The 63,763-nt window shown below is 42.5% G+C and overlaps 1 protein-coding gene across 1 annotated transcript; it reads left to right on the forward strand.

The window, feature by feature from the left end:
- The first annotated feature begins 3,980 nt into the window (after positions 1-3,980).
- On the forward strand, positions 3,981-59,129 carry stox2b (storkhead box 2b). Its single transcript, XM_085365435.1, has 4 exons — positions 3,981-4,323; positions 34,056-34,208; positions 49,217-51,605; positions 57,979-59,129. The coding sequence occupies exons 1-4, from the start codon at positions 3,987-3,989 to the stop codon at positions 58,181-58,183; spliced, it is 3,084 nt and encodes a 1,027-aa protein (XP_085221561.1). The 5' UTR covers positions 3,981-3,986; the 3' UTR covers positions 58,184-59,129.
- The last annotated feature ends 4,634 nt before the right edge of the window (positions 59,130-63,763 follow it).

Raw genomic sequence — 63,763 nt, forward strand, 5'->3', positions numbered from 1 at the left:
CGAACATATGTTGCTGTCTGCATGGTCCCACACACACCTATGGGTAACCAAATGCAACCACCACACTGATTTAAATAATAACAGGAAAAAATAGACTGTCTCTTACGTTTGTAGTGTAACAACTAGCAACTTACTCACCCTGGAGAGTTAGTCACAGGACCCTCTGCAGTTTCCATACCAGCCCCACCTGGGGGTGGACGATGCAGTGATACATGTGCTGCAGAGAGCGTGTTCCTCGACCCAACACCACAGTTCAGATAATGTTCTTGGACTTCTCTAGCGCCTTTAACTCGATCCGGCCCGTGCTGCTGAGGGAGAAGTCGGAGTCCATACAGGTGGAGGCTCCACTGGTCCAGTGGATCTACAGTGGGGCAAAAAAGTATTTAGTCAGCCACCGATTGTGCAAGTTCCCCCACCTAAAATGATGACAGAGGTCAGTAATTTGCACCAGAGGTACACTTCAACTGTGAGAGACAGAATGTGAAAAAAAATCCATGAATCCACATGGTAGGATTTGTAAAGAATTTATTCGTAAATCAGGGTGGAAAATAAGTATTTGGTCACCTCAAACAAGGAAAATCTCTGGCTCTCACAGACCTGTAACGTCTTCTGTAAGAAGCTTTTCTGTCCCCCCACTCGTTACCTGTATGGAAGTGTGGACACGGGAAGAGGAGTACAGAGGACGGACTGATCTCTTTATGAGGTGGTGTGAGGTGAACCACCTGCAGAAACAGATCCCCACCTTCTCCTGTCTGCATTAGTGGGACTGATGTGGAAATAGTCACATCCTACAAGTATCTGGGAGATCAACTGGATGACAAGCTGGAGTGGTCTGCCGACACGGACGCTGCCTCCACAAAGGCTCTGAGCCGGCTTTACTTTCTACGAAGGCTCAGATCCTTCAGTGTCTGCAGCAGCTGCTCCATATGTTCTATCGGCCTGTTGTTGGCAGCACCATCGTCTTTGCTGTGGCGTGCTGGGGTGCAGGCGTCAAAGCAAAGGACGCAAACAGACTGACCATCAGGAGGGCCGAGGCTGTTGTTGGCATGAAGCTTGCTGTGTGTGTTTGTGTGTTTGTGTGTGTGCTGTATGTTTATGTGATAAATTCCAGCACTGAATGCAAAGCAGACATAACAAGTACAGACAAAGAAGAGAAGAGACGTGAAAAGTGAAGAGAAATAAACTCGTGCAGCCACCATTCCAGAGTGACCTGCAAATAACAAATTATTCCTCACTGAGGTTGATCCACAGGAACCTGAAACCACTGACTCTCTCCACCTCTGTCCCATCAAACTGCTGGGTGTGCCCTCCACCCTGGAGTTCCTGTAGTCCACGATAAGCTTCTTGGTCTTTGTAGCAGGTCAGGTCTCAAATTGTTCATTACAATCCTCTCCGGTCTTACAGTGCACCTGTCCCCAAAGGTGGGAACAAACCAGGTGCTTGTCTCGTACCTGCACAGCCTCAGCTCCATCAGCGACCTGCATTATCAGCTCCTTTGCCCTTTAAATTTTCAACATCCACACCTGAGAGATGCTGAAACACTCAGGGTCACAGCCTCGCACTCTCATCAGCCCCTCAGATTTATCAGCCACAACCTCCAACCTCCCTTTCTCCCTGACCTGAGATTGCAAACTGCTCCTCCCTCTGGCCATGTGGTGGTACCAAACAATCACACACTGTCCCCTCAGCAACTCAGTGTTCCTGTGTTGCAGAAGATGTTAAGTTTTGCCTCCTAGATAATTCAAGCACTTTGTTTTGAAATGAACATTTTTTGTTTTCCTATTTGCAACTTATTTTTTCTCCTTTTCTGTGTTATACAGGGAGGTTTCTTATGTGAGGGAGGAAAAATGTGACGTGCAGAATTAACTTTAACTTTAAATTAACAGGTTTATCTATCTATCTATCTATCTATCTATCTATCTATCTATCTATCTATCTATCTATCTATAGCTGAATGACTCAACCGAACAGCCCATGTAAATAAATGATTACCCTTGACTTGAATAATAAACTTAGGACCAAAAGTAAAGAGTAGGGTTGAGTATGTGGGTTGAAAACCTGCCAGATCTTCTCTGCCAGTGTCAAGCAGCTGATTCTGCTGCTGACTCTTTTTCTGAGCTTCTGGAATCCCATCAGCTTGAGTGCACTGGTTCTGCCAGAGTGACCAACACAACCACACTGGTTGACTTACAATCCCACAAATGCAGGTTGAAGAATCTGTAAATAGACTGGTTCTTATATAGAGCATACCACATTCACCCATTTACACCCATTACTAATAACCCTCCATGGCACAGTGTTGCCTTCAGGAATTAAACCAATCTTGTTGTGATTACACTCTCCCATAATTTAAAAAAGACATATTTACTTGTTTTGTGACACAACACACTTCAGTTTTCAGTAAAATGATGAGAAGCACAGAGTTTGACCTTTGACTCGGGGGTGGAGCAATCCTCTCAGATGTCAAATCTGCACGACAGAGTGCTAGCTAATGCTGAGACTAATATCAATTTTATGTACGTTTAAATTGAAATAAGCATATATTTAAAATCTGTGCATGTTTAAGAACATTGAAGAAGTATTTTTAGTTGTTTATAGACAGATTTTGGTTCGTTGTCTCAGGGCAACACCGTGTAGTTGGGCCAGTTTTCTTCAGGCAATAATGGCAATGCAGCAGTTCAAAGTTCTGGTTCTTGGGACAGCTTGCTTTAGATGTTTTAGGTAGGGGTGTTTCCCCACTCCAAAACACCTGAATTAAATGGTCAGTCTGTTGTGGGACAGCTGCAGCACATCCAGCCCTGAGGTGTTGGAGCAGCAGCACTGAGTGATGGGATGTGTAAGCTATCAAATCATGTACTAAAATGAGTGTGTACAAACTTGGAAGAATTGAGGACAAGAACATTTTATGCAAGTTTTATGGCAGTTAGTGTGTCTGTGTGCGTGTGTGTTATTAGCTTGTTAAGCACTTCAGAATTCATCATATTCCACACATATTGCACATAACCCATGCACAGCAAAGACACACAAAAAACACACACAGTTATTTGTGATTCGTTACTTCGGGGAGGCTACAATCACTCCCAAATCGTTCAGAAAATTCATAAAAATGATCTGTTGAACTACTACAAAATGTGTGTTTCAAAACTGCTCATTTCAAGTGAACTAGTCATGAACAAAGATTTACTATAGTATAATTATATGCGAGTCATTTTTATATGTATTATTCAAGTATAATAATTTGTTAACAAGGTAATAGTAATTATTTAGAATAGTTAGCCCACATATATATGTGGCACGAAGAGTCTTAAGTTGAAAATGTACCCGGAAGAATGTTTTCACACTTATTAAAGCGTAGCTCCGTAGCGACGTCTGTCACCACTGTACCTGGATGAGACAGTCCTGCATCCAGCTGTATTCTTACGTATTGTTTAAAGCGTATCGCAAGACTCGACACGATCATCTGACAACTGAAAATTACGCCTGGCCCTTAATCGTAAAGGTTGGCAAATCAAAGCCAACTGACCCACGAAACTGCGTTGCTGTCTGTTGCTAAGAAGAGGGGCGCCGCCGCATCTGTTGCCGGGGTGAATTGATTAAAATGTTAGCATCCAGCTAGGTAGCAATATTTCTAGATCTCAGGCGCAACAACGAGGTTTAAATCGAGAATGAATCATGTCCTCTCCTGCTAGACAGCACTCGAGATGAATCAACACTAATTTTCGTGTTCGGTTTCGGGGCTCTACATTCCGCCCGAACAGGAAGACGGACCTTAAAATGTAGAAATTGGGTACATGTAAGGTTAAAGAGCTAACTGCAGCTAGCAGACTAGCTTCATGAAATACAACTATAATCTATGCGGCTGCCGCAAAACGTAGCTGCACTGCCAGCCAACATGGACTGTTTGTTTTCCGTTCAGCCCGACGTTGTTAGAGATGAATAAAACGATTGTAGTGTATTCGACCGAGAGCTAGAAGGCCGATGCGACAATGGAGCCTTTCCTGCAGATAGCTCCCCATTCTTTGGCTATAGTGCTATCCAGGGTCGGGGCTGGGGAGGCGTTAGGGGGCAGGGTGTCTGAAAGCGACGAGTTCCCGAGACACCACACCGGCTATGAGATTTTTGCCGATTTTAAAGCAGAAAATACCCAGCATCATGTATGGAACCAGCGGATTACAGAGGCCGTGTCCGAGACTTTCTTCCTGGGATGGATTGACGAGCATGTGCTATTAATTCAAGGCAAGGAAGACCACCTGGAGGTACTGAGGGAGGGATGGATGCGGAGGTCTCTTAATCCGCCTCGGGGATTCACCATTAAATACCTCGGTAAGGCCTCTACACCTAGTCTTGTGTACTTATGGTAATGATATCCCATACAATTGTTGAAGCTTAATACAGCACCTTGACGCTGAGAGCCATTTTCATGTGCACTGCCTGTTGTGTCACTTGGAAATGTCTTTAGTTTGAGCACCAGTGTTTATTTTAAGGGCCGTCATAACTGACAAGTAGCTTATGATGTGTTAAATCTCCTAGCAGAAAAATGTAAATATCACTTTATATTCGCCTAATACACTTTGTTATTGTCTTATTTTGTATATTTTATAATCGCGCATCTTCGGGGATACACAATTTGGCCCAGATGAAATAAGACAGAGTTGAATTATTCTGTTGTTTAGAGCATTTAGAATAAGTCTTCATACTCATGTTAGAGGACCGGCAGCTCAGACTGAAACAACAACTGGAGAACTTGTTTTAATGCTGGTGTTGGATCAAGGGTACATGTTTCTCACAAGTTTGTTTTTCATTAGTGACTTGATGCTGTAAAACTTAGACAGTACATAATGATTGACAGTTTTAATCAACAGCTGCAGTCAAAGAGAAACTGGGCTGTATCTCTTTGGGAATAGGGTTGGAATAGCAATACTGAAAGCAGACAGGGCATGTGCTTCCAACCCTGGGTGTCTGTTTCATCCTGAGAAGTCTTCTACAGTAAACTGGACTCAGGGGTAAGTAAATCAGGGGTCACCAACCTTTGTGAAACTGAGAGCTACTTCTTGGGTACTGATTAATGCGAAGGGCTACCAGTTTGATACTTTACACTTCTGAAATAACAAATTTGCTCAGTTTACTTTTAATTATATGTTATTATTAATAATTGAAGGTATTCATCTCTGTAAAGACACTGATTCTGTTAATGATTTCTCACAATAATTACAAACAATGCTTTAAGAAGGTAGGAAACAGATACATATACACACTTTCTTTCTATAAATCTCTAAAGTATTTACATTTTCAAATAATCTGCAACGTTTTCACTTGCCGCTAACAATGTTGAACAAATCATGCACTGCACCATGTCTGCACAGATTATCAAGTATGAAACATACAAAAATCAACTTTCAGATTTTACTGAACTTGTCACAAAATCTGCAGATTTTCTAAAAAAAATCAAATGTTACATTCAATGAACACGTTTGTTTTTCAATAATTAAATTCAGCTTTGCCATGACACTGCCATGTTGCCACTGGGAACCCTGGCATTTCCTGCTGTTCACCAGTGTGTTGCAATCTGGGGTATAACTTGACACCGCAGCTCTCAGTCTTGCAGATGTGCATCAGAGAGGCGTGTTCTGTGCTTGTTCTTGATGAAGTTTATGTCAGAAAAGGCTGATTCACAAAGACAGGTTGAACCATACAGGCTGGCAACCTTCATAGATGCTGTGCATACACCACTGTACTTTTCTGTGTCAACAAGGCACCCAAAGTTTGGCTTTGAGTTGGAGGTCATTTTGCTGTGTTCTAATTTCGATTTCCACCTGTCCAGCATAAAGCTGAACATTGCACTTAGTTGCTCAGCAATGCATGCTGTGTCCACGTTCATGAATGGATTGGAAATGAATGATCAAGGTCTTGAGAGTACTTTTCTGCAACTTTGTCAAAAGTCTCAGATGCAGAAGCGTTGTCTTTCAGCACCATCTGCACAGAGGGAAAGTGCATTTCTCTGTACATGCACAGAGAAGATGTTCATCTGGGCTTTAAATGCATTTAAAGCACTTATCATGTCAGCAACAGTCTTACCTTTGCCTTGCAGCTTACAGTTGAAATGGTTCAATTTCCCAGTAATGTCCATCAAAAATGCAAGGTCAAGTATCCACTCACTGTCCTCCAGCAGCGTTATGTTATCGCCTTGGATTGCATGAACTCCCTGATTTCACCCAAAAGTGACAAAAAACAAAGCAAAATCCATCCCGTGCTGAGCCACGGGATTTAGTAGCAGGTCACCACAGTCAGCTGACAGCTCCTTCAACAGCACCTTGAATGCTCTGTGCTGTTTAGCTCTGGAGCGGATGCTGTTTATGATCTTCACGACGGGAGTCATGACATGCCCGATCACCTTTGCATGTAACGCCTGTTGGTGATTGATGCAGTGGTAATGCATGAAGTTTGGGCACTCTGTGTCACCTTTACAGTGAGTGATGACTCCTGTATGTTACCATGAGACAGCCAGGCTTTTTCAACAGGCCCCTCTCATGGCCTGTAAATGGCCTGTATTTGTATAGCGCTTTACTAGTCCCTAAGGACCCCAAAGTGCTTTACACACCCAGTCACCCACCCATTCACACACAGTCACCCACCCATTCACACACAGGTGATGGCAAGCTACATTGTAGCCACAGCCACCCTGAGGCGCACTGACAGTACTCATCTCGAGTAGGGATAGGTATCGTTTAGGTTTTATCCGATACCAGTACCAAACCGGTACTTTTGAAACGGTGCCGGTGCTTAAACGGTGCTTAAAGAATGGAGAACACAAAATTGGTCCAAAAACCTCTCATGTTCAGCTGTTTTTTTTGGTAAAAAGATAACAATGTTAGCCTTTTCTGCAGCTATAGGACATATATGGTATCACTCTTGGCTGGAAGCAGTGCTTAAACAATGGAAAAAACACAAACTTTGTCCAAAAACCTCTCATGTTTAAGTGTCTGTGAAGGTTCTCAGTCATCCAGGTCATCGTAGTCGAAGGAGCTTGCAAAGAAAAGCGTCTGGACTTCTTTAAGTTACTTGAAGACGTTTCACCTCTCATCCGAGAAGCTTCTTCAGTTCTAAGGTCAAATGGTGGAGAGTCCCAGATATAAACCTAGTGGGAGTGACCCCCCACAGAGGGACAAAAGGACCCCCTGATGATCCTCTAATCGCCTGAGCCAAGGTGTGAAACTGGGTGTGGGTCCCAATCAGCCAGAGTTTCGGGTGAGCTCATTGTGAAACCTGGCCCCACCTTATCATGCGAATTCCTGAGATCAGATGGCCCAGGATGTGAGTGGGCGTTAAGGCGTCTGGGAAGGGATCTCAAAACTGGATTATAGATGGCAGAGAGTTGGTGTCGTAAACCCCCGCCTCTGTTCAAAGATGGTCGCTCACAGAGGACATAGATGGCTTCTTTCACTCCTCTTTCAAACCATCTGTCCTCTCTGTCCAAAATGCATCTTAAGGATAAAGGACACTCTTTCGAGGATGCCAATGTTCACATTTTGGACAGAGAGGACAGATGGTTTGAAAGAGGAGTGAAAGAAGCCATCTATGTCCACTGTGAGCGACCATCTTTGAACAGAGGCGGGGTTTACGACACCAACTCTCTGCCATCTATAATCCAGTTTTGAGATCCCTTCCCAGACGCCTTAACGCCCACTCACATCCTGGGCCATCTGACCTCAGGAATTCGCATGATAAGGTGGGGCCAGGTTTCACAATGAGCTCACCCGAAACTCTGGCTGATTGGGACCCACACCCAGTTTCACACCTTGGCTCAGGCGATTAGAGGATCATCAGGGGGTCCTTTTGTCCCTCTGTGGGGGGAAACTCCCACTAGGTTTATATCTGGGACTCTCCACCATTTGACCTTAGAACTGAAGCAGCTTCTCGGATGAGAGGTGAAACGTCTTCAAGCAACTTAAAGAAGTCCAGACGCTTTTCTTTGCAAGCTCCTTTGACCTCTCATGTTTAACTGTTTTCCACTTCTTCTTTGGTCATTTTAGCCTTTTTGGCCAGGGTGAAGGGAGTATCTGCCATCAAACAAGAAGACAGCCGCATGTAGCTATGATGGTGTTTGCTAGTTCACCTTACATGCATTAATGTAATAACGTGGTTAGCCTACTCAACGTAAATTACACACGAACAACATTAAGCTACTCACGCAGAGAAGAACGGCTGCTGCTGCATCATCATCCTCATCATTTCTGCTACACTGGCAGGGCTAGGGGCCAGGACTCTCCTCTTCGGGTTTTTGGGGGATGTTGCTAACTCCGGGTCCGATAACAGGCACCACACCCGCAGTAGATGTGTGAGGTGTGAGGTCTCGCAGCAAGCTATCAAATACGGCGCATTTCTCTGCTTTTAAAAAAACGCTATGCGTCGCCAGGTGTTTCATCGGATTTGAGTTGTTACCTCCTTTGACAGTATCACAGTATCAGCTAAAGCACTTGTTGCTGCTGAGTTTGCATATTTTGCTGTGAAGTACAGCCAGACTTTGACCGCTTCGCCTTGGGCATTTTTAATCTGTTGCTCTGCTCTAAAAGAACGTACGTACCTGGGCCCGCCTACTATCCTCGGAAACGTAAAATGATTGGCTAGAACCTAGCTGAGAGGTCATACGTATCACCCTCCACCTCATGATGCTTAATCGACGTAATCAACTTTAATTTGATGCAGTGTGAAAAAAAAATGCACAGAGTTAAATTATTTTTCAAGAATAATTAAACAGATTCAACATCTTTCTTCAACAGAACTGCAGACTGCACAGATGGTACCTTCCCAAAGAAAAAAGTACTATAGCTTACTAGAGTATATTAGACTTAACAGTTACTATATACAGTAATGGACTTCTATACATTTTACATCAGATTAAAACTTTGGGTGTAAGATTCAGATAATTATTTATTAAAAGCTCGACATTTTAATTGCGAATAAGAAAGAAAAGTATGTCTTTGTGCCCCCTTTTCCCTGTTCATGCCCTATCGGCCCCCCTGGCTAAACTTTGCTAGATCCGCCCCTGCACAGTTACCAGCGTCAGCTGCGTAGAAAAAGATCCTGGTGTAGAAAGTAATATTAAATAAATTCTAACAACAGCTGATCAAGCTTAAACGTGCTGCTGTTGTTCAGCCGCTGGTTTCCTCTTTCTGGCGCGAAGTGGACCAAAAACAGAGAAGAGAGACGGACTCACGACAGAAAAGCCGATCAGCTGATCATTGATCAGTTTCGTGATTGAAGTAGCAGCAGGAGAGAGAGAGAGAAGAGGCAGTCGCTCCACATATCGGTTGTTAAACTTAACGTCGGAATGCTTTACAAACATTCAGAGATGAACTTATACACTTGCTTTACTTCTCTCTGGGATCCCTTCCTCGGAGATGAAATGCGGTGCTCCCCGTGGTAATCGGAGCACTAGGTGCGGTGACTCCCAAGCTAGGCGAGTGGCTCCAGCAGATCCCGGGAACAACATCGGAGATCTCTGTCCAGAAGAGCGCAGTCCTGGGAACAGCTAAGATACTGCGCAGGACCCTCAAGCTCCCAGGCCTCTGGTAGAGGACCCGAGCTTGAAGGATAAACCGCCCGCAGGGGCGTGCTGGGTGTTTTTATGTGTGTATATATATGTATATATATACATATATATACACATAAAAATACGTATATGTGTGTGTATATATATATACATATACACTCAACAAAAATATAAACGCAACACCTTTGTTACTGCTCCCATTCCCCATGGGATGGACGTAGAGACCTAAAATTCATTCCAGGTACACAATATAACCATCCCTCCCAAACAGTGGTCACAAATCAGTCCAAATGTGTGGTAGTGGGCACATCTGCTATATTGAGATAATCCATCCCACCTCACAGGTGTGCCACATCAGGATGCTGATCTGACATCATGAGTAGTGCACAGGTATACCTCAGACTGCCCACAACAAAAGGCCACCCTGGAATGTGCAGTTTTGTCTCACAGCAAAATGCCACAGATGCCACAAGCAATGAGGGAGCGTGCAACTGGCATGCTGACAGCAGGAATGTCAACCAGATCTGTCGCCCGTGCATTGAATGTTCATTTCTCAACCATAAGCCATCTCCACAGGCGTTTCAGAGAATATGGCAGCACATCCAACCGGCCTCACAACCGCAGACCTCGTGTAACCACACCAACCCAGGACCTCCACATCCAGCAGGTTCACCTCCAAGAACGTCTGAGACCAGCCACCCAGACAGCTGCTGGAACAATTGGTTTGCACAACCAAACAATTTCTGCACAAACTGTCTCAGGGACGCTCAACTGCATGCCCGTCGTCCTCATCGGGGTCTTGACCTGACTCCAGCTCGTCGCCGTAACAGACTTGTGTGGGCAAATGCTCACATTCGATGGCGTCTGGCACGTTGGAGAGGTGTGCGCTTCACGGATGAATCATGGTTCACATTGTTCAGGGCAGATGGCAGCTGAGAATGTCCCAGTTCTTGCATGGCCAGCATACTCACCGGACATGTCACCCATTGAGCATGTTCGGGATGTGCTTGACCGGCGTATACGACAGCGTGTACCAGTTCCCACGAATATCCAACAACCTCGCACAGCCATTGAAGTGGAGTGGACCAACATTCCACAGGCCACAATTGACAGACTCCATGCGACGATGTGTTGCACTGCATGAGGCAAATGGTGGTCACACCAGATACTGACCGGTTCTGGGTCCCCAGACCCCCAATAGCGCAAAAAACTGCACATTCCAGGGTGGCCTTTTGTTGTGGGCAGTCTGAGGTACACCTGTGCACTACTCATGATGTCAGATCAGCATCCTGATGTGGCACACCTGTGAGGTGGGATGGATTATCTCAATATAGCAGATGTGCCCACTACCACACATTTGGACTGATTTGTGACCACTGTTTGGGAGGGATGGTTATATTGTGTATCTGGAATGAATTTTAGGTCTCTACGTCCATCCCATGGGGAATGGGAGCAGTAACAAAGGTGTTGCGTTTATATTTTTGTTGAGTGTACATACGTATATGTGTATATATATATATATATATATATATATATGTATATATATACACACATATACGTATGTATATGTGTGTATATATATACATATACATACATATCAAACCTCAGATACAGGAGGAACAATGTAGTTTTGTCCTGGTAGTGAAACACTAGACCAGCTCTTTATCCTCTTAAGGATATTCGAGGGTGCATGGGAGTTTGCCCAAGCAGTCTACATGTGTTTTGTGGACTTGGAGAAGGCATTCAACCGTGTCCCTCGGGGTGTCCTATGGGAGGTGCATCGGGAGTATGGGATGTTTGGCCCATTGCTACTGACCATTCAGGGCTCTAGACTAACTTTTTGCCATGGGCGTACCGGTACGCCTAACTTTAAAAAGTTAGGCGTACCGGTACAAAAGTTAGGCGCACACAGATTTTATAATAATTAATATAATGTGTTTTTCTGGATACACTGTGCTTTTTCAGCATTCAAAGATTGATGACACCGTGTCAGAGCACTGGCTATGAATTTCAGAAGGATCAGGCCTTAACTTAACAGAAAAGTTAGCAATAGTTCTTTTCCTATTACAGCTACATCCACTTCTGTCGTGCCTAGGCTGCTCACTAGGGCTGGGTATCATCACTTATTTCTATAATCCATTCGATTCCGGTTTTCAAAGTCCCGATTCGATTCAACTTAGCCTCAGACAGTCAGAAATATTATAATTCTGATCATTTATCAGCACTGACTTCATCAGAATTGTGAACATCACAGCAGATGCCTTTGTGTGAAAGTAACTGAGAATAAAACACAGAAAAACATGAAGGAGATTTTCCTGGTCTGGCTTTTTATAGCAGATAACCTTAAAAATATTCTACAATGTTCTGCATATAAAGTTTAAATTTCTTCAGTATTGAACAACAGAAAAAATAGGCTTTCTTGTCCGAGGTCATTTAAGTGAAAAAAAGAAAAAGACAGCAGCCACAGCACTGTAAACAACGGTAGACTGGTGGGTAATAAGCCAATGAATAATACAGAAAACAGAGATTGGAGACGGGAAACTGTTCTTGAAGTACAGAGAGAGAGAGAGAGAGCTAGCTGTGCATGAAGTGTGATTTTAATAGTCGTGGAAGCAAAACAGCAAAATTCATGACGACATTGATCAAATGTGAAGCGCAGTTTGCTGCTTCTTTTGCTGCAGGCTCGGTGGATTTTGGTTGGAGAGACAAAACCTGCAGCTCAGAATCAGCGCAAAAAGACGTAAACACAGCGCGGACCGGACGCATCAGGATCGCTAAGCTCCGACAGCGTGTCCGTCTACGGGCCGTCGGGCGAGAAAGCCGAGAAAGACAAAGTTGATTCTGATGCGTCGGGTCTGTGTTTACGTCTTTGTGTGGAGTCCGTGTACCTGCTCTCATCTGCTGTTTGGTTGTTGTTGAAATGGTTTTGTGAGCTTTAATCTGAGAATCTGGCGTTTCTGGCAAAACACAGTTATATTTAAAAGTCAGGATTTAATGAATTGATATCGCTTTATTCAAGCTACTCACCTCCCACTTCCACCTGCACTTTCAACTGGACCACGGCCAATCAGAGAGGTCCCGCCCCTGACTATCTCTGATTGGTTTAGTCCACGATAGGGGCATAATGTGTGTCTGTTGTTGACCACAGGGAAGGTTGCAGATTTTTTTTTTTTTTTTCTTTTGCTACCGGAACAGTTGGTTGCACAGGTGCAACCAAATATATTTTTTTAGTCGCACCACTGAAAAATTTGGTCGCATTTGCGACCAAATTGGTCGCACTCTAGAGCCCTGCCATTCGATCCTTATACACCTGTTGCAAGAGCTCAGTCCACATAGCCGACAATAAGTCGGACTCGTTCCTGGTGGGTGATGGACTCTGCCAGGGCTGCCCTTTGTCACCGATTCTGTTCGGAATTTTTATGGACAGAATCATGTCCCAAGTGGAGGAGTTTAAGTATCTCGGGGTCTTGTTCATGAGTGACGGGAGAAGGGAGGAGCTGGCTCAGAGGGTGGCCAAAATGGCAGCCGCCCAGCGGGAGCAGGTGGCGGAGGTGCGTCGCCAGCAGGAAGAGCTGCGGGACCGGACCGAGCAGCACCTGGAAAGGATTGGGGAGCTGGCGGTGCTGCTCTGGGCCTGGGCGCCACCCCCACAGGTATGTCCTGAGGGCAGTGAAGCAGTGGAGGAGCCGCATGAGGCACCTCAGCAGCCGGAGGTGGCAGACGAGGCGCGCGGGGATCTGCGCCTGCTGAAGGAGGGGGAACAGCCGGGTTAAGAGCTGCTCCTGCTAGGAGCAGTGGACGAGGCGCGTGAGGGGCTGCGTCGGCCGGAGGAAGAGGAGCCGCGCGAAGGGCTGCTCGAGCCGGGAGCGGTGACAGTGATGAAGAAGCCGCACAAGGAGACAGACGTCCAAGTGCCAGGGGAACCTGCTCGATTGGAGCTGGCCATCGAGGTGTGCACCATGCTTGAGATCTGCCAAGCCGCCTATGACCTGGGACTCACGACTGTGCCGGCCGCGCCGCGTCCACCTGCCACGCGGCCGACCTCCGAACCAGCTTGGCCAACGCTGCTGGATTCGCAGGCGGCCACCTGGATTCGCAACTCCCAGTCGCTTGGCCGGGCCCCAGGGGTGCTGACGGTCCGGGCTGATTCCCCCTCCCACTCGCGGTGGGGTGTAGGTTCAGCTGGGTGGTTCCCCGGCCTCAATCGGGCGATGGGGGTATGTGGTGGGGCGCGGTCTGCGGTGGTCGGCATCCTTAATCACGTCCGCCGAGTTAAAAACACGGGGACTCAGGGGTCAGTGTGTGTTGTGTTGTGATGTGATTTGAATAATAGGTGGTTCGGGCATCTGACAAGGATGCCTCCTGGGTGAGGTGTTCTGGGCATGTCCCACTGGGAGGAGATCCCGGGGTAGACCCAGGACACACTGGGAATTATTATATCTCTGCTGGCTTGGGAAAACCCTGGTGTTTCCCCGGACAAGCTGGAAGAGGTGGCTGGGGAGAGGGAGGTCTGGGCTTCTCTGCTTGGACTGCTGCCTCAACGACCCGGCCCCAGATAAGCGGAAAAAGATGGATTGATGGATATATATATATATATATATATATATATATATATATATATATATATTGTATGTCATTTTGTGCATGTATATATACAAAGCCTTTCTTAAAAACTCAGTTGAAACACCTTTGGCAGCAATAATGGTCTCAAGTCTGTACAAGCTTGGCACACCTATTTTGGGGCAGTTTCTCCCATTATTCTTTGCAGAACCTCTCAAGCTCCATCACGTTAGAGGGGCAGTGTTAGTGCACTGACATTTTCAGATCTCTACAGAGAAGTTCAATCAGGTTCAAGTCTGGGCTCTAGCTGGGACAGTCAAGGACATTTACAGAGTGGTCCCAAAGCCACTTCTTTCTTGTCCTCGCTTAGAGCGCTTAGAGTCATTCTGTTCTGTTAGTCTGAGATCCAGAGAGCTCTAGAGCAGATCAAGGATGTTTACATTGGTGCATTCATCTTTCCCCTGACACTAAATAGTCACCTAGTTCCTGCTAAAAAAAAAAAAAAAAAAGAAACATCCCCACAGCATGGTACTGCCACCTCCATGATCCAAAATGCTGCAGCAAGAATACTTGCAGGGACTAAAAATAAAGAGCACATTTCTCCCGTATTGGCTTCTCTTCATTGGTTCCCTGTTAAATCCAGAATTGAATTAATCCTTCTTCTAACATACAATGTCTAGAAAAATCAGGTGCCATCCTATCTTCAAGACATCATTAGAGCACTTTGCTCTCACACTGCAGGCCTACTTGTTGTTCCTAGAGTATTTAAAAGTAGAATGGGAGGGAGAAATGAGTATTTTGTCCACATCATCCTCTTCATGCATGTTGTCTTACTCCAAGCTGTATAGGCTCGAAAGCCTACTACCAATTAAGCATATTAGGTGATGTGCATCTCTGTAATGAGAAGGGGTGTGGTCTAATGACATCAACACCCTATATCAGGTGTGCATAATTATTAGGCAACATCCTTTCCTTTGGCAAAATGGGTCAAAAGAAGGACTTGACAGGCTCAGAAAAGTCAAAAAATAGTGAGATATCTTGCAGAGGGATGCAGCAGTCTCAAAATTGCAAAGCTTCTGAAGCGTGATCATCGAACAATCAAGCGTTTCATTCAAAATAGTCAACAGGGTCGCAAGAAGCGTGTGGAAAAACCAAGGAGGAAAATAACTGCCCATGAACTGAGAAAAGTCAAGCGTGCAGCTGCCAAGATGCCACTTGCCACCAGTTTTGCCATATTTCAGAGCTGCAACATCACTGGAGTGCCCAAAAGCACAAGGTGTGCAATACTCAGAGACATGGCCAAGGTAAGAAAGGCTGAAAGACGACCACCACTGAACAAGACACACAAGCTGAAACGTCAAGACTGGGCCAAGAAATATCTCAAGACTGGTTTTTCTAAGGTTTTATGGACTGATGAAATGAGAGTGAGTCTATGGGCCAGATGGATGGGCCCGTGGCTGGATTGGTAAAGGGCAGAGAGCTCCAGTCCGACTCAGACGCCAGCAAGGTGGAGGTGGAGTACTGGTTTGGGCTGGTATCATCAAAGATGAGCTTGTGGGGCCTTTTCGGGTTGAGGATGGAGTCAAGCTCAACTCCCAGTCCTACTGCCAGTTTCTGGAAGACACCTTCTTCAAGCAGTGGTGCAGGAAGAAGTCTGCATCCTTCAAGAACAACATGATTTTCATGCAGGACAATGCTCCATCACACGCGTCCAAGTACTCCACAGCGTGGCTGGCAAGAAAGGGTATAAAAGAAGACAAACTAATGACATGGCCTCCTTGTTCACCTGATCTGAACCCCATTGAGAACCTGTGGTCCATCATCAAATGTGAGATTTACAAGGAGGGAAAACAGTACACCTCTCTGAACAGTGTCTGGGAGGCTGTGGTTGCTGCTGCACGCAATGTTGATGGTGAACAGATCAAAACACTGACAGAATCCATGGATGGCAGGCTTTTGAGTGTCCTTGCAAAGAAAGGTGGTTATATTGGTCGCTGATTTGTTTTTGTTTTGTTTTTGAATGTCAGAAATGTATATTTGTGAATGTGGAGATGTTATATTGGTTTCACTGGTAAAAATAAATCATTGAAATGGGTATATATTTGTTTTTTGTTAAGTTGCCTAATAATTATGCACAGTAATAGTCACCTGCACACACAGATATCCCCCTAAAATAGCTAAAACTAAAAACAAACTAAAAACTACTTCCAAAAACATTCAGCTTTGATATTAATGAGTTTTTTGGGTTCATTGAGAACGTGGTTGTTGTTCAATAATAACATTATTCCTCAAAAATACAACTTGACTAATAATTCTGCACTCCCTGTAAAAATCAGTGGAGGCATTTCAGTCAGTGGTATTAGGGATCATGTCAAAATTAATAGAATAGTGATTGCAGAAAAGTGCACAGCAAAATCTCCAGTGTTAAATTAACACTGGAGAGTGTCTATATGGGTCCACACCTCTGAGTGTTAAATACAACACTGTTGAGTGTTAAATTAACACTTTTGACAGTGTTATATGTTTAAAAGTAACCTAGTCAGTTTTGAAGATTAACAAAGTAGTGATGGGATTTCCGGCTCTTTTTAGAGATCCGGCTCTTTCGGTTCGGCTCACTAAAAAGAGCCGGCTCTTTCGGCTCCGAACCGGCTCTTCAGGTTGTTTTGTTGCTTTAATTAATTTATTATTAACAATAATATAAAATTATGCACAAAAGGAATTACTAACATAAAAACAAGTGGTTTTATTTATATATGTTTATATATAAATATATGCGGTGGCCCCTAGAGACAAAACACGTACAAACTCCAAAACACATTTCTAGCATGAACTGAACTTCCAAAGCAGAGCTACTAGATCACTTAAATTACACAATTGAAAGCATGTGTGTATTGTTTGTGTATTTATACACAGGCACTCATATATATATTCAAATAATTTAAAAAAAAGTTCATTTACCTGTTATTACCACACACCAAATCCGGTCGTTGGTACTTGCTGGCTTGTGTAGCCACAAGATAACAAAGGCTCAACACTGCGCCCAGCATCCTGGAGCACTTCTGTTGTCTTTTGTACGTGTTTTGAGTTTTTATGTGCTTCTGAGTTTTTATATGCTTCTGAGTTTTTACGTGCTTCGGAGTTTGTACGTGTTTTTACGTGTTTTGGAGTTTGTACGTGTTTTTACGTGTTTTTGAGTTTGTACATGCTTCAGAGTTCGTACGTGATTTGAAGTTTGTATGTGCTTTGTCTCTAGGGGCCACCGTAAATATACTTTTATTTATTCACTCCACATAAAATGTAATAAATAAATCATATAATACAAAAATCAACTATTCACATTTCAAGTTTTAACTATTTAAATTTTCAGCTTTTTCCTTTCACAAATTTAAAGTGAAAAGAACACAAAACACTGCAAACCACAACACAATTAAATATAAATTATAATATGAAAACTAAAAGAACATGCATATTCTCTGTCATATGGACCTGCATGAATAAACTTTCTCAATCCTTTATCATCTACAACCGAAAATAGTTGTGGATGATTACTATACCTTTCTAATGTTGTTGTCCCTGCCTCTCTTTCTCTCTCTCTGGCTCTGTTCCTGTGCTACTGAGTGTAACTACCGCCCCTCCCCCCTCTGCCCAGCGTAAAGCACAAGGCTCGCGTGCAGAGTGAAGCGGAAAAAAAGTGCGAGAGAGAGGCTGAGAGAAAGAAAAAAAAAAAAAAAAACCCACGTGACGGCTCGCGATAAGGAGCCGGCTCGCGTCGTTCACGTCAAAGAGCCGGCTCTAAGAGCCATTTCGTTCGCGAACGACCCATCACTATAACAAAGGCTAACACTGAGCAGTGCTGATTTTCTAACACTAGAAAATAACTCAAAATGTTAGAAATATTCCAGTGTTAGAAAATCAGCACTGCTCAGTGTTAGCCTTTGTTAATCTTCAAAACTGACTAGGTTACTTTTAAACATATAACACTGTCAAAAGGGTGGCTGTAGCTCAGGTGGTAGAGCAGGTCATCTACTGATCGGAAGGTTGGTGGTTCGATTCCTGGCTTCCCCTAGTCTGCATGCCAAATATCCTTGGGCAAGATACTAACCCGAAATTGCTCTCCGATGCATTCATCGGAGTATGAATGTGTGTGAATGTCAGTTGTGCTTGTGCGAATGGGTGTGAATGGGTGACTGCACAAGTTGTGTAAAGCGCTTTGAGTGCTCAGAAGAGTGGAAAAGCGCTATATAAGAACCAGTCCATTTACCATTTACCAAAAGTGTTAATTTAACACTCAACAGTGTTGTATTTAACACTCAGAGGTGTGGACCCATATAGACACTCTCCAGTGTTAATTTAACACTGGAGATTTTGCTGTGTGCCATGAGATTTTGGTCCATCATCACCATGTAGAGTGGACCAAAAAACAAACCCTGTCAGACAGAACCTGGACCTCAACATTACTGAAGCAGTGTGGGATAATCCTGGCAGAGAATGGAACAGAAGGCGACTATTGCTGTGAATTAGAGCTGTATCAATAAAACAGAATAGATTTTTGCCCTATATACTTAAACTGTATTTCTATATATTTACAGATGTTTCAGTAAAGTGAATCTATGCCCCATTCCCCTTGCAAAGTATAAAGAAATTAAGAGTAATTCAGGACTTTTGGACTTATGTTTGCCTCTGATGTTTTTCTCTGCTTCCTTCCCTCGTTTCAGCCTCACAATTTATGTAAAGGCTGCTGTTATACATGCTAGAGTTGTGCCTTTTTAACACTTGAACACTTGCTTTGTCATTCTGTTGGAAGCCTGACAGATACACAGAACACAGAGATATAGACACACACAATCGGATGTAATGGGAGCTCCTCTCATGCAGCTTCCATGCAACTTTAGATCCATCTCGTCTTTGCTTAGCTATCCTCACAACAGACACACACACCTGTGTTTCTGTGCATATAAAAGGTATTTTTACTTACTATCTCATCTGTGACACATATTTTAATTCTCACATCTGGCAACCTCTCTTTACAAACTTAAATTTGGAACCATCAGGTTACCCAAGGCCCTGGCCTAGTTTAGGGAGCCAGCCCCTGCAGTCCTAAGCCTTCACTGGCAAGGGCTATTTTTGGTTCTTTCTCTTCTATACACACACACTCTATACACACATACACAAAACCTTACTGTATTTTATCCTTCTCTGTTGGTTTGCAACATACCTACTTCAAGCTCTTTAGAACAGTCACATGGTAAAAGTTAAAATGTTGGCAGCTGGTTAATAGGCAGGTATTCATATAGCAGATTTCTACTCTGAGCACTCAGACTGGCTTGTGTGATGTTTCAGACGTTACATAATGGGATCATTGCATCTGCCACTGGCATCTTTAGAACTTGCTTCTCATCTAGGAAGAGCACTTTGTTTTCCTTTGCCAAGAGGAACTCCATAAACTCTCTATAGGCTCCTCTTGTTAGTCAATTTTATTTACATTTTTTTATTTTTATATATGCATAGTTTAAGCGGAGCCTCACAAAAGCACTTAAGACCCAAGGCAACACAAATAACCAAGGAGGCCCCGGGAAGAGCCCCCACGGCCAATGGGCAAGAGCCCCAAAGCGTAAGGTGACTCCACCAGAGGTTGGCAATCCCAGTACACATTGAGGACAGGGCCTCAGGTGCCCAAGAACTGACTGGCACCTGGAAGAGATGAATGTCCCCCAAAACAGCTGGACAAAGCCAGTTCTGTCTCAAACTACCAGTCAACCTCTGCCTACTCGCCAGTGGACTCTAGAGCCGTGGAGATGTGTTCTCTGCTTCATGTCTGTGGAGGTTCTCAGTCATCCAGGTCATCGTAGTTCTTTGCAAGCTCCTTTGACTGTTCTCTGCTTCCTTTTCCGGCATGACTGCGCACCAGTGCATAAAGCGAGGTCCATAAAGACATGATGATTGAGTTTGTGCAGGTCAGGACTGTCCAAACCAATCAAGTTCTTCCATACCAGAGTCCTGGATTGACGTTAACTCGATAGAACAGCTTTGGGATGAATTAGAGTGGAGACTGTGAGCAAGGCCTTCTGATCCCACGTCAGTGACTGACACAAATGCACTTCTGGAAGAATGGTCAAAAACTCAAACACAGTCCTAAACTTGGTTTAAAACCTTATCAGAAGAGTTGAAGCTGTTATAGCTGCAGAGGGTGAGCCAACATGGGCATAAAGGCAGATAAGTGAATACTTGGCAATATAGTGTATGTCATGACTCCAAAAGAGCAGTTGAAACACCTTCTATAAAACAGCTCTACAAAAATAACCAGCTGTTTTGTTCAGGGACAAGAGAACTTTTGTACACTAGAGATGTAAGTTTTAGCATTTTGGCTCATGAAATACAGTTATCTTTTAATACTTGTGTTGTGAAGGTGGTCCAATAGTTTTAATGTCACTGTATGTCTGAGATTACTAGATAATAGTTTGCATTTATTTCAAACTGAGTAGTAGTTGTATTTAAATACTGATTTAAAATTACAACTAAATTTAAAATTAAAACTGTTTTAAATACAATAACAATGATACATATTTAAATTAAATGTGGTATGAATTCCACAAATGTGTGAAAAACGTAATTCAATTAAATTAAATTCAATTTTATTTATATAGCGCCAAATCACAACAAAAGTCGCCTCAAGGTGCTTCATAGATACAGAGAAAAACCCAACAATCATATGACCCCCTATGAGCAGCACTTTGGCGACAGTGGGAAGGAAAAACTCCCTTTTAACAGGAAGAAACCTCCAGCAGAACCAGGCTCAGGGAGGGGCGGGGCCATTATGATTATGATTATGATGTGTGTGTGTTTGTGTTTGTATTAATATAATTATTCTGGAACAAATACAGGTATTTAAACTGTTATGTATTAAAAAGGTGATAACCTATAAACTGAATGCCTTAAAACACGAGTGATAATATGACAGACTGCTTTCTTGGTTACGTCATTCTGTACGTGTGTGCAGAGAGACACTGGAAATAGGCATAATAGGTATAACTGGAGCGATAGTCAGAATAAGGAAGAACTGTCCTGTTGTACAGACGGCTGTTAGAACAGAAATCAGAGGAAAAGTGGCGTTGACCATTTTCAAAGATGGCTTTTGGAGCCATCCGCAGGCTTTTATGGTTGCAATCCATCAAACGGACTGACTGGACAGAGAAATTCTTGTCTTTGCAGTGCTTACTTTATATCAGGTAAGTTTTCAGGTTTCTGCGGTTTATTATAGGGAAAAGCAAACTCAGTCATGTAGTTCTGAACTTGTACTGACAGCAAATGCCCAGATAGTGTTGTCAGTGGCTGTTTTATCACAGTAAACACTATAAAATAAATTTAGCAACAGCCGCATGTTAGCAGACATGGCATGTAAATGTTTAGATGCTATGAGTCGGTTTTAACGCAAGCATTTGATGATGGCACAAAGTAATGGCACTGAATACGAACTTAGCTAAGCCTAACAGATCCTGGAGCTGCAATGTGATGACTGAGTATCTGCAGCAGGGGAGGCTGCAGAAAATCCAGTCTTTGTTCCATCATTGTTCATGTATACAACACAGAGCCAGTGTGGAAATAAAAAGTTAATCCCTAATAATATGTCCTTGTCCCTACTTATTTTGATTATAGGTTGAACAGAATAAGAAAGCAAGCTGAAGTCCTCGCTTGCTGCTGTCCTGGGATCCTGCACCATCCTGTCAACAACACCCTAACTCTTCAGACAGTGTAAAACTTACTAGTACAGCAGTAAGTTTTACACGTCTGAGCTCTGAAATCCCTCCTTTTGTGATTATGAGACATAACAACCTGCACACTGTTACCAGAGTTTTTTTTTAGGGGTTAATTAGGGTCCAGTAATCTTGATTATTTGATTAGTAAACTGTTGCAAACATCTTGTATTATGAAATAAAACATTCATGATCACTTTAAGATTTTGATTTGGTGTTTTTCAGCAGAAGTTTCCTCTCATACAGGTTGTCATCTTTTTATTTCAGATAAAGATGGTTCATAAAGTCCACAAAGCTCCTAAAACTATGCTTTGGGGATCAGTAGTAAGAGCATTGTCTTTAGGTTTAATGAAGCAGACACTGTCATCGCCAGCATTTAAAGAAACTGGCTTGAAAAATGCCAAAATGTGTTCAAAGAAAATATAACCAGTGCTGCTGTATAATTGATTCTACAGATTTTTTTGGATAAAAGTTAATGAGGTTGATTTTTTTCTTTGACTAACTTTAATACTATGTTTGCTAGGATACACAATAAAAATGTCAAACATTCACAAATCAGTGTTTGCATTTGATAACCATTTTGTCAAATGACAACATTTTGACAGAAAAAGCAACATTCTTGTCTAACGCTTTCACGCGTAGTGGTCACTACAGTGGCTATTCAAAGGCTGTTTTCTTGTATATGTGTCAGTGTTGATGGTATACTTGCACAGAAACACACACACAGTGTATATTATTTATTCGTTTGTCAAATTCATAAGTCAAACGGTATGTTTATGGGCTCAAATTGTGGTCATAAATATTTTGTACTTGTAAATCAGTTTTGTATGTGTAAAAAGAATTTGTGTGTGTACTTAGCCAAAAAATACGTGTGAAACTCTACACTCAAGTTTCAAGTACGAATTTTGACCGTCTTTTTCTTCCTTTCATCTGATTGGCCAATGTCATGTCAATCACAAATTTAACAATCCAATCGGAGAACAGATGGGTTTGGCTATTGGAGGGGTGCTTTATACTTCTATTAAAAGTAACTCAGTTACTTCAAGTTACTCGTTACTTTCAAAGTAACTAGTTACTAGGGAAAGTAACTTTGGTTTTACTCAGACTTCTCTTGTTAATGTGTTGCTTCTGTAACTGGATACTAGAGCTGGGCGATATGAGATTTTTTCATATCACGATATGTTTTTTTCATTTCAGGCGATAACGATATCTATCACGATATCAGCCAAATAACTATATTTGTAAGATTTAAATGTGCCGTTGCTCACAAGTAAAATGTGAAATAATCAGCAGCTTGTTTTTATTTAAATATTTATTTCCCATAATAAGTTCAACAGGGTAGATGTACTTAAGGAACATGAGACTTTTTCAGATAAATAAAGGCAAATATTGCAAACTACACAAAAGGCAGCCGCTAAAGCGTTTAAGTTTCAAAACAGAACAAACGAAACAGACTACTAAATTGTCAATTCCACTTAGAAACAAAATATTAATTCTAAAAATAAATCTTAGTTTGTTTTACAGAAGAACAGACAAAACTGACTAACTTTTGTCAATATCAAATAAACTGAGAACTAAAAGGAAATTCTCAATCTCTCCTTGTTGTATAGCTGAGCTTTTCAAACAGTTTTAACAGTTACTTTAGTCTGACAAAAGCCGAATGACGAATTAGCGCTTCCAGTCAGAGACTGAGGCTACGTCCACACGTACACGGGTATCTTTGAAAACGGAGATTTTCCGTTTCCGTTTTAAAAAATAATCCCGTCCACACATAAAGGCAGAAATGAAGGAAAACGCTGCTATGAACATGCCAAAGCAGCAGGTGGCGCTAGATTCCTAACCGTGCAGAAATGTTGGCCAATCAGAAGTCTAGAAGCCTCGGTGGGAAAAAGTAAACAAAGCTGGGGCATAGAAGCAGAACCGAGTCGTATGTGTGGACGGACAGTAACTGTGTGTGTATGTAATCATTTAAACACTGCAGAGAGTAGAATTAACAGTAACAGTATTGTAGAAATTCATTTCACCGAAACAATAACGTGGCGCACAGTGTGACGCATGCACCAGTTTATTGTATTTCCAGACTTGCTTTCGGCACAATTTACAGTGCACGCTACTCTGTTTTTTGTCAGACTTGAAATAGCCGAAATACCTTCACACTACGGAACTTCTATGGCTCTTCCGTTTGACAATCTCTCCGGCATTGGAACCATCATCTGTTTTCTCTTCGGTCACGCTCGGTTGATTTTTCTAGTCGGCACACTCATTTCCTCCATTACCCGCTGGCTGCTTCCCAAACAAACACACGTGCGGCTTGGCACTTGTGCTGTACGTAACAAGTCACGCGACGTGACGCTGCGGCTGTGATTGGTTCGGCTCTGCGCTACTTAGTTTGGATTGGCTGACCTTTTTTTTTTTTTTTTTTTTAAGAGGACAAGAGCGGCGAGGTCTATCGCGATAGCTTAATTTCTCTATCGAGTAAAAGTTATATCGCGATACATATCGTTATCGTTCTATCGCCCAGCTCTACTGGATACCCAGCCAGACTACCAGTCTTCTAGCTTGCGTACTTGCCACAGTGCACTGTGCCACCTACCAACAGAAAGGAAAAGATAATGTGCACATTTCCACGAGAGAAATCCCACGCCTGGACCGTCATTGACTGCTGCCATGATTCTAGCCTACGTCACAGCGTCATGTGCACCTTTTACATCCAACACAAAAACTGCAGTCGTGGTGCTTTGATTGCACTCAGAACTCGGAAATTCTGCCTTCTGAATAGGAAGATGCAGGTAACATCAGGCTGCAGATGAGCTGCATACAGGGCTGGACTGGGACAAAAAATCGGCCCGGGCGTTTTGACTAGAGACCGGCCGCCATTATAGGAAAAATCATAAAGCCTTTGAATGCAAATAAACGCTGTTGTGACAGTGATGTACACTGTTCTGATGGTATATATGCATCAATCTATCAATCGTTTGTTGTAAGATTCAGATAATTATTTTTTAAAAGCGAGACATTTTAAATGAGAATAAGAAAGAAAAGTATTTCTTTGTGCCCCCCTTTCCCTGTTAATGCCCTACCTGCCCCCCTGGCAACACTTTGCTAGACCCGCCCCTGCACAGTTACCAGCTGTCAGCTACTTAGAAAAGGATCCTGGTGTTATTTGTCTCTCAGAAACAGTTCATAACTTCAACTCATTCATGTCACCTGAAAGGTAAACCTGTTTCTCCATCACCTGTTCAGCTCTGATGATTCAGTAAGGACATCTCCTGGTTTCATCTTCATGTTTCCCTCTCACCACATATCCAAACCGACATCATGACCAGCAGCTTTACAGCTGTGGCTCCAGCAAACATCAGCTGATACTAGAAATTAATATTAAATAAATTCTAACAACAGCTGATCAAGCTTAAACGTGCTGCTGTTGTTTAGCGCGACCTCCACTGTTTTTTTTTCTTTCTGGCACAAAGTGGGCGATAAATAAACAAGAGAGAAAAGCCGATCAGCTGATCATTGATCAGTTTCAAACTGTGTTCCTTCTCACCTCAATACAAAACGCGTAATATTTTCTCTGAATACGAGACGATTCCGTTTTTACAGGACGGTTGGCAATTCTACTAAATGGTAAATGGCCTGCATTTGTATAGCGCTTTTCTAGTCCATAGGACCCCAAAGCGCTTTACACTACATTCAGTCATTCACCCATTCACACACACATTCACTAACTAACTAACCTTATGAATAAAATAAAGTTCAACATCAGTAACATCATAGCACCCACCCAGCTGTATAGAAACTCTGTCATGCTAGCTAGTACCCAGCATAACGAAAATAAACTCCACCTAAACTTGATTAGGCCTACGTCTTGTACAGCTCTGTTTTATGTCCATGCCTCTGGCTCAGCAGCTGCAGCACACAAAACTCAGCTGACACATGTCAGTATTCGATGTCCCTTGTGTTGTCCTCGGGCCAAAAATGGTCCCTAGGTGAATGCGGAACAAGTTTATGGGAATCCCGAGGACAGTGACTGCATAGGACAAAGTTTGTAGGCATCTAAAGATTTGCAAGCCGCAAATTTTTCCTTTTTCTTTTCCGTTTCTTTTTAACAAGGCACACAAATATGTCGGGCCCCTGTAACCTAGGCCAGTTGGACCTTTGATCCACTGAACCGACAGTGAGTACAGGTCAGGAAACATCTTCCCATTACTAAAACTTAGTTTATCAGAGGGCACCGGTAAGTATCTGGACGAAACAAACCTAGTTTTAAACCTAGCCGGTGTCATCAGCGTTAAGTGATGACACTGGTAGCAACAGCTGTAACTTTCTGTCACCAATTAGGCTCCACCCACAAAATATGTAATCAACATTTACACACATCGGAATGGTCAATGGAATGCGATTGGTTGGTGATTTCATTGCGCCAGCTGGATGGATGCACAGAAGTGTTGTATGCTTGCTTTTATGTTAGCAACTGCATTGATTTTCTTGGCATTATATGTTGGTGGTGGAGTAAGTTTCAGGCGGTGCACACATGGCTCCACAACACTCTGCATATCATTTCTACTCGCATCACTTCTGCTGAATCCAAAGTATTTCCAAACAATGGCTGATTTTCCAAGCTTTTCTGCTGTGCTAGATATTTCAGTTTTCTCGTATGTCTTAATGCGGTGTTACTGGTCCAGACAAGTCCAGCAAACTTCACATTGCAACATGCAGGAACTGGGATTGACATGCATCCCCCGTGCAGGCAGTGATGGAGCGCCTAATATTCATCTGCGTTGTATTCTGTTGAGGAGCATGCATTTTCAGTGTTTCTTAATATGTTCATTTAATTGTGGGAAGCCAAAATCATGGTAGAGAATTGGTATCATCATATTAGTCTCATACTTGTAGTGTAGGCTACTTTGAATTTACCAGATGTGACGATCATTCTTAGAGAATGTTTAACATATTTACTTTGAAATCTTCGGTGTATGTGCAAGCAGTTATTCTGTAGTTTATTCAGAGTTGACTCTGAGTGAATAATTGTAATTGTATGTGTGCGTGTGTGTCAGTGCTGCAGCACTGCAGCTGGGTTCTGGTGTGACCCAGTTAGGACACTAAGGATTGATGTAGGACACACACACACACACACACACACATAGAGCAGAGCAGACTTCTATGTCTGCACTTCTATAGCAACAAATGTCTACTGCAAAGTATTAGCAACAAAGAGCAACTTGGGATACGTTGTCATGGCAACCTTCTCAGTAGCCCGCCCACAACTGGAATGTCAGCATGCATGCAGTGACGGAAGGGCTAAATAACACTGGTGCAGAGTGAGGCAGTGTGTGATTGGTCACACCCCCTTGTCTTTGTGTGGTGCAGAGGATTGTGGGTAGCCTTTGACTGAACACTGTGTGTGAAGAGTGGGGGCGGGGCTGTGCCTGTGTGAGTAGAATAGAGGAGCATGATGCCTGTGTAATAAGAGAGGAGAGGGGGAGGAGCAGTGTGTGTGTGTTTGGAGGTAAAAGCAGGATGAACTGCTGTGTGAGGCAGCAAGGGGAGAGATTTGCGTTAACGTTAGAAGCCATAGGCCGCAGCTTTCCAACTGGATTTAAATTTTCAGAAGGAAGTGGATAATATCAGCTAAGGTATGAATCTCCCTTTACTTTATCTGTTTGGTTTTTTCTCCCCCTATTTTTATCACTGGCCTCTTCACAACTTGCTACCTTATCATTATAGCATGGTTTAATGTTATAGAATAATTAGATGGGACAAGATTACAGGGATAAGGAATAAGGCATACATGCTGCAAGAAGGATAATGGAGGTTTATAAAGAGCATTAGAAGTGGAGGGGGTGTGGTTTAGTACTGTGGACAAAGGAGGCTGGCTGATTGTACGTGTCTCTGACTGTGGTGGCAGTAAACAATCAGTGTTCAGTAATTTGCTCTGTACTACTGTCTCTTTTCTTACCAGCTACACTGCTTCATGCAGCTGCTCGTTGATCTCTTTTTTAGCATCCTGGTTTTTCTCTGAAGATGTCTCCTGTATATGATTTGTCCTCTGATTTTACTGATTAGCTCTGTCTCCCTACCTGTCTGCTATTAGAAAGTTGTAGTAGCAAGAAGAGAGAAGCGCTGTAAGCTAACAGCAGCTACTTCAAAATGGCTAATCTTTACCAGTGATTTTTATTGCCCAGACTGGACCAAAAACTACAGATGCACAGAAAGGCTGATGCTTTTACTCAAAATTAATGATGTATTTCTTTTAATAGATTGTGATCTGGCTAAAACTAGTTATCGGCTATGCTAGTCATTTTCATTCTTCTGGAAAATACAATAGTAGTCATGGGAGAAAACAGTATTAGTGATAGGAGTGCTGATAGGAGTTGTGTAAATTGTTAAACTACCACAAGCACATAAACACTACTACCTGAAGAAGTACTCATAAAAAGAACTAGTAGAATTACTAGAACTGCATAGTAGTGATCTAATTGGATTGTTATTTTTATTTTATTTGTTAAAGCGACACTCCACAGCAGAGGTGGGACCAAGTCATTGTTTTGCAAGTCTCAAGTAAGTCTCAAGTCTTTATCCTCAAGTCTCAAGTCAAGTCTCAAGTAATGTCAGGCAAGTCAGAGTCGAGTCTCAAGTCACTGGTGTAAAAGTCCGAGTCAAGTCACAAGTCTGAAACTTTGAATTTCAAGTCCTTTCGAGTCTTTAAAAAAAACAACGAAAAAATAATGTTGCAGTTATATGCTAAATGTAAATATTAGACCATGTAATTTTTAAATCTGTGTTTTTCTCAACACATGACAAAATAGTGAACTTAGAAAATATACACAAATTGTGAAATTGCACCTCTTTAAAATGCAGCTCAATTAAACCTAGCTCCAAGAATAATTTTCACCGACAGTTCTGAGATAAGCTGCATGTTATTCTTGGATGCGGTTGTAGGACCAGCTTTAAAATCGCATGACAAAAATATCATACACATTAAAAAAAACTGTATCACCAACGTAGCCTGGACAACATTTGCTAGTTAGATGAAGTCAGCTATCTCATTGTAGCATATTTATATGCATATTTATAATCATACGGTTCTTGGAGTGAGTGCATACACTCATGAAGTTTAGTAACTTCAGGTCACTGCAACAAGCCCAGGTACAGTTTACCGACGGATGGGTGCAGGACCTTGAAATGCACCGTGTAGAACGAAAGACCATCGTACGTATCATAAGTTTACCAGTCTCACAAATCGTCCTCATAAATACACATTCCTTAACCGTTTATTAATAGGACCTTTGAGCTCAACGGTAATTAATTAGTAGTGGAAATAATTTCTGGTACCCATCACAGAAATGTAGCAGTGACAACAATATTGTATGCTGTAATCGTACTGGGCAATTAGTGATACAAAAAACTGTTTTATCCTGTGAATAAAAGTATATGTTTTTGTCAATGTACCATAATAACAGAAGCGAAACGCAATATTGTGTCAGGACAATTCACTATTTATGCACAATAAATAAAGGAGCATAGCGCGACAATTTCTGTTCAGCGCCAGACTTGCTTGTAACCTATATCACCAATTATGTTATGAAAATGACGTATTAACTACTAAAAAACACTGACCTTCGTGTAAATGCTTGGAGCAGACTAACCTGTGAGCTGGAGTGTTCTGGGACGTTATATTTGGTCTTTGAATGGCTGCAATCCAGTCGCGTCTTTGTTACTTCGGAAACATGGCTGAACAATTTCTCTTCAACGACGTAATCCGATAACAACCGATCTCTTTACTCGTCGGCTTCCCGTGGCTGTCATGCGACCGGCTATTGCAGTTAATAATACAACGGCTTCTTGACATTTTTGTGTTTCTTTTTATCGCTGTGTAACTGATTTCAATTGAAAGCCTGCGTGCGCTAGTACCGCTTGCCACGAGTTCCCAGAATCCTTTGCGGTTCTACCCGTGAATGACGTCACATTTTCAATCTCTATATAATATGCATGTTAAATTTTATATTTGGGGTAAAATATCAAGTCTTTTCAAGTAAACCGGTTCAAGTCCAATTCAAGTCCCAAGTCATTGGTGTAAAAGTCCAAGTCAAGTCACAAGTCTTAGAACATTTTTTCAAGTCAAGTCTAAAGTCATAAAATTAATGACTCGAGTCTGACTCGAGTCCAAGTCATGTGACTCGAGTCCAAGTCATGTGACTCGAGTCCACACCTCTGCTCCACAGTGCTATCTTGTGTTTTAACCAGCCAGCAGTAGAGAAACACATTTACCATCATGTTAGCTGCTCCAGAGACAAAAGACACATTTTTAAGGTAGAATATTTGCCAAAAGCAGAAGATTGAAAATAAATGATTGAGGTGCACCTTCTTAAAACATGTGGACTCTGTTCAGGAGGTAGATCAAGGCTTCTTCTAATTGAAAGGTTGGTGGTTAGGGCTGGGAAGAAGTGGTTCTTGTAGAGATATGGACAGTACTTAAATTTTTTTGCACATAAGGACAACAGTGTAAAGGAAAAGTGGGAACGGTATCCAGGACAGAAACAGACAACTTCAGCTGTTTGCAAGCGTCTGTGCACACAGCATGCTGACACAAAGCTAGCCAAGAAACCAGAGTGATGTTAAAGCAGGGTGAGCACTGACCCCAGCCCAGCAGCTAGACCCTAAACAGGTAACAAATGGATGCAGTCTCCCTTTCTACCTGTTCATGTTTCTAAAGCAGACCAATGTGGCAGTTAAGTCTCTTTGTGCTGTTTTTTCTCTTTGCTTTGTGTTCATATCTACAAGAAAGAGTGTATGTGCGTCAGGTCAGTAAAGTTCCTGTTTCAACAAGATTTAATTATTAAAAACATCTCCAATCTTGACATTTCCTCATTACTGAATATTCCAGAGTCAAGAGTTAGTAGTATTATAACAAAGTGAAAGCAGTTGGAACTGACACCAACTCAGGTCACCAAGTGGTATGCCACGTAAAATCCCAGAGAGGAGTCGGTGGATGTTGTGGGGCATAGTGTGCAGAGGTCGCCAACTTTCTGCAGAGTCAAATTGCTACACACCTTCAAACAGTGCGTAGGACTCCATGGAATAGGTTTCTATGGCCAAGCAGCTCCATCGCCATGCACAGTGCAAAGCATTGGATGCAGTGGTGTAAAGCATGTCACCACAGGACAAGTGTGGAGTTACCAGTACTTGTCTGACTGCATTGTGTCAAATGTTACGTTTGGTGGAGGGCAGTTATGATGTGGAGTTGTTTTTAAAGCTTGAGCTCAGTCTCTATAGTTCTTAGTTAGTGAAAGAACTCTTAATGCTTTGGCATACCAAGACATTTTGGATAATTTCATGCTCCCAACTTTGTGGAAACAGTTTGGGGAAATCCCTTTCCTGTTCCAACATGAAATGTCTATATGGCAAGGGCCATATAGACATGGATATGAGTTTGGTGTGGAAAAAAATGGACTTCTCTGCACTGAGTCCTGACCTGGACCTGATCGATAAACCCTGTGAATTAAGCATTTTGTTGTCACTCAAATTGTAGATTTGAAGATCACTACAGTACCTCTGTAGTGATTTAATAACCTAAAAGTTATTTTCATTTGTTTATTTGCACTACCTGAGTGAATAATTATCCTAGTGTATTATTTTTTGAACTATGTAAGACAACTTGAATAGCTAACTGCTAAATGTTAACTGCTCAGGAGGCAGAGCCAGGTAATCGATTCCTAGCTGCTCCCGTCTACATGTCAAAATATCCTTGGACAAGGATACCCTGTATGTTATTCTAATGTTGATTATGGTATCTTTTTAAAAAAAATCCCTTTTAATTTTTTGTGAGAATTCTGCTGTGGACAAAGACTACTAGTGCTCAAACTCTCAGCAGGAACACACATCCAGACGTTCCTTGAGTAGTTAGATCTAAGTACTAGGGGTGCAATGATACGCAAAATTCACGGTTCTGTTCGGTTTGGTTTGATACTTTGGTGTCATGGTTCGATATTTTTTTGATACAAAAAAAATGTATTAAAATGTATTAAAAAATTAATTTGTCATTTATTAAAATTATAAATATATATTTTGGTAAATGGCCTGTATTTGTATATGGCTTTACTAGTCCCTAAGGACCCCAAAGCACTTTACACATCCAGTCATCCACCCATTCACACACTGGTGATGGCAGCTACATTGTAGCCACAGCCACCCTGGGGCGCACTGACAGAGGCGAGGCTGCCGGACACTGGCGCCCCCGGGACCTCTGACCACCACCAGTAGGCAACAGGTGAAGTGTCTTGCCCAAGGACACAACGACCGAGACTGTCCAAACCGGGGCTCGAACCGGCAACCTTCCATTTACCATATATATTTTAACTCAAAAGTACAGTCTTTAAATTTAATGTTGGTGAAACAACAAATTAATAAAAAAAATAAATCTATCTGATGGAGAAATCCCTCATCTTTGGAAAAGATTTTAAAATAAAAGCTCTACTATACGCTTCTTCTGGGCTATATTCTCAGCAGCATATTAAACATATCAGGTCCCCATAAGGAGAATCCTGTGCTAACGGCTGTCTAAATCACTCGGGTAAAGTTTGTAGCATGCATGCTTGTTGTTTTTGTCTGCCTCCACTTGTCTTTGCGCGAGGATGATGTCGGCTTAAATGTGCAGTCATATTCGTTGTGTTCCCACTAGTGCTGTCAGCGTTAATCTGAAATGACGTTAACGCCACAACACGGCAAATCTCCGTTAAAGAGCTACCGCGGATCGCCCCGTGCGTGGGGCTGGACGGCGTCAACACGTTAACGAGCTAACTGCGCTAACGCACTAGCTCCCACCCATGTAATTGAGCATTGCGTGGCACATCTGACATACTGTTTTACTTTAGTCCATGACTCGCTTACCTTCAGGGTCATACGTCACATGAAGACCAAAATAGTTCCAAAGGCCAGATCTGAATGAGGGTGGGGGAGGTTCAGTTTGCCATGTTGCAAGGAGAGCTTAGCTTCTGTCTGGCTAGCTTGCCCTGCGCTCAGTGAATCTGCGTTCGACTACTCCGCCTAGGCTGCACTGTCGAGTGCAGATCCACTGAGCGCTCAACACAGACAGCATCGTCAGAAGGAAAGTTGATAAAATAAATTAAAAAATTTTTGTATTGTTCGATACATATGGGTACCGAACCGAAAGCACTGTATCGAACGGTTCAGTATCGATACGAGTATCGTTGCACCCCTAGTATCTACAGTTTATGTATTCTGTTCTGTTAAACGTTGTCCTAATTATCTGACAAATCCATGGAAAGACCATTAATCAGATTAGACTCTGGTCCTACTTACCTTTCAGTATTCTGCAAATGTCATAGTTACATTGTAATGTTTTAAAAACTGAGCTTTAAAACATACCTACAAACATACCGCCTATGAACAGTGGTAATAAAAGAAAAAGAGGCCGACAGTGATCACTGACTTTTTTTAGTGGCTTGTTTAGTTTAAATGGAAGAAGATACAAAGCATTAAAACATGTTAAAAACACAACAGCCTTAATAAACAGAGTAGTTTGGACTTGGAAGCAGGATTCATAGTCATCACTTAACAATCGGATATTTTGGAACCCCTCAGCCTTTCTCCTTGTTTCCCTTCTTTAAGAATGGCTTCTTGGTAGCTGCTGATCCGCTGAAACCATTTCTGACAAAGTTTTGGTCAACAGCAAATGGATCAACTGAAGGGGCAGATAAATCTCTCTGTTTCTGTTTCAGGTTTTTGCTGGATTTTTCTTATTTCTTAATGACATGACTTTGAGGTACTCTTCTGCTGTAGGTAGATTTTATGCTTGCTGCTTAATCTTTTTTGTTTTGGCCTCCGGTTGTCCAGCTTCCTCAAATGTTTAAAAGAGACACCTCACACATTTTAAGGACACCTCAAGTTTTTGGCTAATAGCTCCTTGGGATTCACCTGATGGTGTAAAAATACTTCTCAAAATGTGTTATCTTTGGTGATACTTCACAGATTCAACTAAAACATTGGAATAAATGATCTGTTTTGGTGACAGGATGGTAATGTAGTGCCTAAAGACACATTTTCACAGGACTTCAGAAAGCCTGAAGAGCTGGCAGACACATGACTTTTTATTTGATATATTTCTAAGATGTGTTTTGTTTTGTATTGTGCAGTTTAGGAAACTTGTCACTTAACCGTTTTCTGTCTTTTCACAGGTGATGTGTCACCGATCAGTATGTCCCCCATCAGCCAATCACAGTTCATCCCTTTGGGAGAGGTTTTGTTATTGGCTATCTCTGCTATGAACTCTGCCCATAAGCCTGTCACTCAGGAGGCCTTAACTGAACACCTGCAGACATGTTTTCCAGGTAACACCAGCCTCAGTCAGCACTGTGTGTAAACGCTTGTCTACTCAATCACAGTTACAGGTTCAAGTTACTGTCTTTCTTATCACCTTCTCTGTTATCAGTTAACCTTTTAAAAATGTAAATGTGTCAGTGATATATCTCCCCTTGCCCCTGTGGGGCGGTCCTTATCCTTCAAGCTCAGGTCCTCTACCAGAGACCTGGGAGCTTGAGGCTCCTCCAGCAGATCCCAAGAACAAAATCCGAGATCTCTTTCCAGAAGAGCGCAGTCCTGGGAACAGCTAAGATACCGGACCCTGGAGCTCTCAGGCCTCTGGTAGAGGACCCGAGCTGGAAAGAAAAAGACTGCCCAAGTTTTATATCACTTTGACCTCCGACATGACAATGACCCAAAACACACTTTGCTCATGGTGAAGAACTACCTTCAGAAAACCAAAGTAAACGTTATCTGCTGGTCTACACAAAGCTCTGAGTTGAAACCCAACGAAAATCTGTTGGTTGAACTGAAGATCAAGAGATTCACCAAACAGAAGTGACCTGGGATTGCTCAGGAGATGTGTGTGTGAGACTCGTTGAACACTACTACAAATGACTGATACTGTTAGTATCAGGGGGGCTAATAATTTTGACCCAGGTAGTTTTTGTGAAATAATTTTGCTCCTGTGGGCAAAATAAAATAATGTAAAGATCCAAAATAAAAAGATAATATATGCATTTTCCATTTGCATTTTTTTCCTGAATGGAACATGTAAGAAAATCTAACCAGTTAAGGTGTAAAACAGTAACCTGAAACCCAGTTATACTCACTTCCACTTTTTTCCAGTGTTTTTCTGTCACCACTTTGTGCACACATACAGAATGACTTGACTGTATCATACGCTCCAAATTTGTCTATTGTCTCAGTGAGGTGGACAGTGAGATTCGATGTGGTAGTAAAGTATGACACAGCTGTGTCTCTACACTCCTGGTATAGCTCAGAAAGTGTTGTTTATGAGCAGGGTTGTGGCAACAAGAGTCACTTACTTTAATCAGCTTAAGCAGTCGAAAATGTCGGATTTATCTACATTATGTCTTTAAAAATGAGGCATAAAGTGTTTATTTGTCTTGTAACTGTCTCCTCAGTTTTTTTCATAAGGCATGTTATGGAATTTTAGTTATTTGGAGCGTTACTTATGTATTTCTTTATGTTACCTTTGGCTTTTAATATGATAAGCATTTGTAATTCAGAAAAGTTACCATGCAAGAGATTTATTGACTTATTAACTTGAGAATTTGTGGGAAATTTGCACACATTCCCATGTCTGGTTTAATGATCGCATCAGCCAGCATAGTCCCTGTGACTCTGTACATAATGTTAAGTCAAATTGTTGAATGTTGTCATTGTGTTTCTTAAATTTGTAAAGTCTTAGTTCAAACTATACGATCAAAGATGTTCCTTTGTCTCTGACCACCTCTCCAGCCACTCTGTGCTGGGGAGGTTTTATTGTAGACAGTGTTGGGAAGGTTACTTTTAAAATGTATTCCATTACAGAATACAGATTACATGCCCTAAAATGTATTCTGTAACGTATTCCGTTACGTTACTCAATGAGAGTAACGTATTCTGAATACTTTGGATTACTTAATATATTATCATGCTTTTTGCAACTACATGAATGTACTATTGCTGTGTGATTTATTACTATTACTGAAGGTCCGCGACTCCGAACCGTAGTAAAGGGACCTCTGACTAATACGGCGGGGTCCCTGTCGGCTCGTAGCCGAAAAATAGCTTTACTTTGTTGTCTGGGTCAACTTTTCTTGCGAGAGACAGAGAGAGGCGTTGAAAGGCTCCAACGGAACTTATTGTTTTCGGAGGAAAACAGGAACACGGTGTACAGTCGAGTCTTAATAGCTTACTTACAACTGGGCTCGTCAGGCACTCTTCTTGGCTGCAGTGGTTATTATTATATTTACATGCTTCCAGCTCCCGTTTCTCCTCGATGACAACTCGTACCTTTCCACTCCCCTTTCTCTCCCTCCCTCGCTCACAGACACATAACGTGTATGGTAGTCCATTCTCCCTGCAGCACGGACTACACTGCCCATGATGCTACATTCTTTAGAGCTATGCTTGTAGCATTCTGCCTGTTAGCTTAGCACAACAACAAAAAGGCGCTCTCTCACCCAGGAAACACGCAGAGCGAGAGCGTCACCCTGTAACCATGGCAACTGCAAGCTGCCGCCTGGAACAACAGAACGTAGCTGTCAAACAAAACCCAAACAGTCCTGACCCGCGACAAAATGAAACAGGAAAGTACCGCAGTGTAATCCATTTATTTCAACAAAGTAACTGTATTCTGAATACCACCCTTTTAAACGGTAACTGTAACGGAATACAGTTACTCATATTTTGTATTTTAAATACGTAACGGCGGTACGTGTATTCCGTTACTCCCCAACACTGATTGTAGATACATCCTATCTGAAAGATCTGTTTCTTGTGTTGTAAGCTTCCTGCTTTTATGACCCTTTTGGTGAGCAGGAGGACACACACACATAGTGCCTTGTCTTAGAACCATTGGGGGGGGGTTTGCGGTGGGAGGTGCTTGTGCTGTGATGTGTATTGTAACTATTATGTCAATAAATAGCTGCGAGGAAGCTGCTAGAGAAGCAGAAGCTAGAAGCTAGAAGCTGCTCATCACCTGTCTCTAGCTTTGGGCTAGAGACAGGTGATGAGCATTAAGCTCCACCGCCTGGTTCTGACCAAGGCTTCCCTCGTTAGCGAGTTAAAGAGCGGTTGAAGATGTTCTGTTTTGTCTTGTGTTCTTCATGAGGAATAAGTCTCTAAACTAGCGGGGCCTGTGGTAACACAGACCCAACACATGAGGTCTACACATCCTCATCCTTCTGCTGTGTTGCACATGCAACAATTACAGTGAGAAAATTGCTGTTGCTTTATTATTTATTCGTTATTTCTAGTCTCTTTAACATTATTATTATAGGCAATTTGTTTGAAACATTTTAGATCAAATTAGATAATATAGTCAATATATATTCCTATAGTGACATGTTTTTATTAGAGCCCCAGCAATTTATCAGCTGGCCAGTATAATTGGTTGATATTAGACATTTGGGGAAATCTCAGCATCAGCATTTATAAGACTGGATAAATGAAAATGTAAAAACTACAGAAGAAAAGGAAAAAAACATCTCAACCATGTTACGAGTGTGTACTGCGAATCTTGTCTGCTAGAAAGTACTTTTCCTGTTGACAACACACATTTGGAATACCAGAAATACAACACCAGCAGAGCTGGGCAGAGCATAAACAAGTCAATAAATCCATCAGGCTTTATTCCAGAAAGTTGATGCTGTTCATCTGGACGTAGCTTTTTCACTCACCAGAGAGACTAAAGAAATGTCACTTGGATGAGTGACGAAACATTTCTCCCATTGAAAACGTCCAGATGCACAGAATCAACTTTTTGGGCTTTCCTTATCCGGATGATTGAGCATGCATGAAGACATCAGACTTTGTTATTCCCACATTTTCACAGTCCTAATAACCAGTTTGAATTGGCAACATTTAATGTGTTGTGACTGCACACTAAATCTGCACACTGTTTCTCCACACCTGACATGAGGGAGCTGCAAACAGGCAAAATGCTGCTGAAAAATTCAGATACATCTTGAAATGCTTTAAAGAAAGGACCTGGTATGTTTTGAAATTTCCTGGTAGAGTGTTGAAGTGCATGTCTTATTTTTTGCAGTTTTAAACAAGACGTGAGGTCATATGACCACTGTTTTCTGAGTGGGAGGGGCAGCTTCCATTAGAACTGCCCTCCTGGCAAACAAGGAACAGAACAATAGCGCCTGTCTTAAAGGCCAGCAGAGACACTTCATCCACTCCAAAGAGAGCCATTAGGAGATTAGGTGGTAGGCTCACATTGAGAATCTTAAACAGGGAGTGAAAAACCTCTGTCCAGAACTGACCGAGACTGGGACAAGACCAGTACATATCAGTAAGGCTTCAGCAATGTTGCATCCATCACAGTATGGAATGATTTCAGGATAGATACAAGATAATCTGGATTGTGAAAATTGGGCGGGTAAGGAAAAAGTTTAACAGCAGAATAAACCCTTTATAGCACAGCCCAATAGAGGTAATGTGGCCGATCAATGTCTCATAAATTCTGTTGCTTTATTGGTTTTAGGGCACCCACTAAAATGGGTCATCCAAGTGGCAGTGGTACCAGGGTCACATTTTGTGACCACGTGAGCTTTCTGGTTCAAATAGTTTTTTCTTGTGATATAATTATTATCATTGTTATTATTACTCATTTCAACTGTTGTAACAAAAGTATTTCCAGATATGGGATAACTTTTCTCATCATCTCAAGCCAGTTTTCATCATTGATGTTAATCAAATGTATCAACAAGATGTCTCCTTGGCTATTCTTGATTGGTTTAAAGCAGTGGTTTCCAGCATTTTGGACCAGGCCACACAGATGGACACAGGATCCTTGCAGATGGGACACAGATTGTTAATGTGTCGTGACATTTTTTTTTGCTTTGGTCGGCAGTTCTAGAAAAAATTTGAAAACCAGACTGATAACTATTAAAAATATGTGTTTAAACACTATAGAGGCTGGAAAATAGGGCTGGGTGATATGGCCTAAAATCCATATAGCGGTATAATTTGAAGCACATGCAGTAACGATATATATCACAATATATTCTTTTCTTCTGTATAACGTATTTTCCCCACTATAAGGCACACTTACAATCCTTTAATTTTCTTAAACCGATTTTATGTGCTACACGGCGCTCAAAAATCTGTCAAAAAATGTTTTAGTGCGACTTTGGTTGCTACGAAGTCGCACCGCTTGATGGATTGTCGGAGCGTCACGGCTACTGTAGTCAAGAGCCTCACTGAGTAATCTGGGTCCTAAACTCCGTTTACGTCAGGTCCCAAAGTCAAACGTACACTGCAGCATCACTGAGAGTTAAAAACTGTCTAAATTCTTTCATCTTTAATAAAATGATCAGCGTTGCTGCTTTACCAGGTGTAACTATTAAGTTTAACATCCAGGCATCCATGAAGACAGAATTTATTAAATTTAACGGAGTTAGAAGTTAGCAGGAAGTTAGCTCGCTAGCTTCCACCTAAACATGATGTAGCATGTTCTGACTGAGAGATTTCTGAGAAAATTCAAATGTACAGCTCTGCTGCCACTTCCAACATAAATGAAGACAGAAAACTAAACAGCATGACGTTTGCAGGGTTACTGAAGTTGGGCTAGCTGGTATAAAATGATGTGCTATGTGATTGTTAGCGACACAGCTATGTTAGCATAACATAAACACAGTGAAGCTGGAGGATTAACACTAACCTTTTTCCACTCGATAAAAGTTAACGTGAGGGATTCTGGTGGTCAGGGACAAATGTAATCGCATAGCAGGATGCTGTACACGAGCCAAACTTCAGTCAGGAGAACAACTGAGATCATTCATCCACAATACGAGGTTAGTCATTAATATACTGCAACAACATGGGAACAGAGCAGCTGTGAGAGAATTCAACATTAATGAATCAATGTTACAGAAGTGGAGGAAGCGCAGTTTTTGGCTTTCCCCATATTTCAAAAGTGCTTCATCTCTTTGCTATTACTGTCGCCCGCCATAATTTGTAGATGATAATGGTTGTAGCCGCTGCCATGCTTTTGACCAAAACAGGGGCAGCTTGATGACATCATCAACATGCTCTATTGCAGTAGAGCGGTATAGTCAGAATCTCTATCGTTGGCCAAATTTAATCGTTTCTACCATATACCGTTTATACCGCCCACCCCTACTGGAAAAGTTGCTAACTATTAGAATAAAAGGTTGCTGAGGTTGCCAGGTTTGTCATAGCTGCAGTCCTCTTTCAGATTTAAACATTAAAGGAAGTTTGCTATTCCATCTGTAAGTTTGCTAATAGCTAAAACAGAATAGATGTTAGCGAGTCTCAGGTGTGGGACTTGATTGACCAGAGGGCAGCGGCTCAAACAGGTGGTGGGTGGGGTGCAGTGGGTCACCTGTGATGGCCCTGGTTTTCCTGAGACAGGAGGATCTAGTGATGGCAGCCAATGATTTTTTTGGGCAGTGTTAATTATCCTCTGCGCAGCCTTCCTGTTCTCAGTTGTGGCCCCTGTGTACCAAAAACCCTGGCAGTAGGAGACCAAACTAGGGGGCTGAGAGCCCTGTGGGGATCCGATGCTGAGTGACAGTGCGAGGTAGATGTGGGGGCCGGTTTGTCAAGAAGTTTTTGATCCAGGAGCAGGTGATGTGCTGAGACACTATCCACTCAAATGACTATAGGCGTGAAGACTATGAATGTATGTAGTCATTGACAATGTCTATGCCAGTGTTTTGGGGGATGGGAATGATGGTGGAGGCCTTCAGACAGGTGGGGACCATGGCATGAGTCAGGGAGAGATCAAACAGCCTGGTAAGGATCCCTGCCAGTTAGTCCACGCAAGCTTTAACCACCATCCCTGGGATGCTTTGGGTTCATCGCTCTCAGTCTCCTCCTGACCTCATGTTCCTGAGGGAGAGGGTTGGTGGTGGGGAATTCGGGGGTAGAGGGTGCTGGGGAGGGGTGGTCTCAAATCGAGCAAAGAAGGTGTTGAGCTCCACTGTGAATTTGAGGCTGCTTTTGGCGGTCAGGGGGCTCCGGCCTTTGGAGTTGATGAATGCTTGGATCCCTCTCTACACCTGGAGGGGGTTATTGTTGTAGAGGAGGCCCTATATCCTCCTCCTGCCTCCCACCTTGGCCTGTTTGGTGCCCCTCCTCTTGGCTCTTGCATTGCTGTATAGAGACCTGTCCCTCAGCCTGAAGGCCGAGTTTCAAGTTCTGATCTGAGCCTGCACTCCACTCATCATCCAAGGTTTTCAGTTAGGAACAACTGTTACTGTCACATTTTCTACACATTTCAAACATGCCTCATTTAAAGTCCACAGCAACGATATGGACGCCCTCAGGGTGCTCTCTGCTGTTTGCTGATGGAGGTGATTGCTGTTCCTGACAATAACGGGCGTCTCACAATCTCAGCTTGGGTGCTGTCGGCCCAGTCTGAAGAAGAGTCCGAGTTCAGACTGAGGCCGATGTCTGATTGTTCCTGATAAATTAGGAAGACGCAACCAAAAGGCATAAAAAACCTTTTTATGCCTTTTGGTTGCGTCTTCCTACAACGCACTGATCACTTTAATTTATCAGGAACAATTAGACATCGGCCTCAGTCTGAGATCAGAGTGTCGAAATTGTGGACACAACAGGAAGTTGTCATTGAGTGTAGTGAGCATTTGATCACCTCCAAACCAGCCAGAATGATTGAATGAAGCTGAATAAATGCTCATGTGCCACAGTGATTATAATCAGTCAGTTATACATCTGGATTATGGTTATGGTTGGGTTTTTGCCTTATAATATAAAGCACCTTGAGGTGACTGTTATTTAATGATTTTGCTTTATATAAATTAAACAGAATTGAAATGAGTTGAATAGATCTCATTCTCATTCATTGAAAGATTCTTTGAAACACATCACCCAGGTATTTCTTCCCACTTATCCGGGCTGGGTGACTGGGGCAGCAGAGAGGTCCACAGGGCCTCCTCCCTGTAGGACATGCCTGGAACCGCCCAGGAGGATCTTGTCAGATGTCAGAACCACCTCAACTCACTGCTTTTGATGTTCAAGAGTAGCAGCTCTATTCTGCGACACTCTCAAATGACTGAATGTGCACACATTAATGGAAATACAATATACGCTACTTTTCAAAAGTTTGAGAACAGCCCAGTTTTTCCAGTTATTTATTGCAGTTCAAGTCGTTCAAGTCCAATGAACAGCTTGAAATAATACAAAGGGAACTGTGAGAGTTTTAAAACAAAGGTAAGGTTACCCAAGGGTGGGATATAAAACCTGCAGGACACCGGCCCTTGAGGCCTGGAGTTCGACACTGTCACGGTTTGCCGGGGCAAGCCGTGTGGAATATGAAATAGGACCCAAAATGCGGCAGCTCTGGTGCAGATGAGTGTTTATTTACAGGGGTGTGAGTACAAACAGCGGTGGCGACAAAACATGAAACCGGAAACCTAAACTGGGTAAACTAATAAGACAAACCAGAATGAGGATGCAGGGAGGTCCGGAGAAATACATACGGGGAGACCGAGGGGAAACAACACAGACGAACCAGCGATTACCAAGACAGAAAATACAACTTAAATACACTCAGAGAACACAGGGAGATTACACACAGGTGGGAGACACAGCTGGGAGTGATTAACATGACGAGACCAGGGAGGCAAACTGAAAACACTCACATAAGACGCAGACCTTCACAATAAAACAGGAACACACGGGGGGGAACAGGGTAAACACCAATTAGAGAACAGAACCAAAATCGCGAAGAGAAAACACAAAACGCTGGGTCAAAAGGACCCAGGATCATGACAGACACCCCTTAACAATTTAAAATCTGCTCTGCAGCAATGGAGGTTGATTAAGCCTTGAAAGATGGTGCTACTAATTCCTACAGGTGTTCCAACTTTTCTAGATTACTTCCAGCCCCCTCTGTCTGCATAAAGCAGTGTTGAACACACTGTGGTACCATACCTTCGTGAGCATCAGTTGAACAGTATCGTACTGCAGAAAGTAGAGTGTTGCTACAGAAATGGCAAGAAACAGACAATTAACAGTGGAGGAGAGACAGACCATCATAACACTTATAAATGTAGGTCTGTCCTACAGAGAACCTGCAAAGAAAGTCAAGGTGTCAGTGAGTCCAGTTTCCTTCACCATCAAAGGCTCCCTGAACCAGAACAGCTACCACAGCATTCTGCAGCACCATGCAGGATCCTCTGGTATGGACCTAGTTGGTCAGGGCTTCATCCTACAGCAGGATAAAGACCCCAAACAGTCCAAGCTGTGCCAGAACCACCTCAGGAACAAAGAACAAGATGGTGAGCTTGGAAACATGGAGGTCCGGCACAGTCTGTTTGCTTAGCCTGGCAGGGCAAAGGACACTGTCTGAACTATGGACACGCACACACATATACACTTACACTGATAAGCACTCACTCATCCCCCCTCCCCTTCCAATGCCTTCGATGCTTGTTGCATCCTGGGAACACAAGGCGGGTCTGGGCCCGCGCTGGAGAGTCGGTGCAGTGGCAGGATGGCTGCTGTGTTGCCTCATCCCCTACCCACCTCTGTTGCTGGTCACGTGCTTCATAATGTTGTGCTGTGGACATTTATGTGCTTTCTGTGCAGAGGAGTTTTTTGTTTCCTGTTCTCATGCTGTCCTCCTGTAGCCCAGCATGAGTAGAGGTCTCTTTTTTTTCCTCTTGTACTTTCCCATTGTAGTGTACATTTCACTGTTTTTTTCTGTAATGCAACCGTTCTCTGACTTGTATCCCCATGTGATGTCTGTGTTGTGTGTGTAAGGTCGGGGGGCGGGTTCATTCCACTGCTGGGTAACCTGCCACTGCATGTGGCGAATAAAATTTGAACTTGAACTGAACTTGAACTAAATTGCATAATTTTCAATAAAAACTGGAAAAATTGGGGTTTTCTAAAACTTTTGACCGGTAGTGTATAAGGCAGTGAAACAATTCTAATTAGCTTGAAAATTGATATTTGGTATGACCACCTTTATTCTTCAACCTCACCTGAACTCTGTTAGCTGAGCTTTCTTGTAATTTCTTTAAGTAGTCTCCAAGAATAGTTTTCTGGGCTTATTGAAGTTCTTCTTTGAATGTTGGCTGCCTTTTGTTCTCTCTGTCAAGACGATCCCACACTGCTTCAGCAATGTTCATCATATTGTGTACCATGTATTATGAAACATTATTCTTTGAACCATAACATACTAAACCCCTCCTAATTCAACAAAGAAATTTTTCAAGCGATTCACTGTGTCTTATTACTCTCGCTACCTGGTCATCGTCTTAGCACGATTGAGGTGGCTGAACAAACACTCACTGTTTCTGTGCATGCAGTCTATCTTGTATTGCATCAGTCTGGATGCAGTGAAAAGCTGCTATGATGTAACTGACAGTAATAACTCCAGACTGGTAGAGGAGTGAGTGAAGGAGATGCTAAAAAAGAAAAGAGAAACATGGAGATTGAGGGGTTAGTTACGGAAAGAAAAAGTAACAGTAAGCAACAAAGTAGAACAAAGAAGAAAAATCAATAAAAAAAACTGCAGAGAAAATCCCATGAGGATTGAAATAGAATCACTTTTCACTCCAGGGTACATTTTTGTAACCCAAAAAGAATAAACAGATTTTCCTGTGCTGTTTACCAGTCCATAAACTTAAACTGATGATGATGTTGGTTATTTACAATGGGTAAAGTAATACTCATGGTGTTTACTCATAGCAGCCATGTGACACCAGATTGGCTGTGTGCGGTTTTGTCAGGGTAGAGAGCCGTTAGCATATCATCCTGCAAACCTTGAGTGTAGATCTGTAGAAGACTGCATTCGATTCCTAAGGGCTGACAGGGACGCCTACTTCACTGCCTTTCTCTAAAACCATCGGTGGTTTTAGAGAAAGGCAGTGACTTTGCTTCCACTGTCAGAGGCCATAAGATGATTTGTAATCTTTGCTGCTGATTCTGTACTGTGATAAGTTCTGAAACCCAACTTAAACCCTTAAACTAAACATTTCCTCTACAGAAGATCAGTTAGCTGTTTTACAACTACTCTTTCAAGAACATTTGGGTTAAAAGGAACTTTATAGATTGGCGTATAATTAGTTCAGACAGCTGGATCAAGCTGTTTAATTATTCCCACTAGGGGTGGGCGATATAAATGATATACGATAGAAACGATATAAATTTGGCCAACGATAGAGATTTTGACTATATCGCGATAGCGCATGTTGATGATGTCATCAAGCTGCCCCTGTTTTGGTCGAAAGCATCGCAGCCAGTGTTGCCAACTTAGCGACTTTGTCGCTATATTTAGCGAGTTTTCAGACCCCTTAGCAACTTTTTTTCTAAAAAAAGTCTCTAAAAAAGACGTGAAAGCACGTATCGCTTTTACTCTCAACAAGCAGCGGGTGCTGTAACGCAGTCTGTTCTTCTTTTACTCTTATGCTGTTTTATGGAACACAAGGTTTAAAACTACTTATAAACACACACACAAAGTAACTCCACCAGAGCGCCTATTTCGGGTCACTTTTGCCGGTCCAAGCCCGAGTAAAGGAGCAGGGTTGGAATTGTGACATTAAAAAAAACAATAATTGCTAAAATAAATTTAATTTGTAGTTCTAAATAAACTCTAAATGCATTTAGGACATTTTTTACTCACTTTATGTCTCTTCCACGATGTTATTTCTCTCTCTAACAACACAGGTTACAATTAGATTAGCATGACCAATTATGCAAATTAGGCGATGATGTCATTTAGCGACTTCTAGCGACTTTTACGACAACCAATAGCGATTTTCCTTACTGAGGAGTTGGCAACACTGATCGCAGCGGCTACAACCATTATCATCTACAAATTATGGCGGGCGACAGTCATAGCAAAGATGAAGCACTTTTGAAATATGGGGAAAGCCAAAAACTGCGCTTCCTCCACTTCCGTAACATTGATTCATTAATGTTGAATTCTCTCACAGCTACTCTGTTCCCATGTTGTTGCAGTATATGAATGACTAACCTCGTATTGTGGATGAATAATCTCAGTTGTTCTCCTGACTGAAGTTTGGCTCCTGTATAGCATCCTGCTATGCGACTGCATTTGTCCCTGACCACCAGAATCCCTCACGTTAACTTTTATCGAGTGGAAAAAAGTTGGCGTTCATCCTCCAGCTTCACTGTGCTAATGTTATGCTAACATAGCTGTGTCGCTAGCAATCACGTAGCACAACATTATATACCAGCTAGCCCAACTTCAGTAACCCTACAAACGTCATGCTGTTTAGTTTTCTGTCTTCATTTATGTTGGAAGTGATAGCAGAGCTGTACGTTTGAATTTTCTCAGAAATCTCTGTCAGAACATGGTATGTCATCTTTAGGTGGAAACTAGCGAGCTAACTTCCTGGTAACTTCTAACTCCGTTAAATTTAATAAATTCTGTTTTCATGTATGCCTGGATGTTAAACTTCATAGTTTCACCTGGTAAAGCAGCAACGCTGATGATTTTATTAAAGATGAAAGAATTTAGACCGTTTTTAACTCTCAGCGTTTGTTTGACTTTGGGACCTGAAGTTGACGGAGTTTTGGACCCAGATACTCCGTGAAGCTCCTCACTACGGCAGCCGTAATGCTCTGACAATCTATGGATTGTAGCTCTCCTCAGCCAATTGTAATCTGGAAAGCCCCCCTTATATTTGCTCTCCCCGAGAATTTGTCAGCGCTGTTGCAGGCCTGCTTAAAACAGAAATGAAAAAAAAATAGAGCTGACTGTTAGCTCCAAATGTTAAGGTTCAAAATTGAGGAAGGAGAGTACAAACCACCCATGGTCCAGAAGGTCTTGGTCAAACAATGATTTTAATGAACACACGTGTGGGAAGACACTCTGTACGCAGACAGCCAGTAGTCCTCGACTTAATCAAAGCATGAACAGATATTTTATAGCATCAGGGTTTGATTTACTGACGCCCCTTCATGCGTCACAGATACATTTTATACATAGATCAGACTTTCAACCCAGAAGATCATCTTCTATTTTCATGGCTGGTACTTTCCGTTCTTATCTTAAAGTGAATTGTTCCTCTTTCTTGTCGAGACATGACTAATCTCTCCTCTAAATAAATCTAACTCATGTGTGTGTGTCACGACCTCACATGCTCTTTGTGTCACCTCTTCACCTACTGTCTGTGTCTCGTCCTCAAATGCTCTTTCTCAATTCACCTGTTGCACTTCTGACCTTTTACCAAACCAGAGGCTCACTGAGACTATGTGTATGTCTTCTACTAAATAAATGTTTTAACCAAGAACCTCTACTTAAACCTTAATATGAAATGATCTGATATATAAGTGTTTTGTAAGCATGTATTGCAATTCCTTCTATGGCTCCAAGTCACTTGCACAATAGATTGTCCGAACATCGCGCCGAACAAAGCTTCCGACCCCCAATTAATTGACCGAGCTCCAACTCTTTAATAAGCACAGATATGCATTGTGTATAAAATAGTCATAACTGCTTAAGGCCTTCTTAAAGCTATCTGTTACATTGTTAAAGCAATGATCATTTTGAATAACCTAGTAATTCAAATGGCCTCGTCTGGCCTGCTCCTCAAAATAACTATCTGCTTTCACTTCTGCATACAACTTCCTGTCAGCCTGCAACTCAGTCTTTCTGAAAGAGACACTGTTTATACCTCTGAATGCAATATCCATGCTGCAGATTATATTCTTAATGCAATGGTACTGATGACAATTATTTAACAATAGCAGTAAAATAATTTCCCTGCTCCACACAACCAAAGTTGTACTAAAACATTTTTTAACAGATTTCTGCAGCCAAAATCAGTTCGAGGTCAGTAAGCACAACCAGAATTCATACATAAGGCACAATCTCGATTTTTGAGAAAATTAAAGGATTTTAAGTGTGCCTTATAGTGTGGGAAATACGTTATACAGAAGAAAAGAATCCATCCATCCATCCATCTTCATCCGCTTTGTCCGGGGCCGGGTCGCGGGGGCAGCAGCCTAAGCCTGGCCGCCACCCGGCACACAATGCACCCGACCCCTATGGCGCCTCCTGCGGGTGGTGGGCCTGCGGGAGGATGGGCCCATGTCTCCTCTTCGGGCTGTGCCCGGCCGGACCCCATGGACTAAGGCCCGGCCACCAGACGCTCGCCCTCGGGCACCCTCCCCGGGCCTGGCTCCAGGGCGGGGCCCCGGTAACCCTATCCCGGGCAGGGTAAACTGTTCCCTCGGTGTCCTTTTCATAAGGGTCTTATGAATCGCTCTTTGTCTGGTCCCTCACCCAGGGCCAATTTGCCATGGGAGACCCTACCAGGGGGCAAAAGTCCCCAGACAACATAGCCCCTGGGATCCCTGGGACACACAAACCCCTCCACCACGATAAGGTAGCGAAATACGTTATACAGAAGAAAAGAATATATTGCAATATATATCGTTACTGCACATGCTTCAGATTATATCGCGATATGGATATGAATTCCCACCTTAAAGGCATGTGGTGCCATTTTGATCATATTTAAGATTGAAGCATTTATTAATAGTAGGTCTTCTTTGAGCAGTTTTCTGAGACTTCATGTTGATGGGTTTTTTTAGGAAGTGATTACTGAAATTAACTATAGAGTCTCTGTAAAGATCAATAGTACTGGATGCCGCTGTATATAATGATACGTCTGTGAGATGTATAATTTTTTCCTCAAATGGTTAAAATTTGTAAAGAAATTCATGAAGTCATTGCTGTTTAAGGTTAAAGGAGTGCCTGGCACAACAGAATTCTTCCTCTTTGTCAGACTGGCTCCCTCACTGAAAAGAAACCTGCGGCTGTTATTATTTTCTTTAATCAGTAATGAATAGTAAGATGTCCTAGCTTTACAATTTACAATAAACATTTTTCTGGGCTAAATGAAGATCTAAATTAGTGAGATGCCATTTCCTCTCCAGGGTACAGGTTATCTGTTATACCACTAACCTGTTCTGGGTTAGCAGGTAGAAATATTACTTTAGTCAGAAATACTGGCTGATGTTGAAAAAGGGGGTAAAGGTACATATTGATATTGATATTGCAAAATGAAACCTTTTCTGTCCTCACTGATGTTGAAGTTATTTCAAATCTTCACTCTGGAACTAATCTTTAGAGCTTTTAGTGTACACGTGTGGGCCAAACAATAACATTTCTGTGGCAAGGGAATTTTTGCTTTTAAACATAGTATGATTAATAAAAATCCTGGATTGTATGTTTGTTTTTTAGTTAATTATGTTAGGGGGCGGGTTTAAATGAGGTCTTTGTAAAGAGCCAGTGGACTTACTGCTTCATGTCTCTGTCTTTGGTCAGGTGTACCTACACCAACGGAGGAGGTTTTGCGCCATACTCTGAACATGCTGGTCCGTGAGCGGAAGATCTACCCGACACCTGATGGATATTTTATCGTAACTCCTCAAACCTATTTCATTACTCCAAGCCTAATCCGAACTAGCTCCAAGTGGTATCACTTGGAAGAGCGTTCTGCTGACCGACACCAACATCAGAACCAGCAGCAGCAGCATCAGCAGACACAGTGCACCTCCCCTCTCTCTGGCACCATAACCCCTTCCACCTCCGGGGGTGTGCGAGAGCGAACACACCCAAAGTCCAACCAGAATCACAGCGGGGGAGGTGGGGATTCTTTTTACAACAACAGTTATCGTGGAGACGACCCCCCTAGCCACCACACCACCCTGCAGCGGCGATCCCCCAAAGACCACCGGGAGGCGTACTCGGTACCTCACTCCCCACAAACACCCCCTCAGCAAGCAGGAGCGAACACTGAAAAGAGCCGCAGTTCACTCGGGTTCCCATTCAAGACGGATACACTAAACAAGCACCGAGGTGGGGGCGCAGCAGGAGGAGGGGTAGCAGGAACTGCAGACATAGAGAAACAAGCCGGAGCTAGTGCTACAGGAAGTCGAAAGTTTGGTTTGAAGTTGTTTCGCTTGAGTTTTAAGAAAGATAAGGCCAAGCAGCTTGCAACCTTCTCTGCACAGTTCCCCCCCGAGGAATGGCCGCTACGGGATGAGGACGTACCCAGCCAGCTGCCACGCCACGTAGAGATGGAGATCATCCGTAGAATCAATCCTGACCTCACAGTGGAGAATCTTGCTCGACACACAGCAGTCATGAAGCGTCTTGAAGAAGAGCGTGCTCAGAGGAGCAAAGCATCGTCGGCCAATCACAGCTCCAGAAGTAGAAGAAGTGGGGGTAGACACAGAAAGCAGTCCCAGACCAAACTTAGCCGCTCGCATAGTAAGACAAGGACTACTCGCTGTGAGCCAAGTGACAGTTCCCATTTAGAGTTGGCCGAAAGGGACTATAGAGGTTACTCATGCTCACTGGCTCGGTCACCAAGGGAACAGGCAGTGGCCATGGAGCGGCAAAGGGCCCGACTCCACCTGGCACACAGCAACCCTAACATTCTTGACTCCTCACACCTGCCCGTTACTCCAGAGTGGGATGTGTCCGGAGAGCTTGCCAAGCGACGCACAGAAATGCCTTTCCCTGAGCCAAGTCACGGCAAATCAGCCCACCATTCTAAGGTCCACCGCTCGCACTCCCACACCCAGGAGAGGAAATCCAGAAATGAACGCAGCAACAAGGCCAAGGAACGTTCCCGATCAATGGACAACTCTAAAGGTCCGCTTGGAGCTGGACTGATTGGACCACCCGATTATTATGATGACCGGAGCCGTTACTATACTGATGATGGCACCCTGCGAGCTAATCAGAGCTCTTCTCACTACTCTCGTGCCACACCCACTTCCACTAAGGTGCCTGGGGATTCCCTGAGATTGGATGGGAGCAGGAACTTGGAGAAGAGTAAGAGCAGGGATAGTCTCCCAGCATATTCACCAAAACCACTGCCTAACTCTGCCTCTCCCGATGATTACTTCCAATGCCCTGGATCCTCTGAGGCTATTCTCACATCAACAGCTCCTCTGGGAACTCTGGGCAAAAACAGCCATGATGGATTAAAACCAGGTAGTATTGACAGGCAGACTGATAGACAGACATCCCATCCACCAGAAAATAGGGAGGACTTAACAAAGGTGGGACCTAAGGGCAGCAGCTTGCCACCAATACCCCTCTCTATCCCTGACCTCCCTCTTTCTAATGGACGACCTGCCCACAGCACCTCTTCTAATCAGGAGAAACGAAAGGAGATCTTTAGTAAAGATACGCTCTTCAAACCTCCACCTAGCCTGCCTTTGCCAGGTTACAGCTCTCTGAGAAAACCCACAGCCCTTGCCTCCTCAAATCTGTCATCATCCTGCGATGCTCTTGATTCCCAAGAAGCCTTCGATGCTCCTAAGCCTCTGTTGGCAACATCATCTGCTCCATCACAAGGGACTGAACCCACATCCAGTGCTGCAGATGCAAACTTTGACTACTACAATGTTTCAGATGATGATGAACTTGAAGACGGAGGCGCGAAAAGTCAAGGAGAGGATGAGAAGCCTGGAGGAAGCATTGCTGTCATGGGAGGAGGTGGAGCAGGAACCATGCAATGGCTGCTGGAAAGAGAGAAAGAGAGGGATCTGCAGAGGAGGTTTGAAAGAACGCTTGCCTTCCCAGGTGTCAAAGAGAACCTTCCGGAGCCCAGTCAGAACCAGCAGTCAGCTCATTCTGCTCGGCTGGACAGTATGGACTCCAGCTCGGTCACTGTTGACAGTGGATTCAATTCCCCACGGTGAGAATATTTATACTGTACACACTACAGCCATAAACACCAACACTGTACATGGGGGGTGGATGCACTTCAGAATAATAAAACCCCAGATTAAGCCTTTGTTCGTCAATCTATATACTTTATAATTTAGTATCTAATTGAGACATTTTACATTTATCAAGTGTAGATAAATGATATCAGTGATATTTAATCTCAAATTACCACGTTCCTGACTTCCATAAGTGGAGGAAAATGTATGGATAGTTTGCAGCAACCTTCTTCATGAGCCCTGTGCTCCACCTAAGCTGTCAGATGCAGAGCTCACACACATGATCCGGGCACGTTCCCAAACAGTTCCTAACAGAAAATCTTATTCTTGTATTCTAAACGTGATTATTCCCCTTTAGTAGGGCTGTTCGATATAACGATGTATATCTGATGACGATATAAAAACGTCTGTCGTTTCATTTTACGCTATCGTTTGTTTCGTGGTGTCGCAAAATAAACTGTTTACAGCAATATTTGTTCATGGTTCTGATGTCACTGTAGTGGCTATATTCATTTATTAAACTACAGAAGCGCCTGTTTTTATGCGTTGTCGTTAGCAACAACGATGGTAACAGCATCGCGTGTTCGCTTGTTTATGTTCCACATAAACCTTTCACAATAAAGCTCAAGATCCTGTTGAGACTTTTCAAAATAAACTGAATCACGTGAAAGAGCAGATTATTTACAGATGAGAAGCAAAAAGAGCCGCCAGGTGCTAAAAAATAAACCTTAGACTCAAACGTTAGAACAGGCTTCTCCCCGCAGCACGCCGTGTAATAAATACTCACAAAGAAAACGGCGGCCGTTACAACTTGTGTCTAAAAATGTATCGTTTCATGCATCGGTTAAAACACTCGACTCCAGCTACATGACGCGCAGCTGGAAACACTTCACACAAGTGGAGATTCACAGAGTTTACAGAAAATGTTACATTTGTGTGATTTATATCGTTATCGGACGATAGATGTCTTATATCGGGATATGAGATTTTGGTCATATCGCACAGCCCTACCCTTTAATTCCCTCTAACTGATGTGAATTGACCTTGAGACACATATGTAAAAGCTGCTCTTATACTGCATTTATCAATTGCATTGTTATTAGATCATCTGGAGTGGGACACCATAGTGTAGTGGATACCTGCTGGGGATGGATATTCCTTTTGGTTTGTGTTATGGAGGTCATCCAGTGAAAGTCTGACAAATCAAAGGTACAGACCTACTGTGTGTTTGACCTGCTGAGGTATCTAATAAAGTCAGTATGAAATGAATGTCTGACTATAACAGTGTATAAGACATTTTGACACCAGGCTGAATGATGTATATCACAGATCTCAGAGACTGCACGTGTGGTGCTGAGCTGTGGGGCTGCTCGTGTGCATTATGGACTCATTTCTCACTGTGTTAAACATCCACTACTAATCCACTGGCTCACTTTAAAAACTATCTTGATTGCCTGCATGCATCTTCTGTTATGGTCCCCCCATGGCACTGAAAGAGAAGTTCCTACAAATAAATATGTAATGAGGTCAACTGCAAAAAATAGCTACGTCCAAGGGCCAGATTTACTAACGCTCGGCACCACAGCAAAACACACTTTTTACGTTAAAAAGCTTCTGTCAGGCTTTCATAAAGAGGGCCAGTAGTTGTTTGGAACTGAAAGGTGTGGATGCAGTTATTGTGTTGGCTGGCCTCAAGGCACTTTATTTACTTTTAGGAGTTTCCCTTCGGAGAATATTTAAATCAATCATAAAAATGTGATTTGTGTAAGTTTGGGACATTTTTATTGTTTCATTGAAACCAAGTCGTGCTCAACTTTAATGAAAAGTTTAAGAGCTGTACAGAGATACATCATTAACATGTTCTTTTATCAACACAGACGCACACAAAGACACACACACACAGACAGGTCAGCTGTTACACACAGATTTCTGATGTTTAAGGTGGAACAGTTTGTAACGGTGCTCCTGAGTTTCAGTGCCAAAGACCTCACATAGTTACCAAACACTTCTAACAGGCGAGTCCAGTTTTATAGTGAAGTGACTTGTTTTCATTTTCCTTAACTGCAACAGTACAGAGTGTAAAACCTCTGCTTACACTGTATTCCTTTTGTTAGCACAGTTACTCCTTCGCACTCTAATGTTTGACACTCACAAGCTGCCCTTGGAGTAAACTGACTACATATTTGTACATGAACCAGCGCACTGTTAGGTCACCAAAGATTTCTTTCACCCTCTTCAGCTTTTGTAAATGCATCATCATGCTAATTTAACTGAGAGCTTACAGCCACAAAGCTGGCACCTCAGCTCTTTGCTAAACCCTGACAGCAGCTTTTTGATACTGCATGCTGATGATACTCACAATGACAGCTTTGACCACTCAGACTTTATTAAGTAAAAAAGGTTGATGTGATAACTGCATTTCATAGGACCGAGGGTTTGATCCTACAGTTACATTATCACTGCTCTGATAGTGGCAGATCTCCATACATTAGTCAACACGATTGACTGTGATACTGTATGAACTGCTTAAAAAGTCATTGAGAGGTGTGAAGTACTGAAGTACTTCTTAATTGTACTTAAGTACAGTTTTCTGGTATCTGTACTTTAGCTGAGTATTTATTTCTCTGACAGCTTTGTACATGGACTCCTTACATTTTGATTTAAGAGGGGAGTTGTGCTTCCTGTCAGTGCACTGCTTCAAACATTAGAACCATTAGAGTCTAAACAGTAGCACATGAGAGTCGATCCAAATGATGTATCTGCCACCATGGGGCTATTGCACACACAGAGACGAGAGAGACAAAACGATGTCATTTATGCATCATTTATTACAAGTTAAAAGTGGGCCAGTGGTTTATCTTTTGGTCTTGTCAACACTGGAATTAGTGCGGATGTCCAGAAGCTGTGGTCACGATACTTCAGCATCTAGCTAGCCCGACAGACGAGGAGCGCTCAAAGATGGAGTTCTGATTTTTAAGTTGTGGGTAATTTAAATGCAACGTTTTTATCAGATCAACAAATATCAGCAAGCATACAAACTGTGTGCAGCTTGTTGCTAGTAAAAAGTACAGCTGCTAGCTTCCCCAATGAGACAAAAGAACGAGAGCCAACTCAGAGATGGAGAAAGATAAGAATAGAATAGAATAGAATTCAACTTTATTGTCATTGCACATGCACAGGTACAGGGCAACGAAATGCAGTTTGCATCCATCCAGAAGTGCTTTAGTGATATAGATATATTACAATATATATTAGCAATAATATAGACATGTGAGTATATTACAGAAATGGGTCTATTATGGTATGTTATAATGTACACGGTATGAAGTATGTTGTGAATATTCTATAACTATAAGTATGTACAGGCTGTAGTGAGTACAAGCTATGTACAGGATATGAACAGGATATAAATATGAAAAACTATACAGAATATGAAATAAATAACTTTACAGAATCTGGGATATACAGCTATACAGAAATGGGAACTATGCAAGTTGTAAACAGTTGTAGGATTAAAGATTATCGAATGTACAGAATGATTATTTACACAGAGCTATACAGTAGTGCAGTTAAGATAAGTGAGGGTGTAGATAGTTTCTACAGAGGCTATATAAAGTGCTAGTGGTTGTGAGTGGTGGTTCAGTCCATGTTATTATTGTGTTTGAGGGTACAGTTGTCCATTGTGGGGGTGTGTATGTTCAGTCCATGAGTTTAACGTGGGTCAGATGTCAGGAGGCAGAGTTCAGGAGTCTGACAGCTGTGGGGAAGAAGCTGTTCCGGTACCTGGTGGTCTTAGTCCGGAGGCTCCTGTAGCGCCTCCCAGAGGGCAGGAGGGTGAAGAGTCCATGTGATGGGTGACTGGGGTCTTTGATGATTTTCCCAGCCCTTTTCAGACACCGCTTCCTGTAGACAGGACACGTGCAAGGCTGATAACGCTTAGTTTCATTTACCATCTGGTATTAAATAAATGGTAAATGGCCTGTATTTATATAGCGCTTTACTAGTCCCTAAGGACCCCAAAGCGCTTTACATATCCAGTCATCCACCCATATTCACACACTGGTGATGGCAGCTACATTGTAGCCACAGCCACCCTGGGGCGCACTGACAGAGGCGAGGCTGCCGGACACTGGCGCCACCGGGCCCTCTGACCACCACCAGTAGGCAGTGGGTGAAGTGTCTTGCCCAAGGACACAACGACCGAGACCGTCCAAGCCGGGGCTCGAACCGGCAACCTTCCGATTACAAGGCGAACTCCCAACTCTTGAGCCACGATCGCCCATTAAGACAGCCCGTGAAACATCTGCTTACATCTAGTTGTGTAAATCCACAAAGAGCACGTCGGAGCAGCACCACAGGTCAGCTGACCACAGCCTGTAATATTGACTGGAGCTCACAACAGCAATGACTCATTTTCCTGTTTAGGTGTGGAGGCCCCGTCCGCAACGTAGCAACAGACAATAGATTTACATATGTGCTACATATGTGAGTAAAGTCAGTACATTCTTACTAGAAAATAAAGTTTGTTTTGAACATAATTACCTCATAGGATGGAATTCAAGACAGAAGGTGATTTATAGGAATTTAATATTTCTTTCATTTCTTAATAACTGCACAACAATTGTTGCCTTCTCACTGAGCTTCTTGTTGATGGTCTGGTCCGTGTGCACCTGGTAGAGCATCAATCACTGTGGACACTAGTGAGCGTAGCATGCTTCTTCATGTTGGGTAAACATATTTAAGTCTTATTTTATTCTTTTTTAAGTAAAATTGCAAACATTTTATAGGAGGAAGCTGAACACAAGGATTTAGCCTCCATTAGAAAAACAAAATGCTTCCAGCCTCTGAGGAGGGGGTCAGTTTTTTCTGAGCCCATTCAAGTTGAAGGAGCCAACCGTGCCATCCTACTCTGGATCACTGCAAACACAAAGCTTTAGTGAGTCTCCTTTGCCCATCCCAGCCAGCCTGTGGGAGCCTCTACAAGTCATCCTTCAGATCATTCAGGTTGCACAACAAGTCTTTCATTCTGATACTTTGTGTTTGTGCGATATTTATATTTGAGCTCTTTGTATTTTTCACACGGGGCCATGTAGGACTCAATTTTTCCCCTTAATGATAAAAACCTTTATTTAGAAACTGCATTTTGTGTTAACTTGTTATCTTTGTCTAATGTTTAAATTTAAGTTTAAGAAACATTTAAGAAATATTTAAATGTGAAAAACATACAAAAAATAGGAAAGAGGCCAATACCTTTGTAAATGTAACTCTGTGATGTGTTATTTCATTTAGTTTAGTCAGTTACTGTCTGTACTGTGTCGGCTGTCACCACAGGATTCTGATTCTGAGTGATTCTGAAATGAAGAATGAAATTGGTCACAATAATAAATATAATAGTAATAATAACAATAATAAAATTAGACAAAAAGCAATGTGCAATAGAAGGTGAGATTTGAGGTAGCTATAGTGTTATATCAGTTTAGCAGATAATAATAATGACAATAACAGCTACTATATATACCAATCAAAAGTTTTTCCAGTTTTTATTGAAAATCATACAGTTTAATGTCTCATTGCATTTTGAAATGAAAGCATAGGACAAATAAGAAGTTAGAGTGAAAAAACTATCAAAATCAGTTTATAGACCAAATATATTCTGACTCATCAAAGTCGCCCCCTGTGATATAACAGCTGAACACAGCCGTGGCTTCTTTCTACAACACAAATCAAATCTTCTCCCACATCTGGAGCAGATGTTCCCATGAATGTGGACCTTGTAGCTGCTTTGCTTTCGCTCTTCTGTCCAGTTCAAACCAGCTCGATGGGTTTAGGTCTGGAGACTGTGCCGGACCTCCATGTTTCCAAGCTCATCTTGTTCTTTGTTCCTGAGGTGGTTCTGCCACAGCTTGGACTGTGTGGGGTCTTTATCCTGCTGTAGGATGAAGCCCTGACCAACTCGGTGCATGTAGGAAGTAACAGCAGCAGCTTTCAAGGCTGATCAGCCTCCGTTGCTGCAGAACAGATTTAAAATGTTTACCCGTGTTGTCCCTGAAAAAGGCCTTTTTGTATAATTGTGAAATGTACATTATTTTACAGTTTTGGTGACCTTACCTTTGTTTTAAACCGCTGGCAGCTCAACACTTACCTTTGTACCATTTCAAGCTGTTCACTGGACTTGAACGACTGCAACAAATAACTGTATAACTGTTCTCAGACTTTTAACTAGTAGTTTATATACACAAACACATGTGTATGTATATATATGTACACACACACACACCAATGTCAGCTTGAAGAACCTTCTCTTATGGTTGTGTTATTTCTAATTGTGTCTCTGTCACTCTGCAGAACGAGAGAGAGCTTAGCATCTAACACCTCTTCAATAGTGGAGAGTAACCGACGGCAGAATCTGGCCTTGAGCCCAGGCCACCTCAACATCACCACTGGAAACGGTCCTCCTTTCTCCTTCCGTGCCATTCCGGAACCTGCTGGCACCCAACCAGAAAAACTCCAGAAGCCCAGTGCCTGCCTTGCGTCAATCACCAGCGTCTAGGGTCAGAACTAAGGGCTGGGCAGAACACAGAGCCAGTGGACTGGTCAGAAAATCAGTCTGCATGGACTGTTACAGTGAAAGCTGACAGACTGACTGGCAGTGCAGCTGTGACAGGTCCTTTGTGATTATACCTGCTAACACACATATGGATGGACAGACAGGAAGTTAGATCCCCAGGAAGCAGCTCGTTCACACAGAACTACACACACCAGGATATTGCACACTGTCATTCTCTAGCCTCTAGTTTACACACTACAGCTTTTGTGTTTTTCATACGTGTGGGTTCGAGTGAGTGAGTGACTGAGCGAGTGACTGAATGCTTGGATAATCTGTAATCTCAGGTTATGTTATTTTCACGCCCATTCAGCTGCTTAAGATTACTTAACCCCCTCCTGTGGTGTCAACTGGTATTACACCCTGAGAAGCATCAGTCCTCCTGACCTATAAGGGGTTCCCAGAGTTTCACTAACCAATTCTTACTCATTACTTGTCTCTGTTTGCCCTCAAATAACATTTGCCAATGGCAACACCCTTTAAGGTGCAGTGCCACAGAAAATGGCAATAAAAACCTTTATCATCACTCCAAAACATAACAACACATGTGAAGTGGTTATAAAGGACAGTTGTTTTGTTTTATACGAGAACATTTCTGTAGAATGTATGGAAGCATTTCTTATGTCTATGGTGCCCATCTGAACTCCCCGACACTGTTGGCGGTTTCTGTGCAGGCAGCAGTTAAACATGGACGGCTGCAGGTCCAGAGATGAGATTGATGATTACAGACTTTTACCTTTTGTTCTTTTTGTTACCCTTCATGTCCATTGGCTACAGTCCATCCAAAAACTGTCTTATTAGTCCAGTGGACATAGAGTCCCTTGTCCAGTCTCATAGAGGAAAAACCCCCAAAATCAGTGATCAGATTTACATTATAAATCTATACATTACAATACTCTACACCGACAACTACATTTGTGTAGTATATTATGTGTGTAGGTAACATGAAATATTTCTTGGTATCCTGAGTCGCTTTTCTTGTTGAGATTCATTTCATTCAGGTTCTGGACGTATTTATTAGATGAGTTTTAGACGCTGTTGAGGCTCTACAGGCGTTATTACGGCTTATTTCACTGCTCGTCTTTCCTCCTATAATACAGATATCGTCATTCTAGTCACAGTAACCACCACCAACAATCTGGAGACTATAAGCAGCGCGTTGTTGGAAATACTACCTCGACAAGACAACACAATAAAGGAAAAAACTCTGAACAAGTGAATCAAACAACAAAATTTAGACTCCTCGATGTGAAACGGCTTTAATCAGTGGACATGAGGGGTCAACGTTTACTTGTTTACTAAAATAACCGCCCACGTTCCAGAGACAGGAAGTGCATGAGAGTTCACGTTATAAATCCTTGTGTGAGAACAGCAAAGTCTGTGCTACATGTTAATGTGCCATGTACAACATTGCAGTTGCACTTGTAGTGACTTAGAGTCCAACACAGAATGCAAGCTCTAACAAACAAAGCATCCAGTCTGGTATACACACACAGAGAAAAAGACAGGGATTTGACATTTTTAGTATTTTTGCACAGCTTTTTCGCCGATTTATATTTTTATCAAGTTTATAAATACTTCCGTTTGTCTTCAAACGGCTTGAATCAAAACCTTGAGCTCTTCACTCCTGGTGCTAAGATGTTTTGTGGTCAGCGAGACTATAATTAAAAATGAAGACAATATGGTGAGATTATAGTATCATACGGCTGCTGTGCTTGCATATCTCTGGCACTGACCATTCTCCCGTTTACTGGCCAGCAGCACAGAGTCCAGACTGACTGGCAGGTGGAGCACCTGACTACGTCACAGTGATGTGTGAACTAAAAGCTACATTTGAAAATTGTTATAAATCATGCTTGAAATTGGGTTCCACAACCTCTGTAGTGTTTTAGCAGTGATTTCCTCTCATCCCTTTTTCTGTTTCACTGTTGCCATCCGGTAAGTTTCTCTCTACTTATACCAACTACCTCCATAGAAGCGAAAGACAGTCTGAAACATCACTGTCATTAGCCTCTAGCCTGCGAATGTCTTACAAACACATGTATTCAGTGCTCTCCAAGAGTAGGTTAACGGTACAGTGATATTTCACCCTACCGTCTGTGTATATACGGCATATTCAACTGACACATGAACAGTGTGGAGTAAAAGCTGCTCGTGTTGGATTCCAGTTGACTTTTAGAGGGCACCATAAATATACTATCACACTACATATCAAAGTGTCGACGTCACTGTTCTTTTCCTTTACTCCATCCAGTGCTGACTTTCAGAAAAGTTCTCATTAAAAAACAATTTCACATCCACATTTCACTTGTTGTGTAACTGACGTCATTTGTTGGTCTTTGCATTTTCCCCTGTGTTGTTCTACATCGGGTCCCCTGCAGTTCTTGGGTTGTATCCCTCAGGGATGTTCTGTTCTCTGGAACAGAGTGTTCAATGTTAAGTATTCTAGAATTGTAGCCCTTAGTCAATCATGCCTGAAGGTTTCTACCACTTTTACCAGTTTTAGTCACCTTTTGTCAGTATTCAACAAATCTGCGAAACATCCTTTATCTCTGTAATAAGGTTCTCGTCTCTGCTCTTTCCCTAGAGTAGGTAGTTTTTCTTACTACCTTTACACTAGGATTTTAGTCCCAATTATACTTTTACACATAGGTTGTTTGTGCCATTTGTACCCACGTTGTAAGACTATAGAAAGATGAGAATAAGTCCCGATATCACTGCTCCACCTTCACCACTGAGAGTGAGTCCTGTCCCTGCAGATACAGAAACCTTAGGCTTACTGTCACAGATAGGTTGAAGCCTCAATAGTAGAAATGAATCTCTGCATCTCTTTCACCACGTTTGAAGGTTTTTAGCTCTTGTTCCACAGCAGCGGGGTCCTTCTTTGTTCCACCAGTGAAATGGGGCTTTGTGTGCCTGCTGGAACACGTGTCTCTCATCTCTAATGTTTGCACTGCTCCCTACCCCGAGCCTCCACATTGTCGCCTGGCCCAGTGGCCTTACATCAACCCTTCTCCAGCACAATCCCTGTTTCTACAGTGACAGTCCATGAAATGTCTTCCCTCAACATTAGCGGTTGTTTTTAAGACTGGAGATTCTCAACAATAACAATGTTTCTAATGGTGACAATATGTCATACCTGTAAATTATGTTCATCTGTTATAACTAGTCAAAACAATTTAAATAATAAAAAGGAGGGATTTTTAAAAATGTCTATAATATCCAAAAGTCCCTTTGATGTGTCGTACTGGTGTTACTGTTGTTGTAGTGTATGTAATGCCTAATGGGGATTGTGTTACTTTTTATGATAATAAAATAACAATGTTTGGTTACATCGCTGTCTTTTCATTCATTACTGCAGCCTTCTTTAAAGCGATGCTGCCAGACCTGCAGCATAAGAAGGGCTCCTGCAGATGAAACGGCTGCATGTGTGTGATCTGCCACTCGAGTGATTTTACTGCTTGATACATTTTAAAAGCATTTCTTTTGATATTCAGTGTGGATGAAACAAATACGTGTCATTAGTCTGCATCATATCTTTGGTTTCCATGAATATGTTGTCGTTTTGCCTCCACCAGCAAACACCAATATGTAACTGAAGCTTTAATTCAAAGGGTTCAACAAAGAATTGCAGTATTGCATCCTGTCTCAGAGTGATGCTGAAAAACGAGTTCATGCATTTGTTACTTTTTGGCTGGACTATCCTCCACTAGCTATGCTTCTGTCGGTCTAGGCTGATGCACTGCTCGACAGCAGTGGGCCACAGAGCTGATGGGTCCTGGAGCCACCTTCTCTTTTCCTTAATCTGTATACATTGTGCTGTCCTGTGTGGTGCAGGCCCGGGTCCTCCCTGCCGGCCTGGTACTCTGTCTCTTCGCCCCGCTCTCTGGGTTGGGATGGGTGCCGCTCTGTTCCCGGAGACTGGGACTCAGGTAGGCTCCTTTGGGGATGGCTGTCTTGCACCTTTGGGAGTGGGCATGGCACCTGGGTTGCGTTGGCCAGTGCTCTGCTTGGGTTTCAGGTCTGTTCGGTGTCCCTCAGCTTCTGCGGTGTGGTGGGCTCTTCTGGTTGACTTATACTAGATCTCTGTGGGGGCTTTAAACATCTGTGCAGTGCAGGTTTCTTCTTACTCTTTGCTATCAGCTGTGACCAGTCTGGAGCTTCTTGGTTTTACTGATGATTTTGGTGAGCGTTGTGGGGGTGCACCTGTTCTTACAACACAAGTTACCGTACTACCTGGTGTTATCTAGACAAGTGTCCTCACCTTTGTGTGAATTTTTGGTCTCCAGCCTCAGGGTGCACTTTTAGGGGTGTGCACGTACACACAGACACAAAGAGGTTGGGGGGGAGTAGGGGAGTAGGGGGGAGGCTAATGATGTTTCGAAATAATATTGATTGTCAGATGCCTCAACATATAAATGATAGTAACATGTGAGCCATTTAGGCTGTGGCTGGCAGTAACTTAAGAACCAATGCCTCTCCACTGAAGTGAATGAAGGAGGAGAGAACTGAATAAACCTCTCTGGGAGGAGCAGAATACGTCATCTTTTCATCACGCAAAAACCAAGACAAAGTTAAATTCAACTATATGAGCCGCGGAGTAAAGTTAAGGGTTTCAAATGTGAGCGATATGATTTTGAGCCTGAAGTCCATCAATGAAATGCTTCTTGAATGTGCTCGAGAACAACATGCATGGCTGTGGATGATCTTTAGGCGGATACTGACGGGCGACCACCGCGCATGTTTAATGTTCTCGTGCAGCCCCTCATAGGCTGACTGACGAGGCTCATAGTTACCTCTGGATAGTGACAGGCGGAAGGAGAAGTAGTTCCTATCAACTAGGTGCTATGTTGGTGAAATCATGATGGTGGAGTATTTATTTTCATGTTAATATAAAATACACATTTGCCCCGTCTATGAATCTTTCTCTGCACGAATGCTGTTATCGGAAGTCGATGATCAGTGATCGGCACAGCCAACAGGTTCGCATCGAGTGCGCACTGAGAAACCTTTGGTAGTAGTGATGGGATTTCCGGCTCTTTTTAGAGAGCCGGCTCTTTCGGTTCGGCTCACTAAAAAGAGCCGGCTCTTTCGGCTCCGAACCGGCTCTTCAGGTTGTTTTGTTGCTTTAATTAATTTATTATTAACAATAATATAAAATTATGCACAAAAGGAATTACTAATGTAAAAAAAAGTGGTTTTATTTGTATATGTTTATATATAAATATATGCGGTGGCCCCTAGAGACAAAACACGTACAAACTCCAAAACACATTTCTAGCATGAACTGAACTTCCAAAGCAGAGCTACTAGATCACTTAAATTACACAATTGAAAGCATGTGTGTATTGTTTGTGTATTTATACACAGGCACTCATATATATTCAAATAATTTTAAAAAAAAGTTCATTTACCTGTTACTACCACACACCAAATCCGGTCGTTGGTACTTGCTGGCTTGTGTAGCCACTAGGTAACAAAAGCTCAACACTGCGCCCAGCATCCTGGAGCACTTCTGTTGTCTTT

The sequence above is a fragment of the Diplotaxodon limnothrissa genome, linkage group LG2 (genome assembly GCF_057381915.1).
Source record: "Diplotaxodon limnothrissa isolate DT_005_m linkage group LG2, D_limnothrissa_male_GT1.1, whole genome shotgun sequence".
NCBI classification, from domain to species: Eukaryota; Metazoa; Chordata; class Actinopteri; order Cichliformes; family Cichlidae; genus Diplotaxodon; species Diplotaxodon limnothrissa.

What these genes read in the sequence shown, in the direction of transcription:
- stox2b (XM_085365435.1), top strand. Translation starts at nt 3,987, where the DNA reads ATGGAGCCTTTCCTGCAGATAGCTCCCCATTCTTTGGCTATAGTGCTA. An exon ending in ATTCACCATTAAATACCTCG is followed by an intron (nt 4,324 to 34,055) that starts GTAAGGCCTCTA and finishes GTCTTTTCACAG; the next exon opens with GTGATGTGTCACCGATCAGT. An exon ending in AGTGGATTCAATTCCCCACG is followed by an intron (nt 51,606 to 57,978) that starts GTGAGAATATTT and finishes GTCACTCTGCAG; the next exon opens with AACGAGAGAGAGCTTAGCAT.